The 53868-nt window shown below is 32.6% G+C and overlaps 3 protein-coding genes and 1 pseudogene across 3 annotated transcripts; 1 reads left to right on the top strand and 3 right to left on the bottom strand.

The window, feature by feature from the left end:
• Positions 1-407: 407 nt before the first annotated feature.
• On the bottom strand, positions 408-10491 carry LOC132310016 (RNA-binding KH domain-containing protein PEPPER-like; annotated as a pseudogene).
• A 2345-nt stretch (positions 10492-12836) lies between these two features.
• LOC132308777 (probable plastid-lipid-associated protein 8, chloroplastic) lies at positions 12837-17273 on the bottom strand. The gene is made up of 4 exons (XM_059806992.1): positions 16962-17273; positions 15314-15437; positions 14274-14453; positions 12837-13149 (listed from the first exon to the last, which is right to left on the bottom strand). The coding sequence occupies exons 1-4, from the start codon at positions 17205-17207 to the stop codon at positions 12950-12952; spliced, it is 750 nt and encodes a 249-aa protein (XP_059662975.1). The 5' UTR covers positions 17208-17273; the 3' UTR covers positions 12837-12949.
• A 23490-nt stretch (positions 17274-40763) lies between these two features.
• On the top strand, positions 40764-49312 carry LOC132308775 (uncharacterized). The gene is made up of 4 exons (XM_059806991.1): positions 40764-41350; positions 44976-45072; positions 46808-46867; positions 48973-49312. The coding sequence occupies exons 1-4, from the start codon at positions 41103-41105 to the stop codon at positions 49051-49053; spliced, it is 486 nt and encodes a 161-aa protein (XP_059662974.1). The 5' UTR covers positions 40764-41102; the 3' UTR covers positions 49054-49312.
• Positions 49313-49793: 481 nt separating this feature from the next.
• Positions 49794-50672, bottom strand: LOC132310015 (fasciclin-like arabinogalactan protein 3). Its single transcript, XM_059808258.1, has one exon. The coding sequence runs from the start codon at positions 50670-50672 to the stop codon at positions 49794-49796; it is 879 nt and encodes a 292-aa protein (XP_059664241.1).
• Positions 50673-53868: the final 3196 nt, after the last annotated feature.

Raw genomic sequence — 53868 nt, 5'->3', positions numbered from 1 at the left:
AGTCTTAAATATTGAGCCTCCATTGATTTATTTTGCAATCCTACTTATGATCCAAAGTGGATGTGTAAAAAAAAAAAGTTGCCATTTTTCCCATATTGTACATCAAAATATATGTTTCTCTATTACTTTACAATCAAGTAAAATCAATAAGTAAATCAACGCCAAACATCAAGTTATTTCAATTTGTGAAGAAGACAAAATAAATATTCAACACAAACGACAAAGAAAGTGTACCTTTTCTGTGCAAATGTTCCAGCCATGCCATTGGCAGGTCCCAATCCCATTTAGCAGGTAAACCACCAATGCCACAAGCGGTTCACCTTTCATTAGTAACCACCCAGTTTTTCAAGTAAGTTTCAGAAAAATACCAAACCTTTCAAGTGGCATGAAACAGGGACAGCACAAACAAGAATGTATTACAAATAATTTCTAATTTTCAATCCACGACAAACACATGCGATTCCGTCAGTCAATAGAGTCAGCAAATTACAGATGAGTTCCACAGGGCACAGGTGCATACAAAACATAATGGAAGTATGGTTTGCAAAATGCATGGGCAACCATGAATTTTTTTGGGTTGCTTGGTAAACAAAAGTAAGCTATTGTTTTGATCAGAATTGGTGTATCAAGTGTGTTCAAACTTCAGTCCCCACAAATTTAGTAAATGCAAGCGAAAACTTCAAAAAGGAAACATATACAACAACACAGATGAGCTAATTACTTTCACTGCACTATATTTTTCTTTGCTCTCTGTATGAGAGAGTCGAGCAGGTCGTCATACAAAATTAGTTTCTCTCCTTAAAATTATGACTACCACAAGATCGTTCTAGAATGGAGTTCCCGGGAGTCCAAGAAGAGAAATATAATTAGTTCTCCCAGAATCTATAATTGCTGTAGCTTCCAAAACTAGGTCCATACCCTCCTAATGGCCCGGATTGAAATGAAGATGAAGGGTAGGTGCCAGCCAAATGTGAGTAGGAACTCAATCCAGTGTCTAATTCCCCATAGATGCTTGGAGCTGGTTCCGTTGTAATACACTCCTGCAAGCAATAAATAGCCAAATCAAAAAGTGGGTCTTTTTTTTGGTTGGTGGTGGTGGGGCTGTGGGCTGGGCAAGGTACTTATACGTTCACTATTCAGAACCCTCAACCTCCTTCCTTCCAGGAGGAGGTGATACCACTTGACCCAAGCCTCAGTGGCCAAAGATTTAAAACAAATAAAAATAAAAAAACTGTGAATGTCTAAACTTAACTTCCAACCTTTATTTTTATTATTTTTCTGTTTCTTTTTTTAAGTGTTTCAAGTGAAAAGAAACCAACCTTGTACGCACAATTTCTATACTGAAGAAGCTAAAGAAAAACCTTCCAAGCTCTACTTCTATTTTTTCTTTTTTCCCTTCTCAAAGTGCTTCAGGTGAAAAGAAACCTTGGACGCTAAATTGCTAAATTTCTTCATTGAAGAAGATAACCTAATCTCTAATACTTTTCTCATTCTATATGATTTATCAAGGACTCAAGTTGATCTGATTGTGGATGAGTGATAATTTTGGATGCCTTATCCTTGAAAATTGTTTAAAACATCTGTAATTACATTTATCAATTACTAGTATTATGGTAGTAGATTTATATATATACTTAAAAATGTGCAACCATACTATGGAGATGATATTGCACAAGTTTCTAAGTGTCTAAATTAGAATTCTCAACTGTTCTTTGACATAATTAAACTGGTTCCAAGCTTCGTCAATCTCGCAAAATTTAAGGCCTTACCAATAAAATAACTAGAGTTGAAGCGAAAACGAAAAATAAACAATTAAATCATTTATAGCTACCCAAATAAGAATAATTTTGAAATATTGCCTCTCATTGTTTGACACGGCAAATTGAGAATAAGTAAAATAAATAAATAAAACAAGGACATGGTGGAGAAGAAAACAAATCATGCCTCACATATATACAGTAGACAAACATTAAGGGTATTAGAAGCCTAGAAATAGAAAGGACAGTCTGTTGAATGGAGAGTACAAAAGTTACTTTTGTGATGTCGAAAGTTTATCAGTTGTAAAAAGTTCCTCATTAATAGATTGAAGAGCCAATATTAAACTATCTGTTTAATTTATAAAATTGTCCCCAACAGATGCTCAACTCTACCCTACTGCCTATTAGATTTTATGTTAACAATACAGACCACTACTTCCAGGGAGTGCTTTAAAGGATAAACGGCCCTAATCTGATGCATTGAAGAAATCCCTGGTGCTGGAAGTTGACAGATTAGGATCACAAATGGTGGCAGCTGTCACACGTAACCATGTCTAATTAAAAAATAATAATTGTAATGATCCAGGTCACTCAATCCCTTTTATATTAATGAATGTATAATATCAATAATAATCGGTGATGCTATTGCTAAAAACCATTTCATTGCTATACAGGCAGCAGGATGAGCTGCTGAATTTGAAAGCACTAACCTGTATAAGTTGTTGAGCCATCTGAACCTGTGAAGTGGTGCCTTTAATTTCAACAGTGACGTCGTCAGGAAAGCCCAGAGTCTCTGACACAGTAATATTTGCTCCACTAGTATGATGAATGTATTGAGCAGTGACTCCAGCGAGCCCAATGATGTCCTCGGCATATATTAATGGTACTTGCATTGTTTGCGTTATCTAAGACAATATAAAAAATAAATAAATAAATAAATATATATATATATATATATATATATATATATATGTATATTTAATAAAAATAACAACAACAATAATAGTACCAAGGAACAGTTACAATTTCAATAACAAAGAGACACAAATACAAAAGGCAGTAAACATTATCAGCCCTCAAACTATAAGTTTGGTGTGTGGTTCACAGTATGAATAAAAATAAAAAATCTAAGAAAATGTGGAAGAAAATGGTCAGAATGAGAAAAGACGAAAATGACATTTATAAGAGGGATGTATCATGGATTCAAGCCTTTTTATTGTAGCTTCTTTTGGTATGTTCAACTTTGATCAAATCACTCCTCCTACTGGTGTCTTGGATAACCTCTGGACAAAAAAGTAGGCAAATACATGCTCTATGGTATAAATGAGTAAGGATCATGTGTGCCACAAGTAAAGAGGTTTAAGAGGTTTTGCTTTGTTTAATCTGTAAAGTCCCAGATGAATCAAACGGGCCTTTGCATAATGGTTAATTGATTGGACAAAGCATTTAAAATTCTTCACCAGAAGAAGAATTTTGCTGCTGCTTGTCTTGGTCATACTAAAATCTCTGCAACAACTTAGCTAAATTAACAGAATTTTACAACTGAAGTTTGGTCAAGTCACAGCAGGTTTTCAATTATTAGATTTTTAATGAATGGGGTCTTCTTTTATATTTTTTGCCTTGCATTATTGATATACTTGTAGCTATTGCAAATTATACTAGCGACTCAAGTATATTGGATCTGCACCAGCTATCTTGCCTGCTAGCAGATGCTCAATGGAATTATGTATTAAACAGTTTTTTTTTTTTTTTTTCATAGGTAAGCAACACACGCCACATTATTCCATGTGGGGCTCAAACTACCCTCCTATCCTTTGGGGAGAAGAGTTCGTGGCAAGTGGGCCACTGACAAAATAATAATAACAATAATAGAACAACTGATTTTAACATAATTGCATTCAGCATCTGCTAGCAGGCAAGATAGCTGGTGCAGATCCAATATACTTGAGTTGCTAGCATAAATTACAATAGCTATAAGCATACCAAGAATGAAGAATCCATTTATTCAACAACCTACATAAAAATAGTCAAAAAACTGTTATGAGTTGACCAAACTTCAACATTGGGCAAGAATTTTAAATGCTCTGCCTAATTCATTAGCCATTACCCACAGGCCCGTTTGATTCATCTGGCACCTTAATGCAAATTAAACAAAGCAAAATCTCTTAAAACATTTTTTAGAGTTCTAATCAACAGCCTAAACTTGCAACACGTATTAAAGAAGTGTGGAACTTCAGGTATTGTGAAGCATAGAGCAAGTAGAGCATAAATTTTGGAGTCATCTTACTCTTAAGATGTATGGGAAGAAAAGGAACCTAAATGTTTCCAACACATAAGACATTCTCTGGATGCAGTTAAACAAATAACATTGGTAAGCCTATAAAGCATCACTTTTGTTGACTTTGCCAGCATATCAGTTTCACAAATGTGGATGTAGTTGGCAGGAGATCCTGTAATCAGTTATGGGTCTGATTTCTTTTCCGGCATCTTTAAATCAGAAATTACCAACACATGAGACCACTTGCATTTCCAGCCAAAATCTCTTTCTATTAACAGTACTAACATACGTGTTGTATATGACATTTATCACGAATGAATTATTTTTAAGGGGGGGAAAGTTGTCAAGCAATTCATTCAGACATCACTCAGAAGTTAAAAAAAAAGTGCTCACTAAAATCCAATGAACATTGAAGAGAAAAACATCAAGCTTTTTACAGTTCTAAGTGGAGCAAGCACACATCCTTCCCCAAGCCCCCTTGTCCCCTTGAGGAACATAAATAAATAAGTAAAAATCTACCACACCCACCCATTTACAATGATACCATGAGGGTGTATGTCTATGGAACAGTATTCATAACAATTGCCTTCCTTAACATGAAAAAAGAAATTCATACCACATTTAAAAAACAATTAATGGTATGTAAACCAACCTGGGTGACTTTAGGAGCAACGGTGCGACCAAATCCAGGAGACAGTAATCTGTCATGTCCAGGATCTTGTCCATAAAGTGACAGACCAGAGTGTGAGATTTTTTAATCCAGCTGAGCGTGACGCTCAGCTAATAAAAGATCCCGCTTTAAAAGAGGAGCAAATTCAGAACCAATCCCAACTTGAGGAACAAGAGCAGGACGGAGGGAGGAATGGGTTTTATCTGCCCAGGTCTCTACTGCACGATCTTGTGAGATTGTTGCATTGTACTGACAATAACTATGCATTAGTAGAATTCAAACAAACATTAACCAAAAAATTTCAAGTATCAAAATTACCTTCTTCACAAATAGAGGTACAACACTATGATCAACCAAAAACTTCCTTAGAAGTCCCAATACTGCTTCTAGTGCTTTAAGGGCATTTAAAGAATCACTATGTATCTCTACAAGTCTCTCATCTGAAGTAGCATAGGATAGCACTTCATCTAGGAAAGAAAAACAAGTATCATATATTGTGTTTGGAATTGAAATGTACACAAATCAGTGAAGAAAGGAGTCTGGGTGAAGTATTGAGTATATTAGTTCTTAAAAAAAATAATAATAAGATTAAGTAGAATAATTCCCAGTCCCTTGTATGGATCATAATAACCTCATGCTTGAACTGTAATTTAAAATTTGAGAATCCATTTTTATATTCCGCAATCTACTACTAGAGGCCCCGGCGTAACTATGAAATTTTGAATTTAAGTCCTGGTAAGATGTTTTATTTAGGAAGCATTTACAATCATAGATAATACAAATCTTACATCATTTTGTTTAAGGAGAGAGGCCTTTCCAAAAAGAAAATGTAGATTTGATTACAAAAATATAGTGATCATTACAACATAGAATGAGCTGGAATGTAACCATAATTGGTATACAAAACAATTTTAGGACACCCAAGGCCAACATTGTTGAAGCTGCAAGGTGTGACAATTCTTACAGAAATGCTCTCGAAAATGTAAGATGCGGCAATTTTAACAGAAATGAACAAAAAGTTAAGCACATAAAAGCTCACCTTCTGATAAAACCCGTATAGAAGCACTGGATCTTTTCTGTATTGATTTAATTGTAGAGCGCTTCCCAATTAAGTGAATTGCTTGTGAAGATGCTACTAGTAACCTTACAGAACAAAATGCAGTTACAGCAGCTGCCAAACCCATACTATCACCCTCACTAGGAGGTAGGCCAGCAACACGCATAAAAACCCTTAAGATGGCATATCCATTGCAGGAGATAGTTGTGAGTCTGGGTCTTCTTTTCCTGATATCAGGACCTGAAAAGAAACATGTAAAGATGATTCCCAACAAAATTTTGGCCATCAAAGAGTTGGAACACTCGTCAAATGAATGAGATGAAGCAAAATTCCACATTTATTTTAATTTTCATGAAGGAATATAAATTTTGCAAAAATTTTATATTCTTATAAAATATAAAATTGCACTTGCAATACCCTAGTTATTTTTCAGTATCTTGAGGCATGCCTAGCAAGAATAACCACTACACATATCAGGTACACCATAAAAAACCTTAGGAATTAGCTTGTATTGATTCTGGGTGGATAGGCAAAGTGTCCAAATATGCTCCTTGGTTCTTTTTGACCTAAAATTTGTCAAAAATCTTTGAAAAAATAACTAATATCAAAATTAGAGCCCTCGTGAAAAGACTAATCCTCTGACTATAATATTGACCATATTTTGAGGGTTATAAGGGTTACTGCCCAATGTAATCCATATAAATCGAGTAGTTGGGAAGGATAGACTAGATATAAACGTAATCTTTGGCATTAGTTTTTCAAAGTGGTTGCTCTAAGGATTTGTAACCATCTTCTTGACAGCCCAAATTTTTACTACTGTACCAAGCAATAACACCTATAGACCGTATTTTGAGACAGTAGAAAATTACAGTTGTACCCTACCAATAAAAACTTTATTAGATTTAGATTTTATTAAATTGAGTATTTCATGTTTCAAATACGATATTAACAAGCTTACTGGGGTAGGTTACCATTTCGATGTCAAAGTAAATGGCATCTCTTTAGGAATTGAAGTACGTGTGAATGAACCTAATAAGAACCAATGATTTCTTTATGTTTCAGGGCATTCTTTTGTATAAGCTGCTTCAACCTGATTAAAGTATTTCCCTTGATTGGGCAATAATAACTCTTCTATTCCTTTAAGTAATATTTATATATGTTCCATGCATCACACGTTTTAAGAATCGATGGTATAAAGGGAAATACTAAATAGAGAAGAAAAATTCCAAATAAAATAAAATAAAATATAACATCATCATCATCCTTGCTTTATCACCAACGGATCAGTGGCCTAGCGGTATCAGACCCTTACTTCCCAAAGGGAGGTCAAGGGTTCAAGCCTCAGTGGAGGCATGCGTGTGTGAGTACCAACTAGGGAAAAAAAAAAAATCCTTGCCTTATCCCATATGGATGGGGAAATAAAATAAAATATATCTACGTATATATGTGTGTGTGTGTATAGCTGGGAAAAAAAGATAGCAAGAAAAGAGGATACCTAATGTGTAAAAAAGAAAACAATTTCAAAAGCTGACTTTGTTGTTTTTTATACCCGCAATAGCTAGTGGATTTCTGTAAGAAGGGTATTTTAACATTTTTATTGTTTTTTAATATATGTGACTTTTGAGATCATGGAACATGTTGGTCTCATGTGATTTTTAAAAACTCCAATGAATTTTGTGATGAGTCATGTATTTTGTGAATTAAACAATAGATATTTTGTGGTTTTAAATACAGAATATACTTTGCATACATAGAGAAAAGATGTGCCTTTTGGAAACTCAATAACTTTTGGCATGAGAAATGTCTTTTTGGGATTTAACCAATAAACAACTAAATTATATAAAAATAAAAAATCCAAGTTGGTATTATAAAAAATCCTATTGACATTTATATAGTAGCATAGATAACTAACAATTACACTATTTTATATTCATATATATATAATGGATAACTAGTTGAATTAACTATAACCGTTGCCTATATCGGACAGACCAAAAGTAAATGTGGTAGGAAATAGGAAATTATTGAATGTTAGAATACCACTGTCAGATACATTATGTAAATACATTTTTTGCATTACAAAACGTCTTGGAAGGGGAATACATGAGACAAACCTAACCTTTGTTATTATCCTGCACAAAGTGGCTGCATCTAGCCATCTAGAACTTGAGCTTGTGTCCTATAACTTGCTATTCTGAATATTTACTATCGACCCATAAAAAATTAATATAACATATTAATATTTGATTTCAAATGATTAAACTCATCATCAGCATATAGTAACTTTTAAGAATTTTGGTTCAATAATAATATAACTCTATATGTAGAGATACACACAATAATATATATAAACATACAAGGTATATTACACACTGCAGTGTGACAGTTGTTATCTCAATATACATTATTTAAAATTACAACATTTTAAGAGCTTAAAAGCATTACATCTCAGAATATGTATATGCACATTGAAGGGTGTTTTGCATGTGTGTAAGCTCAACAAAAACCTCCATTTTAGTCAAGTTTTTAAATTACTTGAGTCTTGACTACTTATGTTCTTGCAATTCCAAAAAACTGTAATTTTATAATATATTAAATAAAATGACAAGTTAAATTCAAGCTTTGAATTTTTTTTAAGAAAAATAAATAAATCTACAAATATGTCAGATATGTTCTATGTAGTGATCAATTATTCTTTAATTAAAAAGAAGACAATATTATTTCCAGTAAAAAATATTTCATTTGTTACTTTTTGTAAGTTTTCCACCATAAATAATAATAGGCTAGTAAACACTCTTAATACCATAAGTTAAAAAGTATGCTGTCATTTATTTCATTAGTAAATTATGCATGGCGGAAATGGAGGAAATAAGCATTAACTAATGCTACTTTACCCAAACATCCATACAAGTACACATGCATTTTACTTATCAAAAAAAAAGTACACATTCATTTCATTTTTTTTTGGTTGGCACCAGGAACTCCCCTAGGAAGGGTCCCTTCAGGACTCACCCTAGGCTACAAACCTGGGGGTGCACCCTTCGCCCCATAGGATACACCAGGTAAGCCGGAGGTGATAAAGGAGGTGGGAAGGCTCGAACACTGGCCACTTGAGAGCCAGTGCCAACACCCTACCAACTCATCCAAGCCCCCGGGGGCTGCATTTCATTTATAAAAGTGTCAAGCAATAAGAATAATATATGTAGTTTTCAATGGATTCTTCGTCATTCCGACATTACAGCCTACTCTTCTAGATCTACACAGCTGTATTGAGAAAGTCTAAGAGAATCATTCCAACTTCCCAAGCAAGAAAACTAAATTGCTGACGCATATCAATAGATACACATACCAAAGGAATCCTAGAACATCATAACTTGTTCTGTTTTACCCTAATTTGGAGGATACAACAACTATTCGGCAATACATTCACTCAGGCAGTGTATACCGTTCAGATCAATTCAGGGGAGGAGGAGGAAAGATGTTGCAAGTACAAGCACCAACATGGGATAATTGGTGCAAGCCGCAAAGCGAAGCAGCCAGATAAGCAAACACTTGGCAACATCAAACATACTAAAGAGTGCATAGGAACTGCCACCCACCATCTATATAACTATGTGCAGTCACTAAAAGAGAAAGAGACGCCATCAACAACCAGTCTTCTCCAATTTTCTCACTGGCTATAGCCTAGTTCACTTTCTACTTTCTATTAATATTCTACTATTCTAGAGTTCCTTTTTAGACACAGAATTCCTGTGAAATGATTGTAAATGCTGAAAAACGTTTTCAAACCCAAGCCAAAAAAAAAAAATTTCATTGATGTTTTGCAAATTTCACAATCAGCAGGAAACTAAGAAGCTGCCTCAAAAAAACATTACCACAACCAACTACAATTCTCCAACATTAAGAAGGCTAAGGCTTTAAACATTTTCAGCGGATATTTATGTTAATAATTTCAGTTGTCAGTATAGCAAGGTATATATGAAGCAGTCCCAGGTTGAAGAGAAACTTCAGGAGAATCCTCTCATGTCATAAAAAAAAGAGAGGAGTTATGTAACATGGGATTGGGAACATATTGAACAAAATTACATATTTTCTAAGAACAAATTAGTAAATATATCTTTCACTTAAATAAACAACATGAACTCCACGCATTACAAAATCAAAATTATTGCTAAAGTAATCAATAAGCAGCATGCAAACTCAAAGAAAATAGCATGTCCAGAAGCCAAAAAAATTATAATAATAAATAAAATAAAATTTTCTTCAGTTTCAAATTAGGTTATATACATTTATAAACCCTAAAACAGGCATAACAAAGTACAAATAGATGCAAGTTAATAGTGAGAGAGAAGAAGAAACGATTGAGAGAGAGTACTGCCCATACGATCAGAAGTGCCAAAAGGGCCCCTTCGAGGATGCGAATACGAGCGCCAGTGTCCTTGCACATCTTCTTCACGAGTTCGCCCTTGCGTCCGATGATACATCCGACCTTGAGAACCGGCACGATCAACCTGAACACATTGTCTCCCGGCCACCCGGACCATTTCTCCGCGGCAGTTGCTTCGCCAGCCGTCACCTCCGCCGGCGGTGGTGACGCTACGTTCGCTGGGACTGCCTCGCCGGAGACGGATGATACCACCGTCTGTTGTTGCTGCTGTTGTGTGTCAGAACCAGGCGGTGCTACTGTTGTCGCCTCCGTCCGGGCTTCGGCTACCGGAGAAGAAATCATTGATACACTCTACACACGGTGGGGTAGTTTTTTTTTTTCTTTCCCCGGAAAGACACAGTGTGGGGTAGGGTAATTGATGACTGTGTTCATGCTAATAACGTAATATATAGATTTTCAAAAATAATAATAATAATAATACATAAATATATGACGTCACTATCAGGATACAGTAGTATTCATTTATTTAGGCCTGGCAATTATTTATGCTTACAATTTATTGTTTATATTTTATTGTTTATATAATAAATAGATTTAGAAGAAAAACATGTTTTTTAATATCGTATATGTTTATCAGTTATGTATATTCACCTATATAATTACTGTTCACATATGTCAATTTTATAAAAGTCAAAACCATGTTTATGATTATATATATATATATATATATATATATATACACATGAAGAAAACATAGATAAGAAGTAAAACAAGTATCATTTTTTATGACTTTAAAATTTAAATAATCAAGAGGGCCACAATCAGATCAATAATTTTTTTTTTAATGAGCACCACATTTGCTAAGGTTGTGAGTAACCTTGTTAGAGGATAATTGAATTATTTGTATAAACCTAATGTTAAATTTTTTAAAAATCGTTGAAGGTTAACAAACATATTTTTCTATTTATTATTTTTATGTTATCAAACAATGTATGTATTTATTGATAAGCAACAATTACACATAAACACTCATTATATTTAAGCTTAAATGATAAACAATAAACAAAAACTAATACCAAACAAGACCTTACATTTTACAAAATCAACCCACACCCTCTGTTGTAATATGATGATGTAAATTTTTTTTTTTAGGCCGAAAAAAATTTTCATTAAATAAGATCAACATTTTATATGGAGTATATTTTTTCATTTTATATATATATTTTTAAGATATTAAATTGGGGTGAAAAAAAAAATTATATATATATATATAAAAATGTTGAAAATCATTACAACAACAATTTTTATGGAAATGAATTGAGACTCGATTTTAGAGATAAAAACTAGAACCACTTAATCGAGCATTTAAACTTTGAAAATTGTCATGAACTCAAGACTCAATTTGAGGCCAGTAATGAACAAACTGGATTGGATTCATTCTCTAGGTGAGGCCAGTAATGAATAAATTGGATTAGATTCATTCTTTAGGAAAGTTTTGAATTCGTAATGATGTGTTTGTATAATGTTACTATAGCTTGAACTAAAATTTATTTATTTTAAAATTTAAGATTTAGATTTGATACTTTCAAATGCAATAGAAAAAAGTTACGTCTTCAGCATCTGTAAAACCAAGATAAAAAACAAATTATACAACACCGCTACAACTAGGGATTACAGTAGGGATGCAGCCTCATAATTTTATTATATATATATACACTTTATTTTCTTTGTTTATCAAACAAAGAGTGCATTAAAATTTATAAAAACAAATGTGCATAGTATTCACAAAGCAGTTTATTTGAGTCCTTAATATATATATATATATATATATATATATATATATATATATATTTGGTCAATGACAACTCACACAAACCACTGAGCCACAAAGTCATTGGTATTTGAGTCGTACGCTCGTAAAGTTGCAAATGGCATTTTCATAATATCAATGGAGTCACTCACTCACTCATTTATATACCCCAACTTGTTTACGATACAACTCTCGTTTCCGGACCTACTTCAAACCTCTCAAACCTTACATGCGGGAAAAAAATAAAGTACCTTGTGATAAAATTTAAAAAACAAAATTTGAAAATATACCTTCTGAAAATAATAACAATAATAATAGAGTAATTAATGAAATCAATTTAAAACAAATAACAGCACGATTGATTTATCAGTAAAGCAAAATAAATGTTCAAAATTACTGTACATGAATTTTTATTTTTATTTTTTAGCCCCCCTGTTTTTTGCATGTAATTTCAGCAATTTGAACTACTTCAAGACAAGGATTCAACCATTAGATTGCTAATTGGAAAATAATTTCTCTGCATGGAAACTTCTGTTATCTGTTGATGGGAAGAACATGATCAAAGCAGGATCAGAACATTACTGACCACCATAACATCGTCAACCATTCTATGAGTTTTAACATGGCCAATTTTAAGCATTTCAAAATCTGAAATGAACTTGCCCATTCAAGGATATCTTTTATGCTGTTTGGTAAACTGGGCAACCTCTAATGCTAGAACAGCAAATATTAATGCCTCCCTCCTTTGGTAAACTACTGCAAACGGGATTAGACATTTAGACGACAACAAATTTACAACCATATCCATACGAGATTTGATAGATACAATACTTTTGACTGTAACTCATTAGAAGGGCAAAGAAATAAGTCCAATCAGTGAGAAAACACATCAATAGTAGAAATTTCTGAGAAGATCATGTTACACATTTATATTACACCGACCAGAGAGATTGAAATAGCAGCACAAAAATTTGCCTCTAGTTAAACAATTCACGAAGTTGATTTGCGTCTTTGGAAGACAAATAGAGAACCTTTGGAGCCTTTCCCCAACCTAATCTTGTCATCGATGTATGTGATCTCCAGCTTAACCTCACTCTCACCACCATACTGGAACTGTAATGATCCCACTTTCAGTTCAGGTGGCTCAAACACCACTTGAATCCATTTCTCATCCAGAGCCTTCAGCTTCCCTATACATTCAAATGAAAATCCATTACAAGACAATTAGGGATTACTATAGTTATCTTAAAGGATATATTACAGGCAGTACAAAATCAAGAAGTGACAAGGCACGAAATCAAGCTGACAATTCCTCTGATTTGGTATCTAGGTCTTATGATTAACTCAACCGAATGAAACTTTATCTGCTTCATCCTTTCAATACCAATAAATATCTTTTCGTAATTAATAATAATAATATCATTATTCATCATTCATTTTTTATTATCCTATCATGCCTACGTACTTAACAGTCTAAAAGCTGCTAAAACAGGAAATCACCTCACATCAAGGTGAAAGACCCCCATGGGTTGAAATAAATAACTCAGCTCAATTCAACAAAATCTTGTGCCAAGTATTTGGAAACAGGTACAAACAAAACCAATTAAAGGAAAAATAAAGTAAAATTTAAAATAAATGAAAGAAGTGGAAAAGAAAAAGGTGCCACATGGGAAACAAATTATAATGTTTTCCAACATAGTGTAGCCTGGATATCATTGAGCTGTGGAAAAAAAAAAAAAAAACCCTTGAGGAAAACTGGACCAGGTAAATGTATAAAATATATCCCAACAATTACTCCTGCTGCATAAAAGCCACGTAGTCTCATGTTCGGTGCTGACTAATTAATACTGGAATAAGTTTTTGGGCAGTTGCATGGGGAAATTGAATCCAGGTAAAATTAAACTTACTCAATTTAAAATAAATTGACTAAGTTTTTTTTGTAAGGGATCCAAGTTTTGCCAAGTTTGGCTCTGGCCGATTAATACTGGGATGAGTTTCCAGTACAGCTGAACTCCTGGCCAAGGCTCAACACCAATCCATATGCAGTTGACCAGATTGATGTCTGGACTAGATTTTGAAACAAGGATCAATAATAAATATCAGAACTGTAAATGCATATACAGATTATTCTACACCAGCAAAAAAGAAAAAAAAAATGACATGCTCAAACATGCCTATGCTTAGTTCAGGTTTGTCAAGTTAAGGGAGTTCACCGGTCTCACATAGCTTACCAAATCATATATTTCAATTTCACTCTTGGAAGATATCTTATGATAATTACTCTGCCAATTAGTAGTTTATGCAGCAGACTTACCATTCAAAGAGACCTCTCCATCAAGGAACCCCAAGGCAGAAAACGACACCTTGTTTCTGACAATGTCGGGAGCTTCAACGACCTGAATCAATTCCTTTGCTTTGAAAATGAGGCGGCCGAATGCACTCCTGTAGCCACCCCCGGGTGATGTAGGCACCGAACAATAAACCACATCCCAATCTGCGTATAACTTAGTTAGCTCGTAATTGCTTTTATTAATCCATAAATTAGACTACTTAAGAAACTCCTAAATCAAAGAATTCATAAAAAGAGATCGCATTTCCACGTTTTCAATATGCAGACCATGAAATGTTAGAGAGTTCCCAGTACTAATTCATGTTCGGAATCTCAACAGACAAAGTGAATTATCCACAATTTTGATAATCCATGCATATGTAAAATTTAATTACTCCTATAGTCTATATTTGAAATTGCATGAGTCAATGTATTTAAATGTGTGTGCACGAGAGAGAGAGACAGAGACAGAGAGGTGTTGGTGGTGATGGAGAAGGTTATTCCCCCTCCCTTATTCTTGCTAAATCCTCCCACCTTAATGGGAGTGACATGGAAAATAAATCAATCCGTGAGATAGAACATCCAATGTAGGACATTTGGGCACCAAATCTTTGCCCAGCACAGGCAACACAAAAGGAAAATGCTTCATTGCTTTCCAGAAGCTTAAGCAAATATTTACATCTAAGAATTATTTTGTACAGTCACAACTTTAAGAATATACCAACAGGCCAGTAGCCTAACGGTACCAGGATCCTAATTCCCAAAGGGAGGTCAGGGGTTCGAGCCTCAGTGGAGGCATGTGTGTGTGAGTACCAATTAAGAAAAAAAAATAATATATATATATATATATATATATATATATATATATATATACAAGTTTATGAAGCACGCCAAAACAATTAGTACCGTAAAGAAGTTAGATATGCCATAAAAGGAATGTTTCCAGAAGTTAGTGTTTCACACTCATATGTATTTTTCTGATTGGATGAAGTAAATGAAGTGAAATAGAACTGCTTGGATTTTACCTCCAAATATAAGAGGGCATTTCACAGGCTCATCAACACAATATTTTTGCAATTCTTGAGCCACTTCAGCAACCTTTTTGTGTTCATCCGCTTTTAGTGTAACTCCTCCATCTGTTTGTGTAACCTAATAAAAATTAAATAATTAATTAATTACTAAGTTTGTTTTATGATTTTTCTCTTAGAAGCTAATCAGATGATATCGCAGAAATATTGTTGCTCTGATAGGCACACTCAAAAACAAAAAAAAATGGCCAATAAAGAGATACATAAAAACAGGAGAAGTAGCACTGGTAGGATGAATTAGGAACATGGTTTGATTTAGAAAATTATGGTCTCCCCAATCTACAATTTCTCTGTTAATTATAAATGTATAGCTCCATATAGGCTGCAGCCAAAGTAGACACATTCCTTTCCTTTTCTGCCTATAGATCGTCTTTCAACAATGATCATTGATTTTACAATTTTCTCCTTTGTTCTCAATATTAAGTTTTATTTTATTTTTTTTATTTTTTGCCCCAGCTAGCTTCACGTGATTGCAAATTCGAGGATTCGTCTAATTCATCATAGAGTTAACCTTATGTGGTACGGGTATTCACTCAATCTAGAAAATGCATGTTCATCGTTGAAGATTTCAGCTCGCAAGAGTAGCACTAACAGGATGCAAGACAATTGTGGGTCAGATATCGATAATCATGGTGTCCCAATCTACAATTTATCAAGTCATTATAGATGTATAGGCTGCAATTAAAGTAGACACATTCCTTACCCTTTCTGCCTATTGCTTGCTATCCTTCAGCTATAACATTCTATTTTCCTATTTCTTCTATTGCATAAGCTTTGAACCTCACCAGTTTCCCTTGTCCTCCTAGTTTGAGTTTCAAAACTTCTGCACAGCTAGCTTCATCTCACTGCCATATCAACGAATCGATGAATTCATCATACAGTTATTCAACTTTGACTCATTGCAATATACCATCCAGAACATAGATACTGCGATTCACTCACTTAGATCACGAACCCAATTAGTTTTCTCCTTCAATCCCCTGATCACAAACCCAATAAGTTTTCTCCCCGTGATTCCATTTTCCAAGCACCATACAGAATCATGTCCATCATCATGTAGTTTATTACTTATATACTTTATGTATCCACTCAATATTGAAAATGCATGATCACTATAAAATGCACAATGTACACTAAAATGCTATCCGATACAATTGAAAATTAAGAATTGAAATTTTTAATAGCTGAATTATAAGTGCTAATTGTAAATTGGAGAGTTTTTTTATTTTTTTATTTTACGCTTATTCGAATTGTCCAATAACATTTTACCCATACTTAAAATTTCTAAGTTATACCCAATTTGTGTTATCAAAACATTGAATTGAATAAACTACAAATGTGGGGTTTCCATTCCGGCTCTAGAGACAGTGGCATTTTCCTTGAACTAAAACTAACGAGTGTCAGATACAAGCCCAAGGGGATTAGTCTCACTCAAAAGGAGAGGACACCCGCTAGTCAACAATAAATAAATAACACTTAGATTAAATAATCACTCAATTTAATCAGAATTAAGTGCCCAATTGATTGAGATAAAAATTTAATAAACAAGTGCAGAGAAATGGAAGGAAGACAAAACGAATCGGACCTTGGAAAGAATGGAGGCCACGAGATCCTCCGGGCCAACGCGCACCCCCGGCTCCGACGTTGAAATGGAGGCAGAGATCCGAATGGTTTTGTTCGGACAGGATCGAATGGGATGCGAAACTACGAGACACTGATAGGTAAGTTTCGAACCAGATAGAAGGAGAGTTTGGGATTTGGAGATTGAATTGGATTGTGATCTAAGACTGGGAGTTGAGAATATTGGAACCCAACAAGAGGAAGCAGCCATGGGAGATACTACATACACATTCAACTACAAAACCGAGCCAGCTGTGTGATATCCTTTGCTATATGAATTATATATATATATATATATCGTTATTTTATCCTCTATATATGATATCCGTACTCTCTTTACTAGATTGGCTATGTGGTGGCTTGACACCTTGGCTTAGAAATCGGGAATAGGGCCCAGTGAAAGTTGAATAATGACTCACATACTGACACGTAAGCCCTATTTGTTTTCTCATTATCCAACCTACAAAATATCTTCAACTCTTATTTTTAATATATACTGTATACTGAAGGCGGAATATTTAGTTAAAAAATTAGTGAATTAAGAAATTTTCATGGCATATCTAAACTGAAGTCTACTTTGTGGTGAGTCTTTGATGTAGGTTCAATGTCATTTCTTTCGTCAGGTTAAAAAAAAAAAAATTAACAATTGTTTTCTATCTTTGTCTTTTTCTTTTTCGTTTTTTTTTCTTTTCTCTTTCATAAATATGTCATCGTGTCCTGTTTGCATTTTTAAATTTTATTAAAAATTAAGTGGACGTTCAATGCTCACAAATCCATGTCTGAATGTGAGCATCTGAAGTCAAATACGAGCCTCCGATAAATAATTCAAAAAAATATAGATTAGGTAAAATAAAGCTCTTATTGAATTTAATATCACTCGACTAAATCGTTTTTTTTTTTTTTTTGTTTTATTCACCGGTGCGGCTAAGTTCTAAATCTGCACTTAGAGTGTGAACAACACATTCTTTTAGATTGTGCCAGATGACGGCCTAAAGGTAATAGAATGACAATCTAACCATTTACTCAAAATCATTTAACAAATACTACGTAATCAGTTCCACCATATCTCACACAGCCAACGAAGAATTATGAATTTTGTCGTTAATTCTCGACACTTCTTATAAATATAAAAAAAAATTATAAAAATTAAACTAAAGATTACATAAGATAAGAAAGGTCGAATCACACATTCAATATGAGATTCCGTAATCAATTCAAATTCAAAAGTATAATTTATGAGGTGAAAAAAAATAATTTTTTTAAAAATGTTTGATTCTTGAATAATAAAATTAAAATTAGAATTCAAAATTTGTTATCAAATAAAGCGGAAAATCTCAAGGTAGAAGAATTCACCACCATGGATAAAAATATATATTTTTTCTTATATGATTTTTTTTAAAATAAGCAATTCACTTTACCAGTACATTATAACTTGAAAAGATAAAGAAAAATAGGACATTAAATGACACTTGCTTATACGTAAGAGTACATTTTTTTCACTTAATCTGTTTAACTTTGCTAAAAAGGTAAATAGATGTAGGCATTTTCCGAAGATCATTACTTGACAAACATGAAGAATCCTTCCTCTAAATGTTATACATATAAAACTCATAATAAAATAATAAAATCAATATTTTCAAAAGAAAATTTCATACAAGAAGTAAAATAAATTCACTTGTATTTTTGTATTTCAGTCATGGTGGCTTCATCACTACCTTAAGAGGGATGCTTAAGCTTGTTACTAACAAAAAAATAACACATAGAATTAAAAAATTGATTTTCATTGAATAGGAAAAAAATTACAAGAAGAATACACAAGACAATAAAACTCAAAGTCTATTCTATCTCTCACTCACTCCCCATCTCCACATCCTTTTGCCCTATTTATAGAGTTTAGAAAGGAAAAAGAAATTTCAAATTCAAATTACAAGAGGGAAATTGGTATTTTAAAAATTACTATTTCCTGTGTATTAAAATTTTTTATCATTTGTACTTTACTCAAGTCTTGAATTTGAGACTTCTTAAAAGGTAATTGTGCACTGGACCATCTCTCCTACAATATTTATGGTGTTTTTTTCATCTATAAATAACCTTACATCCATTTTTGGAGTATAATTTCTTGCATTTTTGTCATTTTTGCTTATTTTCTTCCCATTACGAAATTAACCCCTATAAACACATGAAAAGTGTGGATAAGAACATTTAACTACTAAAAAACACTAATTAAACATTTAATTTTTAGTATAAAATAATAAGTTTGATGCACTTGTCACGTACGCGTTTAAGTTCTCTCACCCTATTTAAATTCTGATTTTCTTCCTATTTTTCACTCATATTTTTATAACTCGTATATAGAAAAATAAATCAAATAAACATTATTCACCAACAAGCCTGTGGCCTAGCGGTACAAGGCTCCTATTTCCCAAAGGGAGGTCAGAGGTTCGAACATCAGCACCTACACGGGTTTTCATTTCTAAAATGTGTATCCCACTCAAAACACTTAAACGGACCCCAAAACGGGGGTTGGGCGGACTGTTTTGTCATCCCTAATAAAAACATGTTCGAGTGATTGGGAGGAGGCAAAAAAGACACTCTAGGTTACAATTGTCTTTATAACAAGAATTTAAAATCTCGCATCGTGGTCAGTGTATGAGTATAGAGATGGAGATGATGTAGTGTATTGCGAATATAATATTATGGAGCAGTGAAATAAAACGAGCGAAAAAACCTACACTAAACTAAAGTGCAGTAAATTAGAAGTGCACAAAATGGAAATCATCGTCTAAAGTACAATAATGTAAAGTTATTTGGCTTAAAGTGTGCCAGGGGTTGATAAGGTGCGGGTTACCTCACTCGTGGGCGTGACATGTAATGTCCTGAATTTTTTTAAATTTTTATTTTATTTATTTCATGCATTGTTTTGTGTGCCACATGGGCTTCGATGGCCATTTAGGTCATTTCTCGAGCCGAGAGTTTCAGAAATGCATTTTTATTTATTTTAAGCCAATCAGAAGTGACAAGATTAATTTTTGAATTTTTCAAAAGTCGGGACGATTTTCGGAATCGGGAATTTCTCCCAGTTTCGCCATTTGCATTAAGGAGCATTGTGGTTTTGTCACACACATATACATACATCTATATCTATACATTGGGAAGATTTTTATGGGACAAGGATGACATTGAATTGTTTAAATGAGGGCAAGGTGCTAACTTAACCTAAAGCTCTAATCACCCGCAAGGTGATAAGTGACACACTTTGGGCTAAAGATTCATTTGCAAGACCAAATCAAACCCCCTTCTCCCTCTTCATTTTTCAACATTCCTTCTTCTTACTCCATCTCTTTTATTTCTCTCTCTATATACATTATATGTTTTCAATGTTTAATTCAAATTTTGGAGAGGTTAAAATGAGATTTTCCTTAAGCCATAGGAAGTTAAATAGCTTGGAGAAAGCTTTTATTTTAGGCCAATGGTGCATGGGCTAGAAGGATTTCGAATTTGGGGGTTAGCCTTAGGGCTTGATTGGCTAGCTAAGGGCATGTTTGGTTGCACACAATTGAGGTAGGGATTTCTAATGCCTCATACTTTGCATTTTATTGAGTATTCATGTTATGATTTTTTATTAACTTCATTCTTGAATGCTAAAGTATGAATTGACATGATAGTAAGATGTTAAAGTGGTAAAAACATGCTAATATGTGGATAAAAATGTGTTTAATTTCATGTTAAATACGTGTATAATATGGCTTCGGTGCAAATTTGCTTAAATAATTAATACTAGCATGATTTGTGATGATATAGATTATATGAAGAACATGTTTGTGATTGAGTTATATGAGAATGTCATACTTATAGTTGGTTTATGGAGAATGTTATGTTTGTACCTTACTTCTAGAAAATGTTATGTTTATGTTATTGTTGCATATGAATGTTATTAAAACTAAATTGATGAAATTGAATTGCATGCATGGCATGATGGGAAAGTTAAATGAGAAAAGGCATGAAATAGATTTTTATAATATAAATCGAATTTCACGAGTCCGGTGCTAATACGATCTAGAGGGACCGCGTGCCGGTTTAGGACGTGAAAAGTTAATTACTAGGCCCCAAATGGTTGCCGAATTTAGAATCAGGGATACTAATTAAATTTCACCTCGGTAAAGTCAGTTAGCGGTTTTCGGTGTGAGTTAAGGTCGGTAGAAACCAAGTTTAGCGACGGTTGTGCATTGCATTGTAATTTCATGCACATTTATTATCTGTTGTATAAATGTTGTTGATGAGACTGACATTGTGATACAAATGTGATAAAACCCCCAATGTATGATATTGGTTCTCTTTTATCCCTAATGTGTGTTGTATGGCTTAAGGGAGTCCAAAGTTGGCGCCTTAGGCATTTTCTACTGAACCTCTGTCTTCACTTCTTTCATTAACATTTTTTAGGTTGTGGCGGAGTCGTGGTTGATAATGGACCCTCACAAGTATAGTTAAGGTGGACGGGAGCATCTTTTGTTAATTTTGTAATAAATGTTCAGTTGATGTAATTTCCTTTGTAAAACATTGTAAATATGACTTTAAAGGTTTAGACTTACATTTACATTCTTTTGGACTACTTCAAATGTATTTTGGGGCATGTAATTGATCTTTATGACTTATGTTAGCAATGCCATGGGTTTTAAATGATATAAATGTATAAATTGATGTATTAACTTCATTTTTTAAATTTCGAAAAAAAAAACTTCATTTTTGCATTTTATTCATGCTTGTGAGTTAGGACAGGGGCATTAAGGTAAAAAATGACCAAGAGGGTGTTCGGGAAAAGGAACGGGGCAAGAAAGGGCAAAGTGCTCATTTTCTGGGCAGGCCTGAGCGTTCGGCTGACAAGGGGCCCTGCGCGCACAGGAGGTGATTAGAGTGTCCTTCGAGTGCTCGGAGGGCATAACTCGAGCACTTGGTATTAAATCCAAGGAACTATTTATTTATTTTTTTACTTTTTCCGTTGGCTCCGAGTTTTAAGTATGGGTCACACAGTGTAATACCCCTAATTTTAAAAGAATAGTCTCGGTATTTTCTTTTATGGTTTTTGTGCATTTTAAAATTATTTACTTGATTTATTTGTCAATTTGTTTAATTGTTAATTGTTTAATTGTTTAAATTGATTTCTTTGTGTAATTAAATTATATGCTTATGTGGATGTTCATTAATTGGTTAAATTACTTTATTTGTTTAATTGGTATTATTTGTGTAATTGAAATTTTATGATAGACAATTTGAATTAAATGTGTAAAATTAATTGTTTAAAGTAAAGTATTTAATTTTATTAAGGATGTGATTGGATGGGTTGGATTAAATTGGTACAGTTGATACCCATGGATGTATATATATGTATATATGGGTATATAAGTATATGTGGATTAGTTTAATTGTTATTAATTATTAATAATTGAATTGTAATTTTAGTCATTATTTAATGTATAATATAATTCTAGAGTTTTATATTCTTCACGAGTTAACCGACTTTTCTTTTCATTCCCTAAGTGTAATTAGAATTAGGTTACCCTAAGTTGGCCTATAAATACATCATTAATGGTTTGCGAAGGGTTTAGAACCCTATTCCCGTAACAGTGGAAGTAGAGAGAAAGAACAGTGAGGTTTGAGAGAATAGAGAGAACGTGTAGGGTTTCGGCTGTAGATTAAAGGACAGACCAAGGAGGAGGGAATGTATTGCTTATGGATTTAAACCAGAGCAGTAGGAGGTTGACAGTGAACATAAGTCGTCGGAAAACTTAGGAAGACGATGTTAAGGTTTCAAAACTGAATTCTCCAAGGCAAGTTTTATTCTTACTCTCTCCCCTTGACCTGTGTTCTGTGTAAGCCTAGATGATCTCTAGGATTTTAATCGAACATTAAATTAATCTTGTATGCTTATTAAATCAGAATTAATCTGTATATGTGTTGTAAATTTAATCTGTTTCTTCGTATTAATTTAAATTTCTGTTAATGATGCATACTGGAGTTTATATGTTTTCTGAGTAATTTTGGGACATAAAATTGAACTCTAGGAACTGTATTAGACATTACAGAAGATTCTGCAACGTAGTCGGAGGCAAAGGAAACAATCAGATCAGTTTACGGCTCTCTATGGGAGAGAGAGCTGGCTCCCTAAAGGAGGGAGCCGGCTCCCTAAGTGAGAAAGCCGGCTCTCCATGAGGGAGAGCCGGCTCTCTTGTTTAAATACACCAGTAAGTGTATTTTTGGTGGTTTTTTGAACTTTAGGGGTTGAAATGGAATTCTAGGTTTTAAATGGGGGTTTTAATGATTTAAATCAACTTGTTAAAATCCTAAAACAGTTAGTATATGCTAATATGCTAATATTACTAGATATCATGAAATTTAATTATTTATTTGCATGCTGTCAGTGGATATGGAATATTTACTTGCTTGTTGTTGTTCGAGCAAGCTAAATGCATTAGTATGATTGTACTTAAGTATAATTGAATATAATATGTTCAGTTGGTTATCTGATTTATATTATATCATTCCCTGGATTTTAATTGGCGCACTATTGATTACTACTTTATCAATTATTGGACTAATTAAAGTTCAAATTAAATTATTTAAATTGTTAATTACATGGACGTTATTCTGGATGTTAATTAATGAACCATTAAATTATATTCTGTCAATTACATGGATGTTATGGATTGTATGCACCAGTATAGGACAGTGGTATACTAGGGATGGTTTAGGTCAAAACGCTAAGTCCTACCTACTCTCGAATAAATGAATGGATTATAAAATTAAATCATACTTATATTTAAGTTAGATCAACTGAGTAAGTTGAGTGACTAACTGGATTATTTGTTAGTTATATTTAAGTTAGATCAACTGAGTAAGTTGAGTGACTAACTGGATTAGTTGTTACTTGTATTTTATGTCTGATCAACGAACAATTGAATGACATACTCTGGTTTTGGATGGATTTTAAATATATGATTATGGTACCACGATTTGAGCTTGAGTCTCAGAATCGATGGTTAGGGAGCGTATACGCATTGGAATGCATAACTGGCTATGATGGTTGAGGTGTACCATGTTAGGTTTAGGTACTCATGCCCACCTTTGGTGTATTTTGCATGATACCTTCTACTCAGGTTGAGACCCCATTTGTAGTCCAGTGAGAGTCCCTTAGTGTGGATATATATATGCATGGACTAGATAGATATTGTTGAGATATTTATGATGTATCTGCATATTGGGTCTCTGTTTGGATTGTAATTAGAATAGAACTTATTCGTGAGCCTAACCCACTATCATTTTTTAGGTATCGGACGATTCCAGTCTTAGAGCTTGTTTGAGCTGAGCAGAGACGGTCATTCACTCTTCCGATAACGTAAGATTTGCTTTCATATTTTAGTTTTTGGATTTTATTTCTGTACTTTACTTTTTATTGGGATTTTATTAGGGGTCCACTAGACGGATTCTTAAGTTGTACGTATTGAAGGTTTTGGGAAGTTTGGATTATATTAATCTATAACTTTTGAGGATTTTATATTTAGAATTCTTTCAACTTTATTATTTAGTCATTAAATTCTTTTATATTATGTGTTCATTTAAATATTAATTGTTTGATATTCCCTCGGGTTTGGGCTTGGACCTGATCAACCTATGTCTCGGAGTCGAGCTTTATCACACACAGGGTGTTTATGGGGTTTAGATCACTATAGTCCCGCCAGAATGCGAGCAGAATGGCTCGGAATGACTTTTTTACCTTTTTTTAGCCCTAAAACAGGTGACCTCGAACCAAGTTGTCTATTTTCATTTACAAATGAATCTAAGTGACTAGATACGACCTAGATGACAGTTGTAAGGTCCCCAATGCGTTGCATGGTCCAAAAATACCAAATTACCCTTGTAACTCTAAGTACACCAATTTAAGGTGAATCAATTTGATTAGTAATGACCATAATGACTTTATTATGACCTTTAATACATTGTTTTGGTCAAAATTATCATTTTACCCTTGGGTGTTCCCGGGTCAAATTAGGACTCGGTTAGCGATCCGGACCCTCGGATTTGGGTCGTTACATGCCAGAACCATATTCTATTCCATTTGTAGTTAAGCTGGTTCTAAGACCGAGCAGTCCACAAGGCAAACAGATATTCTTGGTGCTACTGTGCTGTTAGGGTTGTAAACTTATCCTAATATGACTTAGACGATATGTAGAGCTGTAACGAGCCTTTAAAAGGCCCTTCACAATTTTAACTCTTATCAAAGGGCTCTGCTAACAAAGTAGGTCTTTTTGGTATTTTTATATTCAAGTAAAAAGAGATAAAATCATCACAACAGTTATAGAAAATAGTAATTTTTCACATCATTCATTTTGTAAGTAAATAAAGATAAATTACACAAAATGATTGCTACAAGGTTTTGATCCTAGTTGCAATATATTTCTCGCCCAAACGGGAAATAGTGAAATAAAGCATTTAAATGAGTTAATCATCAAGTGTATCAAAGTAAAGGTTACCCTAAAACAAAATGTGAGTGTTATAAACTTGAAGACAAATGATTGGAAAACAAAACATAAGACAAGACCTTCAGTTATGCTGCAGGAGTTAAGCTACAATATAATAAATGTGAATGACTACATGTGAATACACTGTGAAGTGTAAATAGTGATTGGTGCATGACCTTTTACTCAGGCATAAATGAGTCCTATTTATAGGCGAGGCTGTGTAATGTCGACCACTGGATCAACATCTTTTTGAATGGCTGAGATGATCAATTGGTGCAAGCTAGCTTGGACACGTTTGAGAAGCAAAAAACTGATATTAGAAGAGATATCTTAACTACAAATTAAATGCAAAATATGGAGCGCCATCTATAGATGGCTCTACCACCAATTATGCTATTTGACTTGTTGTTCCCTTCATCCTAGGCACTTAAATGCCATATAAAATAGACACACCCCTTATATCAGTTCAGATTGTTGGAGCAAACGAAGGGTTCCTCGGCTGTAATACCCCGATAATTTTAAAAGATTTATTAATTAGGATTAATTATTTTATTTTATTTTTCAATGATTTATTTTATTTTATTGAGTGCTAGATTAATTATCTTATTTTAATTAAGTTATATTTCATGATTATGTATGATGATTGATTGTTTGTGTGGTTGATTATTGATTGAATTATTGGTGTGTTGATTTTATTGGTATTATATGACTTAGTTGTAAATTCTTGTTTGTTTATGTGGTTCATGTAATTAGTTATTTTAATTTATGTATTTAATTAATTATCTTATTTATTTAAATTAATTGGATTGGGCTTAAGGAAAGTTAGACCAAAAGATGTGGTCTTGGGCTTGTATGAAACCTTATTGGGTTAATTAATGAAGGTCCGTGGTTATTTAATTATTTAAATGATCACTTTTGTATCAATTATATTTATATATATATATATATATATATAATTATATATAAATATAATTAATTAATAATTGTTATGGAAAGATATATATATAGATATATATTTATTGATATTTATAAGTATATATGATTTAATTAACTAATGAGTTAATTATGGAAGGAATATATATTTATATATATATATATGTTTATAGATATAAATTATTTAAAGATTATTATTTTAATTCATAATACTAGTTGGAATAGGATTTGGAATTTAAGGTGTATAAAAATACACATAAGGCTTTAGGGTTAAAGGTTTTACACGTTAGAAAAATAAAACAGACAGAGAGAGAGGAAGAAGAAGGGCTGACAAGGAGGAGGTCGGATCTGAAAAGGAGGACGTCGGAATTGGAAGAGATAATTAAAGCTTAAAGCGTCGGTTTCGTTTCGAAACCTTCAGGCGAGTTTTCTCTAACTTTCCTCTTAGAACTCATAAGGATTTCACCTTGAGTATCAAGGCTTTAATTAAATTTATTTGTTTAAAAATTATGGTTAGATCGGAATAATTAAAAAGTATAAACTATTATATTTGATTTTTAGATTATTGAATTTTAATTGATATATATAGGTGTTATGTATATTTTAAAATCAATCTATAGGTGGATTTGTGACCCAAGAGAGTTAATTATGGTTTCTTTATTTTCTAGAATTGTTCTGTAATTTTCTGGAATTTTTCTGATATTTTTAGGAATTTATTAGGATTTATTTTCCTATTATTTGTTAGGAAAATAATTATATATATATATATATATATATATATATATATATATATACTAGGTAACTGGCGCATGTGGAGCGGCGGCACAATAAAGAATTGATCCAGTGCGGCGCGGTGTAGGATAATAGGGTGTATACGCCAATTAGGGCCATTTGATTAATTAAACTTATGTGAATTGATATGGTGCATCGCGGCGCATAAAACTTTGGTGCGCATGTGAATCAGGACCATGGATTAAGTTTGGTCAACAGAAGATTTATCTGGTGTGGGTGCATACATGTGAGCTCAAGTGAGCTAATCTGGTGTGGGTGCGTTTGTGTGAGCTCAAGTGAGCTAATTAAGTGTGGGCGCGCTCACAGTAGTGTTTGAGCTTAGCCAATTATTCTGTCTGTTTGTGACATAAAATTAAAACGGTCATAACTTAGTCATCTTAAATCGAAATTGGGTCATTCTTGAGCTCAAATTCAATGATTTTTCGTCCTCTTTCCAATGGTACTAATTTCATTATCAGATTCTTATCCTAATAAGAGATATTTACGTTTTAGTGAGACGGTGTCGGAAAACTATTTAAACCGGTATGGAGTATTTAAAGGAAACTATTTCTGACATATTTAGTTGCACTAATTTGGGTAAATATAATAAATTAATAATTTGTTATGGAAGGAAGTGTATATATATATATATATATAATTATTTATATATGGGTATATATAGTTTAATTTGTCTATGAGTTGTATGGAAGGATGAATATATATATATATATATATATATATATATATATATATGTATGTATGTATGTATGTATATTGATTTTAAATAATCAAGGATTATTAAAGAAGGTGTTAAAAACATATATACATTAAATAACATATGTGTAGGTATATATATATATAAATCATTTAAGATGATTAATATTATCATTCTTATTTGGCATATCTTAATAGGCTGGTTGTTAAATTAATGATATGCGTATAATATGCATGTGATGGCTATGTATGATTTAGCGTATTGTTAATTTTAAAGTTAATTCATGGTTAAAGTGTGGGCATGGATGAATTGTCAAATGATTAAATATATTACCTAAATATGTGTATGAATAGAATACATATATGGAAAGCATGGATGAATTGCTAATTAAATGTATGAATAAATATACCTGTGGAGGCATGGTTGAATTGCCAATGTATAAATATACATACACGGAGGTATGGTTGAATTGCCAATGTATAAATAAATATACTTATGGAGGCATGGTTGAATTGCCAATATATGAATAAAAATATTTACAATGGCATGGTTGATTTGCCAAAGCATAATTACGTTGTTATGTGTTAGATGATTAAAATATCATCTATGGTTGTTGTATGTATGGATTGGATTAGGGTTAGATATTCTTAAATGAGAATAGTTTAGTACTTACTGGTTAGTGTATTATTTTACATTAATAAAATAATATTGGGGAAGACGTGGATGATTTGTCAAAACTTGGATTTTGAATATGTGATTTAAACAATTAAAATCATTATCGGGTTGGGATTAAATAGAGTATTTATTTTATTATAATTTGTTGTTTAAATGATTAAACAATTGACTAGGATGGGATTAAGGTCAAAGGAGTTTTTATAAAATGAAATGGTAGATTGGTCTAGGTATGAATATTATTTTAATAATTATTTAATAGGTATGGAAATTTAATAAACCTATTAATGGATGTGATTAGTATAGTATATATAATTATATATAGACATGTATATCGTGCTTTATTAAAGTTAAAACTTTATTAGGTTTGGTTTTGATCAGAGATGATCTGCTTATTGGTTTTCAGAGGCCTGGTAGAGTGAACTTGCTCGTAGGGTTTAACCCACGATTTATTTTTCAGGTTATTAGAGGTTCCAGTCTCGAGGTTGAGGATCCACAGCTGGGAGACTGTCATTCGCCTATTCATCTTGTGTACTTTTAAATAGTATTGGATTATTGGATAATGTTTTAAGGGGTCCTTGCGTTATGGGATTTCCGAATTGTAATTGTTGGAGAATCATTAAGTAATATTTATTTATTAGTTTTCTTCAGCGGTTTATTTATTCTTTATTATTCATCTTTATATTCTGTGCTTGTTAAATACTTAAATTGTGTTGATATCCCTTGATTTTGTGCGCGGACTTGATCAATCCGTGTTCCGAAATCAGGGGGTATCACAGTTGGTATCAGAGCACTCCAGGTTCAAGTGTCCCTAGGGTGTCTTTCGTTGTGTGACTTCCGCGTTGTGTACTCTTTTACTTAGAGCTTAAGTTTAGGATTCATTGTATTCTATATTCGGTCCGTTAGTGTGTCCTAATGGTAAATCATTGAGTCTTATCAGAAAAATGGTAAGACATCGATTTAGAAGGTATTGGTAAATCGTTGAGTCTTCCCCTAATTTTGAAGTATGGGTTTTATGGATTTATGCACCAATAAAATAATATGGAGGTATTTTAGGGACGGATTAACGGAATAGTTAAGTCCTACCTATTTATTTATGAATTGTATGGTTTAATACACCGGTATGGGACGGTGGTATTTCAGGGACGGATTAATCAAAGAAGTTAAGTCCTACCTATATATTTATAAGGGAACGGATTAACCATAGCGTTAAGTCATACTTATTCGTGTCAGGTCAACGGAATAGTTGGATGGTATGGCATTGAAATAATATGGTTGGATAGTTTACTTTTATGTGGATATAATGGATTTTATATATATATATATATATATATATATATATATATATATATATACATACATACATACACACACACATATATGGGCCATGATATAAGCTTGAGTCTCAGGATTAGTGGTTAGGATGGAGGCGTATATTGCCGATTGAGATGGGTAGCTGGGTTTAAGGATGTGTGGGCTCTGGTAGAAGGAGGACTCGTAACCACCTTTGTGTGCGTTTTACATGAGATACCCACTATCCGGTTGAAACTGCTTTAGTCCAGTGAGAGTCTCTAGTGTGTACTTATATTTATCAATTATATAAATATGGAATTAGCTAATTACGTGATGTGTCTGCTAATAATGAATATGTGTGGATGGGTTAATTTCCACACGGATAAAAGGAATAATGAAATTTGAAATTAAATAATCAAAGTTTTATTTCATGGATTTGTGAATTCCGAGGACGGAATTCCGTTTGTTAGGGGGGAAGAATGTAATACCCCGATAATTTTAAAAGATTTATTAATTAGGATTAATTATTTTATTTTATTTTTCAATGATTTATTTTATTTTATTGAGTGCTAGATTAATTATCTTATTTTAATTAAGTTATATTTCGTGATTATGTATGATGATTGATTGTTTGTGTGGTTGATTATTGATTGAATTATTGGTGTGTTGATTTTATTGGTATTATATGACTTAGTTGTAAATTCTTGTTTGTTTATGTGCTTCATGTAATTAGTTATTTTAATTTCTGTATTTAATTAATTATCTTATTTATTTAAATTAATTGGATTGGGCTTAAGGAAAGTTAGACCAAAAGATGTGGTCTTGGGCTTGTATGAAACCTTATTGGGTTAATTAATGAAGGTCCGTGGTTATTTAATTATTTAAATGATCACTTTTGTATCAATTATATTTATATATATATATATATATAATTATATATAAATATAATTAATTAATAATTGTTATGGAAAGATATATATATAGATATATATTTATTGATATTTATAAGTATATATGATTTAATTAACTAATGAGTTAATTATGGAAGTAATATATATTTATATATATATATATGTTTATAGATATAAATTATTTAAAGATTATTATTTTAATTCATAATACTAGTTGGAATAGGATTTGGAATTTAAGGTGTATAAAAATACACATAAGGCTTTAGGGTTAAAGGTTTTACACGTTAGAAAAATAAAACAGACAGAGAGAGAGGAAGAAGAAGGGCTGACAAGGAGGAGGTCGGATCTGAAAAGGAGGACGTCGGAATTGGAATAGATAATTAAAGCTTAAAGCGTCGGTTTCGTTTCGAAACCTTCAGGCGAGTTTTCTCTAACTTTCCTCTTAGAACTCATAAGGATTTCACCTTGAGTATCAAGGCTTTAATTAAATTTATTTGTTTAAAAATTATGGTTAGATCGGAATAATTAAAAAGTATAAACTATTATATTTGATTTTTAGATTATTGGATTTTAATTGATATATATAGGTGTTATGTATATTTTAAAATCAATCTATAGGTGGATTTGTGACCCAAGAGAGTTAATTATGGTTTCTTTATTTTCTAGAATTGTTCTGTAATTTTCTGGAATTTTTCTGATATTTTTAGGAATTTATTAGGATTTATTTTCCTATTATTTGTTAGGAAAATAATTTTATATATATATATATATATATATATATATATATATATATATATATATATATATACTAGGTAACTGGCGCATGTGGAGCGGCGGCACAATAAAGAATTGATCCAGTGCGGCGCGGTGTAGGATAATAGGGTGTATACGCCAATTAGGGCCATTTGATTAATTAAACTTATGTGAATTGATATGGTGCATCGCGGCGCATAAAACTTTGGTGCGCATGTGAATCTGGACCATGGATTAAGTTTGGTCAACAGAAGATTTATCTGGTGTGGGTGCATACATGTGAGCTCAAGTGAGCTAATCTGGTGTGGGTGCGTTTGTGTGAGCTCAAGTGAGCTAATTAAGTGTGGGCGCGCTCACAGTAGTGTTTGAGCTTAGCCAATTATTCTGTCTGTTTGTGACATAAAATTAAAACGGTCATAACTTAGTCATCTTAAATCGAAATTGGGTCATTCTTGAGCTCAAATTCAATGATTTTTCGTCCTCTTTCCAATGGTACTAATTTCATTATCAGATTCTTATCCTAATAAGAGATATTTACGTTTTAGTGAGACGGTGTCGGAAAACTATTTAAACCGGTATGGAGTATTTAAAGGAAACTATTTCTGACATATTTAGTTGCACTAATTTGGGTAAATATAATAAATTAATAATTTGTTATGGAAGGAAGTGTATATATATATATATATATAATTATTTATATATGGGTATATATAGTTTAATTTGTCTATGAGTTGTATGGAAGGATGAATATATATATATATATATATATATATATATATATATATATATATATATATGTATGTATGTATGTATGTATATTGATTTTAAATAATCAAGGATTATTAAAGAAGGTGTTAAAAACATATATACATTAAATAACATATGTGTAGGTATATATATATATAAATCATTTAAGATGATTAATATTATCATTCTTATTTGGCATATCTTAATAGGCTGGTTGTTAAATTAATGATATGCGTATAATATGCATGTGATGGCTATGTATGATTTAGCGTATTGTTAATTTTAAAGTTAATTCATGGTTAAAGTGTGGGCATGGATGAATTGTCAAATGATTAAATATATTACCTAAATATGTGTATGAATAGAATACATATATGGAAAGCATGGATGAATTGCTAATTAAATGTATGAATAAATATACCTGTGGAGTTAAATATAAAGATTTATTAATTAGGATTAATTATTTTATTTTATTTTTCAATGATTTATTTTATTTTATTGAGTGCTAGATTAATTATCTTATTTTAATTAAGTTATATTTCGTGATTATGTATGATGATTGATTGTTTGTGTGGTTGATTATTGATTGAATTATTGGTGTGTTGATTTTATTGGTATTATATGACTTAGTTGTAAATTCTTGTTTGTTTATGTGCTTCATGTAATTAGTTATTTTAATTTCTGTATTTAATTAATTATCTTATTTATTTAAATTAATTGGATTGGGCTTAAGGAAAGTTGGACCAAAAGATGTGGTCTTGGGCTTGTATGAAACCTTATTGGGTTAATTAATGAAGGTCCGTGGTTATTTAATTATTTAAATGATCACTTTTGTATCAATTATATTTATATATATATATATATATATATATATATAATTATATATAAATATAATTAATTAATAATTGTTATGGAAAGATATATATATAGATATATATTTATTGATATTTATAAGTATATATGATTTAATTAACTAATGAGTTAATTATGGAAGGAATATATATTTATATATATATATATATGTTTATAGATATAAATTATTTAAAGATTATTATTTTAATTCATAATACTAGTTGGAATAGGATTTGAAATTTAAGGTGTATAAAAATACACATAAGGCTTTAGGGTTAAAGGTTTTACACGTTAGAAAAATAAAACAGACAGAGAGAGAGGAAGAAGAAGGGCTGACAAGGAGGAGGTCGGATCTGAAAAGGAGGACGTCGGAATTGGAAGAGATAATTAAAGCTTAAAGCGTCGGTTTCGTTTCGAAACCTTCAGGCGAGTTTTCTCTAACTTTCCTCTTAGAACTCATAAGGATTTCACCTTGAGTATCAAGGCTTTAATTAAATTTATTTGTTTAAAAATTATGGTTAGATCGGAATAATTAAAAAGTATAAACTATTATATTTGATTTTTAGATTATTGGATTTTAATTGATATATATAGGTGTTATGTATATTTTAAAATCAATCTATAGGTGGATTTGTGACCCAAGAGAGTTAATTATGGTTTCTTTATTTTCTAGAATTGTTCTGTAATTTTCTGGAATTTTTCTGATATTTTTAGGAATTTATTAGGATTTATTTTCCTATTATTTGTTAGGAAAATAATTTTATATATATATATATATATATATATATATATATATATATATATATACTAGGTAACTGGCGCATGTGGAGCGGCGGCACAATAAAGAATTGATCCAGTGCGGCGCGGTGTAGGATAATAGGGTGTATACGCCAATTAGGGCCATTTGATTAATTAAACTTATGTGAATTGATATGGTGCATCGCGGCGCATAAAACTTTGGTGCGCATGTGAATCTGGACCATGGATTAAGTTTGGTCAACAGAAGATTTATCTGGTGTGGGTGCATACATGTGAGCTCAAGTGAGCTAATCTGGTGTGGGTGCGTTTGTGTGAGCTCAAGTGAGCTAATTAAGTGTGGGCGCGCTCACAGTAGTGTTTGAGCTTAGCCAATTATTCTGTCTGTTTGTGACATAAAATTAAAACGGTCATAACTTAGTCATCTTAAATCGAAATTGGGTCATTCTTGAGCTCAAATTCAATGATTTTTCGTCCTCTTTCCAATGGTACTAATTTCATTATCAGATTCTTATCCTAATAAGAGATATTTACGTTTTAGTGAGACGGTGTCGGAAAACTATTTAAACCGGTATGGAGTATTTAAAGGAAACTATTTCTGACATATTTAGTTGCACTAATTTGGGTAAATATAATAAATTAATAATTTGTTATGGAAGGAAGTGTATATATATATATATATATATATAATTATTTATATATGGGTATATATAGTTTAATTTGTCTATGAGTTGTATGGAAGGATGAATATATATATATATATATATATATATATATATATATATATATATATATGTATGTATGTATGTATGTATATTGATTTTAAATAATCAAGGATTATTAAAGAAGGTGTTAAAAACATATATACATTAAATAACATATGTGTAGGTATATATATATATAAATCATTTAAGATGATTAATATTATCATTCTTATTTGGCATATCTTAATAGGCTGGTTGTTAAATTAATGATATGCGTATAATATGCATGTGATGGCTATGTATGATTTAGCGTATTGTTAATTTTAAAGTTAATTCATGGTTAAAGTGTGGGCATGGATGAATTGTCAAATGATTAAATATATTACCTAAATATGTGTATGAATAGAATACATATATGGAAAGCATGGATGAATTGCTAATTAAATGTATGAATAAATATACCTGTGGAGTTAAATATAAAGATTTATTAATTAGGATTAATTATTTTATTTTATTTTTCAATGATTTATTTTATTTTATTGAGTGCTAGATTAATTATCTTATTTTAATTAAGTTATATTTCGTGATTATGTATGATGATTGATTGTTTGTGTGGTTGATTATTGATTGAATTATTGGTGTGTTGATTTTATTGGTATTATATGACTTAGTTGTAAATTCTTGTTTGTTTATGTGCTTCATGTAATTAGTTATTTTAATTTCTGTATTTAATTAATTATCTTATTTATTTAAATTAATTGGATTGGGCTTAAGGAAAGTTGGACCAAAAGATGTGGTCTTGGGCTTGTATGAAACCTTATTGGGTTAATTAATGAAGGTCCGTGGTTATTTAATTATTTAAATGATCACTTTTGTATCAATTATATTTATATATATATATATATATAATTATATATAAATATAATTAATTAATAATTGTTATGGAAAGATATATATATAGATATATATTTATTGATATTTATAAGTATATATGATTTAATTAACTAATGAGTTAATTATGGAAGGAATATATATTTATATATATATATATATGTTTATAGATATAAATTATTTAAAGATTATTATTTTAATTCATAATACTAGTTGGAATAGGATTTGAAATTTAAGGTGTATAAAAATACACATAAGGCTTTAGGGTTAAAGGTTTTACACGTTAGAAAAATAAAACAGACAGAGAGAGAGGAAGAAGAAGGGCTGACAAGGAGGAGGTCGGATCTGAAAAGGAGGACGTCGGAATTGGAAGAGATAATTAAAGCTTAAAGCGTCGGTTTCGTTTCGAAACCTTCAGGCGAGTTTTCTCTAACTTTCCTCTTAGAACTCATAAGGATTTCACCTTGAGTATCAAGGCTTTAATTAAATTTATTTGTTTAAAAATTATGGTTAGATCGGAATAATTAAAAAGTATAAACTATTATATTTGATTTTTAGATTATTGGATTTTAATTGATATATATAGGTGTTATGTATATTTTAAAATCAATCTATAGGTGGATTTGTGACCCAAGAGAGTTAATTATGGTTTCTTTATTTTCTAGAATTGTTCTGTAATTTTCTGGAATTTTTCTGATATTTTTAGGAATTTATTAGGATTTATTTTCCTATTATTTGTTAGGAAAATAATTTTATATATATATATATATATATATATATATATATATATATATATATATATATATACTAGGTAACTGGCGCATGTGGAGCGGCGGCACAATAAAGAATTGATCCAGTGCGGCGCGGTGTAGGATAATAGGGTGTATACGCCAATTAGGGCCATTTGATTAATTAAACTTATGTGAATTGATATGGTGCATCGCGGCGCATAAAACTTTGGTGCGCATGTGAATCTGGACCATGGATTAAGTTTGGTCAACAGAAGATTTATCTGGTGTGGGTGCATACATGTGAGCTCAAGTGAGCTAATCTGGTGTGGGTGCGTTTGTGTGAGCTCAAGTGAGCTAATTAAGTGTGGGCGCGCTCACAGTAGTGTTTGAGCTTAGCCAATTATTCTGTCTGTTTGTGACATAAAATTAAAACGGTCATAACTTAGTCATCTTAAATCGAAATTGGGTCATTCTTGAGCTCAAATTCAATGATTTTTCGTCCTCTTTCCAATGGTACTAATTTCATTATCAGATTCTTATCCTAATAAGAGATATTTACGTTTTAGTGAGACGGTGTCGGAAAACTATTTAAACCGGTATGGAGTATTTAAAGGAAACTATTTCTGACATATTTAGTTGCACTAATTTGGGTAAATATAATAAATTAATAATTTGTTATGGAAGGAAGTGTATATATATATATATATATAATTATTTATATATGGGTATATATAGTTTAATTTGTCTATGAGTTGTATGGAAGGATGAATATATATATATATATATATATATATATATATATATATATATATATATGTATGTATGTATGTATGTATATTGATTTTAAATAATCAAGGATTATTAAAGAAGGTGTTAAAAACATATATACATTAAATAACATATGTGTAGGTATATATATATATAAATCATTTAAGATGATTAATATTATCATTCTTATTTGGCATATCTTAATAGGCTGGTTGTTAAATTAATGATATGCGTATAATATGCATGTGATGGCTATGTATGATTTAGCGTATTGTTAATTTTAAAGTTAATTCATGGTTAAAGTGTGGGCATGGATGAATTGTCAAATGATTAAATATATTACCTAAATATGTGTATGAATAGAATACATATATGGAAAGCATGGATGATTGCTAATTAAATGTATGAATAAATATACCTGTGGAGGCATGGTTGAATTGCCAATGTATAAATATACATACACGGAGGTATGGTTGAATTGCCAATGTATAAATAAATATACTTATGGAGGCATGGTTGAATTGCCAATATATGAATAAAAATATTTACAATGGCATGGTTGATTTGCCAAAGCATAATTACGTTGTTATGTGTTAGATGATTAAAATATCATCTATGGTTGTTGTATGTATGGATTGGATTAGGGTTAGATATTCTTAAATGAAAATAGTTTAGTACTTACTGGTTAGTGTATTATTTTACATTAATAAAATAATATTGGGGAAGACGTGGATGATTTGTCAAAACTTGGATTTTGAATATGTGATTTAAACAATTAAAATCATTATCGGGTTGGGATTAAATAGAGTATTTCTTTTATTATAATTTGTTGTTTAAATGATTAAACAATTGACTAGGATGGGATTAAGGTCAAAGGAGTTTTTATAAAATGAAATGGTAGATTGGTCTAGGTATGAATATTATTTTAATAATTATTTAATAGGTATGGAAATTTAATAAACCTATTAATGGATGTGATTAGTATAGTATATATAATTATATATAGACATGTATATCGTGCTTTATTAAAGTTAAAACTTTATTAGGTTTGGTTTTGATCAGAGATGATCTGCTTATTGGTTTTCAGAGGCCTGGTAGAGTGAACTTACTCGTAGGGTTTAACCCACGATTTATTTTTCAGGTTATTAGAGGTTCCAGTCTCGAGGTTGAGGATCCGCAGCTGGGAGACTGTCATTCGCCTATTCATCTTGTGTACTTTTAAATAGTATTGGATTATTGGATAATGTTTTAAGGGGTCCTTGCGTTATGGGATTTCCGAATTGTAATTGTTGGAGAATCATTAAGTAATATTTATTTATTAGTTTTCTTCAGCGGTTTATTTATTCTTTATTATTCATCTTTGTATTCTGTGCTTGTTAAATACTTAAATTGTGTTGATATCCCTTGATTTTGTGCGCGGACTTGATCAATCCGTGTTCCGAAATCAGGGGGTATCACATCGGCCAACAAACTCCTCAAGGCAAGGAAGATGATCTTTAAACATTTTAACTTAGGGCAAATGATAGTTAGAATGAGCATATCGTTGGGAGCTTAATGTAAGAGCTTGCCTTAGTTTAGAGCCCAACTTTCTCTCTTGGCCTCAACATTTGTTTGCGGGTCTCAACATGAGATCGAGCAATCAAAATGCCCATTTTGAGTGCAAACAAAAGCATAGGTACAAGTATTTGAAGTTGAGAACAATAAAATTATATGTATGAAATGAAGGAGACGAAACCTTTGGGCTTATTGATTATGGGGTCCTTGCTATGGCGAAGGATATTCCATTTCATAGGAGGCGTTGGCATGTTAAGGGCCCGTTTGGCAACCACAGTTGCTTTGTGCTTTTGCTTTGAGTCGAAGTAGAAACAATGTTTATACTTTTAGAGTGTGCTTAACACTATTTAGAAGCTTATTTGGTAACGTAAATTTACAAGATTTTTAGAAGCAAAAACATGAAAGCATGTTTGGTAAAAAGTGTTTGAAAATTTGAATGATTAGTTAAAAATGTTATTTTAGAATTTTTTTATTTTTTTATATATATTTTTTAGCATTATTTTGCTACAGTACTGAAGCAAACAAAAGTATCATTTTGATGTTTTTGATTTTGATCGCAATTTTGGAAGCGCTTCGGTACTATTTAAAAGTACAATAAATATTATCAAACATGCTTTTGTTTAGCTATAATATATTGGCAAAAAAAAAAAAAAAAAAAAAAAAAAAAAAGCACTAGCCAAATAGCGATTAGCTTTAAAAAGTAGATAAGTCCACTTAAAGATTGACACGTGGCACTCATTTTCCAACAAGAATCCCTGCCAACTATTTGACGGAAGAAGTCTCTTGGAAATAATGTTTTCATTTAATGAATGGAAGACCCTCACCACAAAGACTCTCTCCTATTATATACAAACTATTTGATGAGACAAGTTATTTACTTATCTTGCACATCTTGCCTCTATTTAATGCATAAATGACATTATTTCCATAAAATTTGAGATGGATTATTTTGTGTGGAGGCCATGTGCCTATGACTTCATCAAGATGGGATTACCTTGATCCGCTGTGATGGGTATCAAGTTGTGTACTAAATTTTGGCATAAAAACATATTTTGTTAAAAAAAAAACACCTTCATATATTTTACATCAAGAAATAAGACTACTTGACACTCACTTCTTTTGAAGTATATAATATAATTGCTTTAATTTTTTTTATATAATTTAAAAATTACATTGATCACTCACAAAGTTAATAATATATTATAAGTTTTTTTTTTTTTTTGTAGGATGACAATTTAGTCGGTCCTTACCGATCTCATAGGGTTAGGAGAAATTTAGAAAAAGAATTCAAATCCCGTCAATCCCTAAACTCACCCTAATTAATAATAAATATATAAATGAATATTATTTTTTAACTATAGTTTTTATTTTTTCTTCAAATTTTTATAATAATTTTAATTTTTAACAATATTTTTGTTAATATGATTATCAAGTGTATGCTTATACTTAAATTTGTTCAAGTTTAAATTATTTTTCTTATAGTAGCATGTTGAACCTGTCCCAATTCCAATGCAAGCCAAATTAAACTTTTTTTTTTCTTTAATTTATTCGCTGACGAGTTTGGAATAGCGGTGCTCCGCCCCAAGCCCAGCCCTATTATCTTGCACAATGATAAACACATTAAAAATAAAGAATTTATTTATTTGAATCAGTACTTATACTCTCGCACTAAACATCCCTATTCTCTTGTACAATGATAAACACATTAAAATTTAATTTAATTTTGCTTTTGCTAACATCATGCTCAAACCCTCCTCCTCCTTGAAATACAGAAGTTATACTCCAAGGTTAATGCCATTTGGTAGTAAAAATAAATTTTTTACACCATCCTCAATTTCAAATTATGTTATTAAAGTTAGATCAAAATTTACTTTTTAACTAAAATAATATAATAATAATAAAAAATACAAAGATAAAATCGCACTAACATTGTTCAATGAAATTGTCTAGAAAAAATGACTAATTAATAGGAGTAATTTTTAAGGTGGTCTGTGTACTCATCTTTTTATGGGAGGTTATTGTAATTCTCACTACCCTATTCGGACCGCCTACACATAAAATTACTGTATAAATCAGATAAAAATACTTCACATGAAAACTCAATTCAGTTCTCCACTTTTCCCCCTGCAAAAATCCTGACCGCTCGTTTCTTGCATTACTCTTACCACAAACTCTCTCTCTCTAAGCTCCGTCCATTCAAAATTTCCTTACACTGATTTGCCTCTGCATTCAAAATTCCACATACCATCAAATTGCTTCAGAATTCGTACCTTACTTTTTACTTGACCTCTGTCAGGTATCACCATCTGACGGCCGAGATGTCCCAAGACAGTTAGCCTCATGATTCTTTAAATCCCTCCCGTTAGAAAGAGCGGGATAGCGTAAGAGACGTTGATCTGTCGGAACTCAGAAATAAACGGACTTAAATAGAAAGCTAAGAAGTTTTACCATTTATTGTTAGAGAGAGAGAGAGAGAGAGATAGAGCGAGAAACTAAGAAAGCAGAGAAGAGTATTTTAGAGAGAGAGGGAGAGAGGATTTCAATGGCGCCGAAGAGAAAGAGAACAGAGGCAGATACTGCGAAGCCGATTCAGACGTCGACTCGGGTGACTCGGAGCGCGACTCGCCGACTCAACGGAAGCACGTCGGCGGCGTCTGAGGCACCGGCCAAGTTGCCGAAGACGAAGAAGAAGGCGAAAGCGAGCTCCAAGGGAAAAACAAAGGTTGAGGTTGAGGACGTGAAAGCGGAAGAGGCTAGTGACGCTTCGAAGACCATCGTCATCGAGCATTGGTAATTTCATTTCTCTTTTCAACCTATTGTCTTGTTTGTTACTAATTGTTTTTCTTGTTTTTGTTGGCGTCGTTTTTGTAGTGTGTAAACTCTAGATTTACAATGATTTTCTTGCTAGAATCACAAGAAAATGGGTTATGTTTTTTATTTGAGTACATTTCTTTTCTGTAGGAGTTTTGTAAAACTCTTCAGTCTTTAAATTGTTTCTTGATTTTTTTATTTTTTTTTATTTTTTATTTTTTTTTTATCGTCAAGAAACGCATAGTAGATTTGTTTTATCTTCATTTTTCCCCCAATGGAGTTTATTGTGGGTTAAACTTGTATTTTGTTTATTTTTCTTGGTTTATAAGATTTGTTTGAATAATGAAATGGTTGTTTTGGAGTTGTGTGAGTGTGGGTATGGAGGGAGAGAGAGAGAGTGATTGATTTTGTAATGGATACCAATTTTTTCTGAATCTTGAAGTTTAGGGCAATGGTCATAGAAAATCTTTAACTTTCAGGGCTTTGTTGGTCAATTTTTCTGTTGAGAATGTCTATTGCATAAACACTAATAAGGGTTTCTGCTTTACTTTCTTTCCCCCCAAACATTTTATCCATGTGTCGGGTTTTGAACACTCTTTTCAGTTGAGATTGAACTATTGACCCTCGTAATGTGCTTGTGTATGTTTCTCTCAGTGATCTTGTATTTTTTGAGATATTGGCTGTTTATAGTCCTAACACAGACTCCTTATTCTAAGTCCTTTCAACTCACAAACACCAGCTTTTAACACTTGATGGATGGTAAGCAGTCCTTCCAAGCTGGAGACTATCTGCATTTTTGGGACCCTTTTCACTGGTTGGCAAAACAACTTTCAGAACTCGGTCTCCCTCACTCAATATCCTGGTATTAACATGTTATGGCCCCTAGCAGAGCTCTCTGCTTCTAGACTTTTAAACAATCTGTTATCCCGAGCTGAACTTCGTGCAAATCTCCATGCTTCGTAAGCATGGCTTGGCATGTTCAATAGGGTTTAAGCTATTCTGAAAAGCAGACCGTAGAGACTTGACCATAATCTTCATAATGCTTGGAAGTTAAGAGCAAAAACTGATGCTACTGTGCTTGTTCTCTTTTAAGTTTGGTATGCCCATAGTGGTTCTGACAATAGTTTGTTCCAAACTCTTGGGTTACCCTTAAACCATTTTCTCGACAAGACTTAATGACTTTTTTTGAAGATTTGACCTTTCCTTGCTTCATGGATAATATGAGTTGAATTTAGAAGCTGAATTCTGCACTTCTTGAGGGCTTGCATTTGACATCCTATGAGTACAGTTCCCTGATTGGTTGTTATGGATTGGGCAGATTGAAAATTTGAAAGATATGTTCCTTGATGAACCTAACGACATCTGCCCAGAAGACTTATTTCATGGGGACAGTTTCCATCTACTTTGTTAAATAATTTGTATCACAATGATAAAATGGTGATTCTTAGAAGATGGAGCTAGAATGTTGCCAATAAAGTCCTGTCATTGCTTAACTGTCACAGCAGGATCTTTTGTCTTACATGTTGACAACCCCTAGACATAGATGTTCTATATTTGTGTGGTCTGAAGTCATAGGTCATAGACATTCTATGTTCTTTTAATACATTTGTTGTAAGATTCAAGCAAGTGTAGGGCTATGGTTTGTAGTTCAAGTATCTAAGAGCAATATTTCATCTATATGCACTTCTAGCTTTCTGTGCAAGGGCTAATGCAGACGAGGCGTTGAACACGAATATAGTTCCTTTCAGTGGTTATAGGGTATATTTCAATGCATGGAGCTCGTGTTTTAAGTGATTAAAAGCTACGCTTTTTACAAGAAAAAGAGTAGTTAATGGCTTGGATCTTGGAGCTATATCAATTGTGTATGTTTTGGTTCAATGGATTTCTTTGGATGCTTCTTATTTCCATGTAAAGAAATTAAATGCTTCTTTCCATCCCCCCCAAAACAACCCCCCCCCCCCCCCCCCCCCCCCCCCCCGGCCCGCCCCGCTGATTTAATGTGATATTTTTTTTTTCTATTTTCTGATCTCACAAATCAAAAATATCATTGACATCCCTCTTAGTTAATACATTTGGAACACAATCCCCCTTTTCCCTCTCTATAAACTCTTATCCATCCCAATCTAAGCTCCCACACAAGACCATTCTCTCCCTCTCTAGTATGAAATCAACCGCGTCTCTTCATTAACCACCTTTCTCCCTGAATCTCCTGATAGTTTGCTGTAGTGAAGAGAGAGCTTAAGCAATCTTGAACACTTTCAATTTCTTCAGGGATTGTCCCACGGAAGTTATTGGATGAAAGATCAAGCTCGCCAAGTTCCTGTAAGCTCCCTAACCAAATAGGAATCGTGCCCTAAAACTGGTTCTTGCTGAATTGGAGGTGACTAAGTTTTTTACAGTTTGATAACTCAGGTGCTAGCTCTCGTGTGAAATTGTTGAATGATAAATCAAGAAAGTTAAGCTCTGTGAGTGGCAAAATTTGGAAGGAATGTTGCCAGAGAAAATATTTTATGCAAGGCGGAGACGAGTCAGATTTTTGGACATGGCTAGTGTGGAAGGATCGGGACCTGGGATCTGAAATTGAACCAATCACACCCGAAAAAAGATCTTTCCTTCAATTATCTCACCAATTGAAGAAAAAAAATCACAATTTCAATAAATTTTCTCCAAAGATTGAATTTGTTGCCCCACATCTTAGAAACCCTTAAAGAAAGTTAACTGTAACGTCATGAAAAATTTTCGGTTTCATTTGCATAACAATTTTCCATTATATATGCATGTGCATATATGTGGATAGACGTGGATGTATGTATTGGTATTATAAAAGGAATTTGATATGTTCTGTGTGGTGGAGGACAGTTCCCATATGAAGGTGGTGAGGGAGATTAAAAAAAAGAAAGAAACTAAACTGGTAAGTTCTTTCTGGTAAATTTGCATGGTTCGTTAAAGGAGTTGAATCTTTGAAATGGGATGTAAATGATATTTTTAAAATCAGGGAAACTGTGTAATTTTGACTAACTAGAGGGGAGGTCAGTGTAATTTGCCCTATTATTTTTAAGGGACAAGATTTCAAGATAAAATATATAACAGCAATATTTCAGCTATTTTATATAGCATTGTCTTTCTTAGTTCTAATGGAAAGAAGGCCTTGAAGATGAGTGTACTTGCATTAAGGTTAAGAGGTTGGTTTTGTGAGCCTTGGATATATTTCAAACCATGGAGCTCTTATTCGTGAGAATATTAAAAGCTACATCTCACATAAGTAGTAAATGACTAAGATTTTGGAGCTTTACAAATTGAGTATTTTGTGATTCGTTTTAAATTTTGTGAGAATATTAAAAGCTACATCTCACATAAGTAGTAAATGACTAAGATTTTGGAGCTTTACAAATTGAGTATTTTGTGATTCGTTTTAAATTTCGTAGATTAAATATTTTGGTTATTCTTGCATCTTTCTGCTGTAGTGAAAATAGAGAATCTTTAGCAAAGCTCTTATCTTTTATCTTGCTACTAAATGCGGTTCGTCCTTTCATTTTCTTTTTGATTGCTGCAGAACCTTTTTTCCATTACATGGCATCTTTATAATTTTTTTTCCCTTCTCTAGCAAGCAATGCAGTTCATTCAGGAAAAGGGCTGATCAGGTCAAGGATGCCCTGAAAAAGGATCTTTCTGGTATTACTGTGCTTGTCAACCCAGAAAAGGTATGCTTAGTCAAATGCAATTTTCTTTGCAAGTTCTGTTTTTTGAAATTAATATGAATCTTGGAATTAAAATGATTGACTGCACAGTTCATTAATGGAGAGAGATAAAAGTGTATAAACTAATTAAAGTTATGTGGGCAAGCTCTATGTATTGAGATTCCCATTTAAAATTTATAGGATCTACTCTGTGTTGGAATTCCAAGATACAAACCCTTGTGTGGCTTAGATCTAACTAGTGCCAGCATGTTTACAGAAAATGAGAATTGAAGCTGTACCAAGTCACAAGTCTTATGGCATAGACATCAAATTCATAATTATAAATGCCTCATCAACTTTTGTTGCCCGCAGATTTTAACATTCCTTTTTTCGGTAAGAAATATAGAGTTGGTTGAACTTAAATCATACAATTTAATCTTATGTCATTGCTTTTAAAGAAAGGAGTGCATGCCACTATGAATGATTAGCAATTGGTATGGTAATATGCTGTTTTTGAATATAATGTTTTCTGCGAAGCTTTTACAAAATCTGATGATTTGTTGCAACTGATTCTTTACTATGTCCCTCCCTTCTTAGTTAGTACTACTTCTGAGTCATTGGCTTAGAAACTATATTTTTTACCTCAACCAAAATGATATTTTAGCTCCCTGAGTTCTTCCTTCTTGTGAGTTTGGACTTGTCTTTTTGTGCTATTCACCATCATTGAAATGATAAAAAGTTCTTGTTTAAGTTGTTGAACTCCATCTTGGATATGTGGTTGGGTTTGTATATGAGTAGGCATGAAATGGACCGAACTTAATTGAGATTTGATCCATCATGAGTAATGTTTCATCAAATTCTTATTTTATTTTGATATCCATGGAATATTGGGTTGAATATGTGATATGTGTTCGATACATTTGGTTGGACGTCACCTGAAAAGGATTCCCAATAATTCATTTTTATTAGATTATTGCTCCAAAATGAATGAAAACCATACGGAACACTGTGTTATGTAAATACGTTGTTTCACACTAGAAAATGGGGAAAAAATGAAAATTTATGAGAATTTTGCAACATCCTTGTGTTCTTCTATTTAAGAATTTGATACATTTATTGCCTCGATACGTACCCACAGCACTCGACAAAGGAACTTGAGTCCATGCACGTAACATGGGTCCTATTCAGTTTTGGTTTCAAAGAAGGAAAGTTCTTGGCATGGTTATCCATGCACATAATGGGTGTTTTCTTTACTTGCGTGCTTGTCCAAAATAGAGCAGAAAAACTTGTCTAATTTTCACTATACCCCACAATGATCTGGCCTCCCTCGCTTATTTTTGGAAGCACTCGGGAGTTGATGAGGCATGTTGCTTAAGGTGAACGAGCTAGTATTTACTTGAATATCTGAGAATCAAAGTTCCTAGAGGTTTAATAGAGGGTTTATGATGGCTTCCAGCAGCCACATGCCTTAAGCCTACTCCTTTTTTTGGGGTTGGGTGCATTTGCGTGACATAGGCGGAGATACTGCAGACAAATTCATAACTATTTTCTGCTAAATATAATAGCCTTCTGCTAGGTACTTCACATGTATGCAGCTCTCCTTTCTTCATCATATCTTGCTGCTAAGAGTGTGAATCACTTTTTCCTCCATATATGTTTTTATGTTCGGTTTGTCTGTATTTCTCCTTCCTTCGATTTGTCCTTAGTTGATGTCTTAAGCTATTACTTTTTGTGTTATTTTTTTTTCATTCTTTTTCAGCCAAGAAGAGGATGCTTTGAAATACGGGAGGAAGGTGGTGATACGTTCATCAGTCTTCTGGTAAAGCTTTACCTGAACATCTGATCTATATTTGTTATTATAGCATGAGAAGCATTATTGAGCATATTCATAATTTTTTATGTCGTAAACTCATAATATTTTTCCCTTTTTTTCTTCTCAAAAGTTCTATGGTTTGGTTTTTATCTACTTGTGTACTTCACTAGTGGTTAAATTATTCTTCTTTCCATAACAAACATTTTTTTTTTTTTTGCTTTTCTTAATTCCATGTGTATAAGGTACTCCAGTTTCCAGGATACATGTGATGCTAAAGCAGTTGTAACGATAAGCATGCTCAAAGTTATAACATATTAATTAATGAACTATAAAATGAAGATGAAGATGCTGGCGCAATATGCCCAGTGTCTTAATAACTGATATATTTTGCTTAAGATATTTTCATATATTGGTTAAGAAATGCAATTATTGAAGATAAGCACCAAAAACTAATGGATTTCTAGTGTCAAGAAGTCCGGCTTGAAGTTATAGGAACAATTGTAGTTTATAAAAATTGTTGCCATTTGAATTTAAAGTTCATACAAATTAATGAAATCCTCGTAATACTTATGGCATAATGGAGGTAAAACAAAAGGTTAGGTATTTCTAGCAAGTAATTTGCAGATAGGGAGAATGTAGATGCTTTCAGAAAACTACAATATAGCCTATAGGACTGTCATCGCAATGGTTCTTTTTTGCTATATGTGTTATGTCTGTTTTCAGAATTTACCAAGGATGGGATTGTTAATGTTGACTGTCATCTCAATGGTTCTTTTTTGGTGCATGTGTTATATCTGTTTTCAGAATTTACGAAGGATGGCATTGTTAATGTTCATGTTCATCCAACTTCATGCCATGTTTTCCATTTTCCCCTAATGGAAAGAACTGAACCCATTATTGTTCCCTTCCTGTTTAGATTCCATGCCATCTCTTAACCATTGTGCTATGACGACTTAGGTCACTTCATATTATGCTAAAAAAAATTCTGATCACACATGTCCTTAATGAAAGCCGATGAGTTTGGTCGAACAAGTTCCCTTCACAATCTAGAATAAATTTCTCCCTTAAACTCACATGACAATACGTGTCAGAAGATTAGCATAGTTATTGTAGAATCTCTTTAGTAGCTCAGATGCTTTGTTAGGGTGACGTATAATTGGGAGAAGACATGTCTGTGTCAACTGCTCTAATATCAATTTATAGGTTGTTGTCACAAGTAAAAGTGGAACTGATGCAGATTGTAACCAAGGAATGAGGAAAATTGAGTTAAAGAAACCAGATTAGGGCTGTTTATTTATTTATTTTTAAATTTGTAAATTTAATAAAGTATTACTGCTACGGAAACGCCATTACCCATGCAGTTTCCGCTAATGGAGGATGCTATAAGGGATTGATTGGATACCATCATTAACCTTGGTATTAGGCTATTAGCATTATTTGCATTACATGACTGCTCTCAGGATTCGAACTTGTGTTCTCACACTTGACAACATGTGCTTTTATCATTTCACCAAGCAATGGCCAAGTATTGTTCCTTAAATTTGATCTAAAATTGTTTTATTGGTTCTTGTTAGCAAGGTATTTTGGCAATTTTGGTTTTTAGCCTCAAAGTAACATTTTTTGGTTTAATGTAGTTGATTTGAGCTATTTGCATAAATTGCTATTGAAATGTCGAATTTGGACTTAATTTTTATATTTCAAACTGTTGATTTTGGACTCATTAGTGGTTTTTGATAGATGTTAAGATTTGATCTCTATGAAATCAAATGTCTTTTTAATACGAGAAACATTTAGATGCATTGATAAGTACTTCCAGATGATTGACGTTCTCAGTCTATTGTATCGTCATCACATGCTAAATATCCCCCTCCTCTCTTAAAATGTTAAATAAATAGAATAATAAACTATCATCCATAAATGAGACATGTGAGTAGAAAAACATATTTTCCTGTTTAGAGGTTGGTGAGTAGAAAAACACGTATTTAATGTGTTTCTGAGATTTTATTTGCCCATTGCCTTTTCTATATAAATGCCTCTTTTTAGCATTCTGATGGAATGCCAGACTCTGTTTCTGAGTTGACTATAATGTTTTACTTACTATTAACTTCCAGGACATGAAGCGACCATTCGGACCGATGAAAGCACTAGACATGGACAAAGTCATCTCAGATATTGTCGACAAGATCAAATAATGATCTGATGCTTCACTTGGATTTTTTTGATATTGTAGTAATGTGGTGAAGCCACTTGACATGAACAGAGTCATCTTTAGATATTATTGTCAAGACCAAATGACGATTCCATGATTTGAAGTAGATTCTGGATATTGCAGTATTGCCTTTTACAACAATACAGTTTTTGGTTGAACAGAAGTTACAGAACCAGAGTAACATTGCTTCAATAGTTGTAACCTTGCAGTCTTTTGATGACTTGTATTAAAAATTTCTTCTAGATGCTTTTATTCTCTATAATTGTTTTGTCATTCCTTGATGTTGTTTTTTTTCATTTAGATTGAGTCTGCAACATTTATTTTTTTATAATCTGTTCATTTGACTTGAGGTTCAACTTCAGGGTGGTGTGTCTGCTGCTGCTAAACATTTTAAATTTCCTTTTTGGGATTTTGCAGCACAATTTGCACATGTAGATGCAATTTGATATTCATACTCCACCAAATTATAATATTTTATCTTGCTTCTTGCTGTGGAATTGACACAAATCTTATCGGCAATTATATTCAATGCAAGAAATCTAAGCATTGGCGATTTCATTTTTTGGCATTGACAAAACTATCTAGGGGTTCTTTTTAGTCAATAGATATATATGTATAGAATGAGAACAGTTTTCTTCTACTTACACATCCCTCCCTCATTCCTTGTATCTATTAAGCCGTTCATATTTCATATTTATTCGTTTATGGTCCCTCTTCACATCCTTAAAAGGCAACCAGCAAGGCTGACACAAATCCCATTACACCACCAACACTCAGGACGGCGCGTGAGGCAGATGAAGCTGGAGCTGGGGCGTCTCCTGATGGTGTAGCACTGTCGCTGTCTGACTTGGGAGCAGCACTGTCGCTGTCTGACTTGTCTGGTGCCGCGGCAGGAGGAGTATCATCAGATTTTGTTGGTGAGTCGGCCTCAGGGGCCTCTGATTCCTCTGATGATCCACCTGACTTTCCCTTCTTGGGTGCCGGGGCCTTCTTTGGTGCCTTGGACTTCGTTGGTGACAACGGTGGTAGTGCTGGTGCGGGACCTGGTGCCATCTGTGGAGACGAGGAGTCTTTTCCATCAATGCCTGGTGCAAGTATAGGACTAGAGATTTCCAACACGGAAATGTTGAATGGCTGAGACGCCACCAACTTGACCAGCTTGGATTCGAGAGGAGCGTCTTTGACGGCGGACCCGAACATGATTCCGTTTTGGGTGTTGGTGACATTCAAGAACCCTTGACGGTTAATGGCGACTCCGCTGGATTGGTATAATGTGGTTAAGATGTCGGTCTTATCCTTCATCTTTTGGAGCTTGGGAATATCATAGTAGTCGAGGACGACATGGGTCATGAGGATGCGCTTGATGAGGTCGCGGGACTTGCCGGAGATGGAGGACATGGCGCCGTTGTTGACGGCAAGGACAGTGATGGTGGCTCTCTTGTTGACCTCATCGGCGAGGCCAGTCTCGTTGAGCATCTGGCTGAATTGGCTGAGCTCAGGGTCCTTTCCGAGAATGTTGTTGATGTTGAAGGCGGTGGCGATGGAGGAGAGGAGGAGGCAGGAGAAGAGGACGAGCGGTGTCATGGGGGATGAAGAACTCATCTTCGAGTTTGAGATTGTGAGGTTGATCGAACCCTGAAGATGAGTTCTAGTGGGCTATATATATTAATTTTGTTTTTTTCTTTTTATCACGAGGAAGACTGGAGATGAGTTGTGACTTAAATATGGTATGATTTGAGGGTGGGTTCTAAAGATTCTGTGGATGAGAGTGAAGGTCTCTATTTCACACGGAGATGATGGGTCTTCTTTCTCTATTCTCTATTTAAGGTATGGAGGTTTTGACATGCTAAATTAGGGTTAATTGCATGCATTAGACTGGTTGATGTACGAGGCTTGCATGGGACGTAGACCAAAACCGCTACTTTTGGAACCTGAAAAAAAATCATATAGGAACACTTTCAATTTTAGAAAGAGAATTTTTTAGTCGTGAGTCAATGATGATGTGGACATGGGATAATGCCAACACATGGATTTTCGACTAACTGTCAAGTTTATTTTGATTCATAATTTTTATTATTTTTAAAATCATTTTTATTTATTATTTATTATTTTTTTAAAGAGCGGGCTTATTATGAATTTATGAGGATGCTTGTATTGACTTTTCACCATTTAAGCAAAGTCATTGACTCATTGGACTGTGGCAAGAAGTCGGACTCCGACGCTTGCCGGAACATAATGGGGAACTTAGGGTATATTTGGTGTAGTGGAAAAGAAAAGAAAAGATAATATTAGTTAGGAGAGAAAAGAAAAGAAAGGAAATGAGATGATAGTATTAATTACTTGTTCGGTTTGGTTGATTAATAAAAGAAAAGAAATAAAATGATAGTAATCATGTTTGGAAAAGAAAAAGAAGAAAACTAATATAATGAATTTACAATCACACCATTTTTTATAGAATTTTTCTCTTATAAATATAAGGGCAAATATGATATGAAATTTTTTTTATTAAAAATATTAACTTTCCTTTTATTTTCTTTCATTTTCTCCCCTTTTTAAGAGGATAACAAAAGTTATGTTTATACTTTAGTCTTTCTTTACAAACCCCTCAATTCCCTCCTTTTCCATCAAACATTTTATACCTAACACAACTTTTTGTTTTCTTCCATTTCCTTTCTTTTCTTTTCCTCCATTTCCATTGTACCAAACTGGACCTTATTAATTTAAAAATTCTAATATAAGTACTTAAAATTAAGAAATTAGATTTTGCAGTTGCATGCATGGAGCCAGGATTCTATTGTTAGGGCCGAACTTACAATTAATATAAGACTATTTTAAGTCAAATATATATATATATTATCGATTATAGTTATACAAACATTTATCAAACCAACTGTTAGCTAATTTGTGTTAAAAAAAAAGCCTATATCTAGTAAAAAATGACATAAATATGTACAAAAATTAACCAACATGACCAAATAACTATTACAAAAGATCACTAGTTCGAGTCTTTGCAGGGCCACTGAAGGCTTACCTGGTCGTTAATTTTAGGACCTCGTGAGATTAGTCGAGGTGCACCCAAGCTGGCCCGGACACCCACAATTAAAAAAAAAAAAAACTACTACGACAAAAGACCAAATAATTATCTTCGAGACAATAAAATTCATATACTATCGATTGGTAGTTTGACCATTGTATAACCAATTAATGTGAATTTAATCAATCAATTAGTTATTTAATGAAGCTTTTTTATTTTATTTTATCAAACTTCCGTAACAAACACAAAAAACAGACAGTATGACAGTTAAACCAAAATTTTAAAAAACTTTTAACCTAAAGTAATGTGAATATATTATCTATTATTGCAATTGGGCTTAGTTTAATATAATATTAAAAGGTTTAAGGAAAAAAAAAGGTATAAGAAAGTTAGAAACTATTTATAATTAAGTGAAACTTCCACTTGCCCACTCGTATGAGGATGATAAGGGGTGGCGACTTTATTAGTAACGGAGTACTTTAGAAATAATTGCTTTAAGAACTGATTGCAAAAATGCTTTCCTCATTGCTTTTCGCATACCAAAAAGAGTGAAAATATTTGATTTAATGAATTGAACAACCATGGAGTGGTCATTTGTTTTGGTAGCACAAGCCTCCACCCGCTTATAAACATAATCAATGGCAAGTAAAATGTATTGAAAGCTATAGGATATAGGAAAAGGACCCATGAAATCAATGCCCTATATATCAAAAATTTCCACAATAAGAATATTTGTCAAGGGCATCATGTTTCTCCTTGACATCGATCCCATCTTTTGACATCGCTCACACTCCTTACAAAAATTGTAGGTATCTCTATGAATGGTGGGCCAAAATAGCCCACTTTTAAGAACTTTCAAGGTGGTCTTCTTTGCACTAAAATGTCCACCACGTGCAAAGGTATGGCAAAACACGATGACACTTGGAACCTCACTCTCCAGAATGCATCTTCTCACAATTTGATTCGGGCAATACCGAAATAAAATGGGCTCTTCCTAATAGTATTTCCGGATGTTAGCAAAGAAGCGGTTATTTTCTTGCCTTGACCAATTGGGTATTCTGGAGGCCAAGTATGCATTTATCTATACTATTTTTTATTTTAGGTTATACTAATAAAAGTTGATAAAAATTTTGAGGGAGCCATGGCCCCTGCTGGCGTCCCCTACCTCCGCCCCTCTACATGGTTAGGAAAATCTTAATACATGGATTTTTTAGTAACTCTTATAATCAAAAGTTTCTTTTTGGTGACTTCCCGAAAATATAAATTTCAGTTGATGATTTTATTTTAATTCATCCTTTCCGAGCTCGTCGATTGTAAAGTAAAATGTTTCTAGGCACAAGTTGTATGGTTTGTACCTTATCCTTTCCGCGTAAGTTAGATCCTAAGTCAACCGAACGCATAAAAATACAAACTCAACGAGAATCCGTCCATGGCATCCCACAGTTCCCTTTTTTTTTTTTTTTTTTTTTTTTTTTTTTTTCGGTAAATAACCCAAACTTGTCTTATGAAAATAAAAGTAAATAAAAAACTGTAAAACATACTTATTCTATAGTAGAGGTCTTACTAAATAATTTCTAAAGAAGATCTGAGAAGAATATTTTTTTATCAATCTCACATCAAATTGGAAGAAGAAAGGGGTAGGGTTATAATTAGATTTTATTGACTTTACCCAAAATATTGAATCCAAAATTATGATTGAAAATTATCCAAATTAAATATATATATATATATATATATATATATATATATATATATATATATATA

Source organism: Cornus florida, unplaced genomic scaffold (assembly GCF_030987335.1).
Source record: "Cornus florida cultivar Cherokee Brave unplaced genomic scaffold, ASM3098733v1 CherokeeBrave_3.0.0_Hap2_Chr05, whole genome shotgun sequence".
In the NCBI taxonomy this organism is placed as follows: domain Eukaryota; kingdom Viridiplantae; phylum Streptophyta; class Magnoliopsida; order Cornales; family Cornaceae; genus Cornus; species Cornus florida.
The sequence above is the reverse complement of the archived record's forward strand: the minus strand, read 5'-3'. Positions and strand labels throughout refer to the sequence as shown.

Excerpts from the sequence above, each read along its gene's own strand:
- LOC132308775 (XM_059806991.1), top strand. The coding sequence starts at position 41,103 with ATGGCGCCGAAGAGAAAGAGAACAGAGGCAGATACTGCGAAGCCGATT. Across the intron at positions 45,073-46,807 it reads TGCTTGTCAACCCAGAAAAG|CCAAGAAGAGGATGCTTTGA; the intron begins GTATGCTTAGTC and ends ATTCTTTTTCAG. Across the intron at positions 46,868-48,972 it reads ATACGTTCATCAGTCTTCTG|GACATGAAGCGACCATTCGG; the intron begins GTAAAGCTTTAC and ends ATTAACTTCCAG.
- LOC132308777 (XM_059806992.1), bottom strand. The coding sequence starts at position 17,207 with ATGGCTGCTTCCTCTTGTTGGGTTCCAATATTCTCAACTCCCAGTCTT. Across the intron at positions 15,438-16,961 it reads TGGCCTCCATTCTTTCCAAG|GTTACACAAACAGATGGAGG; the intron begins GTCCGATTCGTT and ends AATTTTTATTAG. Across the intron at positions 13,150-14,273 it reads TGGAGAGGTCTCTTTGAATG|GGAAGCTGAAGGCTCTGGAT; the intron begins GTAAGTCTGCTG and ends TTGAATGTATAG.
- LOC132310015 (XM_059808258.1), bottom strand. The coding sequence starts at position 50,672 with ATGAGTTCTTCATCCCCCATGACACCGCTCGTCCTCTTCTCCTGCCTC.